We start from the raw sequence: 71,631 nt of genomic DNA, 5'->3' as shown, positions 1-71,631 counted from the left end.
CTCCCAGTAGCTGCTGTGTTTTGGATTCAGTATGAGAATAATTTTGATAATACACTGACGGTTTTAGTTGCTGCTAAGAAATCAAAGAACTTTTTTCAGTTTCCCATGTTTGACTAATCAGCAGGTGTATAAGAGCTGGGAGCTAACCCAAGCAGGCAGCTAACCCAAGCTGACCAATGGAAATATTCCATACCATAGATGTCATGCTCAGTATATAAATGGAGGTTGCCTGGGAGGCAGGAATTCCCTTCTTTTCTGTGAGTTTGATCCTTTTCCATGAGTTCAAACTTTTTCCGTGACTTCGGTGAGTTACAGAATCACAGAACGGTAGGGGTTGGAAGGGACCTCTGGGGATCATCTAGTCCAACCCCCCTGCCAAAGCAGGGTCACCTACAGCAGGCTGCACAGGACCACATCCAGGTGGGTCTTGAATATCTCTAGAGAAGGAGACTCCACAACCTCCCTGGGCAACCTGTTCCAGGGCTCCGTCACCCTCAGAGGGAAGAAGTTCTTCCTCATGTTCAGACAGAACTGCCTATGCTTCAGTTAGTGCCCATTGCCCCTTGTCCTGTCACTGGGCACTACTGAAAAGAGTCTGGCCCCATCCTCCTGACATCCACCCTTCAGATATTTATAGGCATTTATAAGGTCCCCTCAGCCTTCTCTTCTTCAGGCTGAACAAGCCCAGCTCCCTCAGCCTTTCCTCGTAGGAGAGATGCTCCAGTCCCCTCATCATCCTCATAGCCCTCCGCTAGACTCTCTCCAGTAGCTCCTCATCTTTCTTGAACTGGGCAGCCCAGAACTGGACACAGTACTCCAGATGAGGCCTCACTAGGGCAGAGTAGAGGGGGGAGGAGAACCTCCCTCGACCTGCTGGCCACACTCCTTTTGATGCATCCCAGGATCCCATTGGCCTTCTTGGCAGCAAGGGCACACTGCTGGCTAATGGTTAGCCTGTCATCCACCAGGACTCCCAGGTCCCTCTCTGCAGAGCTGCTTTCCAGCAGGTCAGCCTGTTTCCCCAGTTCAGGAAATCCATGGGTTCTGCCACCGATGTTTGGGGACTGGCTGTGCAATCAGTTGTCGGGTGGTGAGAAAAAAATTGCTTTGTGTATTGCTTGTTTTGCATTTTTCATTGTTATTATTATTATTTCCTTTGCTGTCTTATTAAACTGTCTTTAGCTGAACCCATAAGTTTTACCTTTTTTTCCATTCTCCTCCCCATCCTACTGGGGTGGAAGGGGAGGGGTGAGTGAGCGGCTGTCTGGTGCTTAGTTGCCAGCTGCCCGGTTAAACTACAACACATCTATTATCTCTCTCTGTGTAAAACAACTTTTGAATAGTCATTCATAAGTTAATTTAGATGTCATTAGTTCTTTAATTTTACAGTCTACACTACCGAAGTATGTTTACCATTATGATGGGCAAGGCAAAATGATGCTCAGACATCATAAAAGGATATAATTGCATATGAACAGTAAAGAAAATAAAAAGCAGCATGTCACTGTCTTGGAAATGATATAAATTGTTGGTATCCTTGAACTCATATGTTTTTTCTTTATTAGAATAGTAGCCTAGTACATTACTGTGCATATATGAGCAGTGAAACTCTTTGCAGCCTTTTAGGGGAATTACAAATATAGTTTTAAACAGAGATGAGTAAACTCAGCAAATTTAATTTGTGTGGACAACAAACAGCTGCTGCAAACAGCTTTCTGCCTGCTCGTTTTCCACTTGCCATTTTAATTTCAAATGCTGCATGTCAGCTGCTTTCTAGATCAGTAGCAGGTGCCTCTACAAAATAGATGGACAGAGCACCTAAGTAATTGCATACTCGGTGGCACTGCAAAATAACAAGACTAAACAAAGGTCCCTGAATGTGATAATTTCAAATTTTCTCTGAGTCATTTTGTTCAACAACAGGAAGTTGTATTTATAAAAATGGGGAGGTTGCTTTATTATTACAGAGCACATTTTACCAACCCATTACATTACTGATTTTGACAATTAAAATAGGAAATGAATGAAAAATTCAACTTCCAATTTAATAGTGTGCATATTCCTTCCCAAAATCTAAATGTCCACATTTGATAACTTCATTGTAAAAAAAGAGAAAAGGAATAAGACGACCCTAAAATATAGCTCAGTAAACCTCTTACATTACTGAAGTGAAACAAGAAAATGCTACCAACTATCTATTTGAACAAAACTCACACCAAACCCCCGAAGTAATCTTTAAGTACTTTTACATCTTAAAATCCAGTTGCAGTCTTGACCCTAAAGCTACCTGACTGCACCTTTGCCCTGTGACTCACTGTCTAAAACATCCAAGGGATGAAGTTCCATTAGATGAAGGTTTAGTTTTTATTTTTATTAGGATGCTCAGTGCACTCTAACTTAATTCAACTTGCATGCAGGTTCTCCTGCTATTTATTTAAGGAGCTCTCTTTATATTATTAAATAAACAATGGCAAAGTTAATTAATGGATTTAAAAAGATTATAGCCACTTTTATTCAGATATTTGGAAATCTTCTAACCATAAAGTCAAGCATAGTTAATGGGGTTAAAACCAAGATAAATTTATCCCTCAGGTCAGATGATTACTTAGGGTGCCACCATCCATTTTAGAAGCATGAGTGGAAAGTCTCCTTTTTATGCAGGTCTCATCATTTCCTAGATAGAACAGCAGTGAGATAAATCACCACATCCATGACGTGCCTTAACTTTAGTCAGATTTTTACCTCCAGTAAGGGCTACCATATTTCCAAAAGCATCAAAGAAGAAAAGGCTAGTTAGTACCCAGCAGCACTGCATTGTCTGTATAAGAAATATTCCGTGTGAAGTCCCCACAATTAATCTAGAACAGTGCCTGGCTGGAGCATGCTCTTCAGTAATCCCACTCTCACCTTGCATTTCAGAAATCCCAACTACCAAATACACCCTAATTCAGCATCCTCTAATAACTTACACTCCAAGATCCCCTCTCCCCCTTCAAATCCTCAAGTCTCAAAGCCTATAATTTCTCCAAAGCCCATCCTTCAGATCTGGAGCTTCTCTAGCTCAACAACCAACTCGGAACCCTCAACCTTTCCCATACTAGCCTCCATATTTCCTGAAACATGACTCTCCCTTACCTGCAGTGCCTCAGTCCAACCCAAAAATCCTCCAGTCTTTCTCAAGCAGAACCATCCACTCCTTCCATCAATAACTTCAGACTACCCAAATCCTCAGCTACCTACCCTATCCTCAATTTCAAACTTTCCTTCCTATCCTAGTTATCAACACATCTACTGCACTACAGACACAATTTAGAGCTCTGTATTTGCAGTTCATCAATTCTTCTTCTAGGTGTGATATTTACCAGAAAGTGCTTCTCGTGGTTTAACCCTGGTAAGCAGCTAAGCACCACACAGCCACTCACTCACTCCCTGTCATAGTCCATTTGGATCTCTCAAATTTACAGGACAATGTACTCTGTAAATTATACTTTATTTTATGAGCTCATTAGGAAAGAAAACAAACAAACAAGGACTCAATCACCTTTGATGTGATGAATTCACTAATTTATTACCTAAGTCATGAGGTTTCTCACTTGCAAGTTCTCTAATTCATACCTCACAACTTATAATTCATGCACACATGAGCAAAATATTTACCTAGCTAGCAGTGAGAGTGCTCATCCTTCCTCTTTAGTCATGTTGCAAGCATCCCCTGTATTACACCAGGAAGCACAAAAGCCTCAGCAGTCCAGCTGCTGTTGGATCCACTTCAAAATCTTTTTGGGTAAGTTGATGTATTTATACCTTCCAGCTTAGAACTTTGGTCTATACCATTTCCACGACTTAGTGTATTCTGAAGAAACTGCCAAACAATCAATGAGCAAGGATGATGGCTGCAGGAGACAGCAATATGCAGGTGATAATGGCTGCATAATGGCCCTTGAGCTCTTTCTGGCAACCTGTCCTGCCTACTTGGTGCTCTTGATTTGACCTAATGGCACTGCTCCCAGCATACATCAGGCCTTAGCATGAGCTATGTTAGCCAAAAATCTGAGCAGGAGTTGAGTGAACAGTCACACTCCCCTCCAGCGGGATGGGGGAGAGAATCAGAAGAGTACAAGTGAGAAAACTCGTGGGTTGAGATAAAGGCAGTTTAATAGGCAAAGCAAAAGTTGCACACACAAAGCAAAATAAGGAATTCATTCACTACCTCCCATTGGCAGGGAGATGTTTAGCCATCTCTAGGAAAGCAGGGCTGCATCAAACATAACGGTTACTTGGGAAGACAAATGCCATCACTCTGAACATCCCCCCCTTCTTCTTCCACCAGCTTTTATTGCTGAGCATGATGTCATAATTCATTCACTACCTCCCATTGGCAGGGAGATGTTTAGCCATCTCTAGGAAAGCAGGGCTGCATCAAACATAACGGTTACTTGGGAAGACAAATGCCATCACTCTGAACATCCCCCCCTTCTTCTTCCACCAGCTTTTATTGCTGAGCATGATGTCATATAGTATCCCTTTGGTCAGTTGGGGTCAGCTGTCCCAGCTATGTCCCCTCCCAACTTCTTGTGCACTCACAGCCTACTTGCTGGTGGGGCAGTGTGAAAAGCAGATAAGGCCTTGATGCTGTGTAAGCACTACTCACCAATAACAAAAAACATCCCTGTTTTATCATCAGCACTGTTTTCATCACAAATCCAAAACATAGCCTCATTCTAGCTACTGTTAGGGTTAGGTTAGCTAAATTTAACTCTATCCATCCCAGACAAAACCAGTACAGTGCTCAAACAAGATCTGGAAGACCAGAGAGGGAAAGTTTCTGGGAGAAAATGGACACCCCCTGTCTAGCACTTATTCAGAGGTTATCTTGGATTTCTGTTATCCTGAAGGATATAAACACTCTTGTGTTGTTTCCTGGCTCCTTCCCATATCCTAACATTTTGAGTCACACTGAGTTCTCAGTTATTCTAGAATACATGACAAATTTGCAGTTCATGAGCATGACAGATGAGATTACACTGTCTCCAGAGCACTACCTACTAAATTGCTGTATCTACTAAAGTACTGTACTATGCTTTCATGTCTTTTTCTTTCTTGATGACTCCCTACCTGTCTAGTTACCACCTGCAGTGGGTGGACTTCGGTCGGCAGCTAAGCACCCAATCAGTCACTTGCTCACTCGCCCTCAGTGGGATGGGTAAGAGAATTGAAAGAGTAAAAGTAAGAAAAAAATCTTGTGGATGGAGATAAAGACATTTTAATAAGTGAAAAAAAAAAAGAAAAATAAACAAGTGGTACAAAAGCAATAACTCCCCACCAGCAGACCAATGCCCAGCCAGTCTCCAAGCAACAGCTACCTTGGAAAAACTCCCCCAACTCCCAGTTTTATTGTTGAGCACATCATCATATAGTATGGAATACCCCTTTGGTCAATTTGGGTCAGCAGTCCCAACTGTCTGTTCCCAAACTCTTGCCCACCATAGCCTACTCGCTGGCAGGAGGGAGCAGCATGAGGAACAGAGAAGACCTTGACGCTGTGTAACCACTGCTCAACAATAGCTAAAACATTGGCGTGTTATCAGCACTGGTTTGGTCACAAATCTAAAACTTGCTCTCTCCTCTCTTCCTGAGGAGGGAAAGTGGAGAGGGAGGTGCTGATGTCTTCTCCCTGGTGTCCTGGGTTTGGCCAGGACAGGGTTAATTTTCACCAGAATCCAGGAAGGGGCACAGTCGGTCGGGCTGACCCCACCTGGCCAAACAGAGCAGGGTATTCCATAACATGTGCCATCATGCTGGGTTCCGGTGGGGGGGAGCTGGGCAGGGGAACTCACTCGCGGCTCGGGAGGGCTCAGCGGTGGTGCGGTCCGGGAGAGCGGCTCTGTGAGTCGTGCGGTTTGTGTTGTGGTTTCTCCTTATCTGTATCGTTGTTGTTACTGTTCCCTTTGCTGTTCTGCTAAACTGCCCTTATCCCGACCCACCACTTTTCTGCCTGTTTCTTTCCATTCACCTCCGCATGCCGGCGGGGGGAGGGGCGGCCGCGTGGCGCTTTTGTTGCCGGCTGCAGCCAAACCAGAACATTAAATTTGGTGCCCAAGTGTGGGGCGGGGATAACGGCAGGGCTGAGCAGCAGGTGTTAAAACAGTTTTCTTAGATTTTGTTAAATTTTGTTATACGCATTTTCTGTGTTAGTTAAATAGTCGCCGGTAAAAAAAAAAAATGTTTCTGTCTCTGATCAGATGGCTGTGGTTTTTGAATCCGTACTTGCAGTATGTATTCACTGCTGTGCTGTTCATTACCTCGGGGAAAAGGATCAGGATTATGATCTTGCTGTACTGTATGATATCGACTTATGATATGATAACATCACTGTGCATGAAATGAGGCTTGTGTTTGCATGCGGCACTGCAGTCATTTCCATACCTTGGATCCTATGTCTTAGAATTAGTTAATAATCAAACCCAATCTGTGGGGAAAACTGAAGGGGATACCTTCCCCCACTCTTTCGCCCCCCCTCCCTCCTTCAGGCTGGTCCTAACGGCTTTTGAGAATTTCGAGTACCCGTGGGACGTTCAGGCCAGCACGTTCCTATTGTTCTGCCTCCTGAATGGGTTTCAGGTTTTGTTTAGGGTTAAACAAGTCGTTAAGAACATCATGCAGAGACCTGCCCCGGGGCTGGATAGCTGTGAGTGGCTAGGTGTGTGGGACAGCATGGGCAGGTGTCTAGGGCAGTGGGCACCCCTGGTGTTTTTTAAACTCACCCCTGAACAAGTGCAGAATCCGGACAAACTAGTAAAATATCTGCAAAAAGTGTGCTGCCACCCTGGGAACTCCAGAGAGACACAAATCACCACAATGTGCTGGGGTCTGGCCCATGCCTACCGAGCTTCCCTGTTCAACACTGTTCAGTGCCCTAAAGGGGAAGGAGGGGGAAGCGAAGTGGCAGGCACTGCGACTGGCGCTGCCCCCCCAGCCGGCCCTGCAGCTGCTGCAGCAGACACAGCCCCCCCGACCGGCACCACCGCTGCCACAGCCGCAGGGGTGGCCCCGGTTTCCCCGGTGGGCACAGCAACTGCTCCAGCCCCAGTTCCAGCAGCAGGCATCACAGCTGAGCCCAATGACCAACCTGTGCCGGTAACAGTCACCCCTGTAAAACTAAAGAAAGACGCAAAGAGAGCAGATCGCTCCAGGAGGGATGACAATGAGCCAGGGTCATCGTGGGAGATAGAGACAGAGATCATCACCCGGTCCCTGTCCCTGAGCGAGCTGCGAGACATGCGGAAAGATTTCAGCCGCCACCCAGGCGAACACATTGTCACCTGGCTGCTGTGGTGCTGGGATAACGGGGCCAGCAGCTTGGAATTAGAGGGCAATGAAGCCAAGCAGCTGGGATCTCTGGCCAGGGAAGGGGGCATTGACAAGGCCATTGGGAAAAAGGAACAAGTCCTCAGCCTCTGGAGGAGACTTCTCTCAGGCGTGAGGGAGAAGTATCCCTTCAGTGAGGATTTTGTATGCTATCCTGGCAAGTGGACCAATATGGAAAGGGGTATTCAGTACTTGAGGGAATTAGCTGTGCGGGAGCTCGTTTACTATGAACCACACGATGAGCAGGTACCCACAGACCCAGATGAAGTCCAGTGCACACAATCCATGTGGAGGAAGTTTGTGCGGAGCGCACCATCCTCATATGCCAACTCACTGGCAGTTGTAAACTGGAAAGGTGAGGAGGCACCAACAGTGGATGAGGTGGCTGTCCGACTCCGGCAATATGAGGAAACTCTCTTCTTCCCTTGTCTCAGCTGTGGAGAAACTGGCCTGGGAGGTCCAGCAAATCAAAGAGAATACGTCCTACTCCCCACCTGTATGGGCCCGCATCTCAGCTATTAGGGGCAAGCGTTCCTCTGCTCAGGAGAGAGAATACAGAGGCTACACACCCCGGGGCACCCTGTGGTTTTACCTGCGTGACCACGGAGAGGACATGAGGAAGTGGGATGGAAAACCCACCTCAACCCTAGAGGCACGAGTGCGTGAGTTGCAAGGTAAAACAATCACAAAAGGGGATTCTGTTAGGAAAAATGCCGCTCCAGTTTCCAGCAGCCAGCTCTCCAGGCCAGGTAGGCAGTTTGATCTTGATTCCGATCCTCTGGAAGGGACCTCCAAGTCATTCTTACAGCAGGTGAGCAGCAAATTCTCTGACCAGGATTAGAGGGGCCCTGCCTCCAGCCAGGTGGAGGAAAGGGACAACCGTGTTTATTGGCCGGTGTGGATTCGGTGGCCTGGCACGTCATATCCACAAGAGTATAAAGCTCTAGTGGACACTGGTGCACAGTGTACTTTAATGCCATCAGATTTCAAAGGGTCAGAGTCCATTTGCATTTGGGGAGTGACGGGGGGTCCCAAGAGCTGACTGTGTTGGAGGCTGAAGTGAGCCTCACTGGGCAGGAGTGGCAGAAGCACCCCATTGTAATTGGCCCCGAGGCTCCGTGCATCCTTGGTATAGACTATCTTAGGAGAGAGTATTTCAAGGACCCAAAAGGGTATCGGTGGGCTTTTGGCATAGCTGCTTTGGAGACGGAAGAAATTAAACAGCTGTCCATTTTGCCTGGTCTCTCGGAGGATCCTTCCATTGTGGGGTTGCTGAGGGTTGAAGAACAACAGGTGCCAATCGCGACCACAACGGTGCACCGGCAACAATATCGTACCAACCGAGACTCCCTTCTCCCCATTCATCAGCTGATCCGCCAGCTGGAGAGTGAAGGAGTGATCAGCAAAACTCACTCACCCTTTAATAGTCCCATATGGCCAGGGAGAAAATCTAGTGGAGAGTGGAGACTGACAGTAGACTACCGTGGCCTGAATGAAGTCACACCACCGCTGAGTGCTGCCGTGCCAGACATGCTAGAACTTCAATATCAGCTGGAGTCAAAGGCAGCCAAGTGGTATGCTACAATTGACATCGCTAATGCATTCTTCTCCATCCCTTTGGCAGCAGAGTGCAGGCCACAGTTTGCTTTCACCTGGAGGGGCATCCAGTACACCTGGAATCGACTGCCCCAGGGGTGGAAACACAGTCCCACCATTTGCCATGGACTAATCCAGACTGCACTAGAAAAGGGTGAAGCTCCAGAACATCTGCAGTACATCGATGACATCATTGTATGGGGTGACACCGCGGAGGAAGTTTTTGAGAAAGGGGAGAAAGTAGTTCAGATCCTTCTGAAAGCAGGTTTCGCCATTAAGCGAAGTCAAGGGACCTGTGCAAGAGATCCAGGTTTTGGGAATAAAATGGCAGGATGGGTGCCGTCAAATCCCAATGGATGTCATCAACAAAATAGCAGCTATGTCCCCACCAACCAGCAAAAAGGAAGCACAGGCCTTCCTGGGTGTTGTAGGTTTTTGGAGGATGCACATCCCAAATTACAGCCAGATTATAAATCCTCTGTACCACGTGACCCAGAAGAAGAATGACTTTGAACGGGGCCCTGAGCAACGACAGGCATTTGAACAAATTAAACAGGAGATAGTTCATGCTGTAGCCCTTGGGCCAGTCTGGTCAGGGCAAGATGTTAAAAACGTGCTCTACACCGCAGCCGGGGAGAATGGCCCAACCTGGAGTCTCTGGCAGAAAGCACCAGGGGAGACTTGGGGCTGACCCCTGGGGTTTTGGAGCCGGGGATACAAAGGATCCGAGGCCCGCTATACTCCCACTGAAAAAGAGATTCTGGCAGCATATGAAGGCGTTCGAGCTGCTTCAGAAGTGGTCGCCACTGAAGCACAGCTCCTCCTAGCACCACGATTGCCGGTCCTGGGCTGGATGTTCAAAGAGAGGGTCCCCTCTACGCATCATGCCACCGATGCTACGTGGAGTAAGTGGGTCGCGCTGATCACCCAGCGCGCCTGAATGGGAAACCCCAGTCGCCCAGGAATTCTGGAGGTAATCATGGACTGGCCAGAAGGCAAAGATTTTGGAGCATCGCCAGAGGAGGAGGTGACATGTGCTGAAGAGGCCCCACTGTATAATAAGCTGCCAGAAGATAAGAAACAGTATGCCCTGTTCACGGATGGGTCCTGTCGCATTGTGGAGAAGCAGCAGAGGTGCCCACTGCCCTAGGCATTTGCCCATGCTATCCCACACACCCAGCCACTCACAGCTATCCAGCCCCGGGGCAGGTCTCTGCATAATATTGTTAACTACTTGTTTAACCCTAAACAAGACCTGAAACCCATTCAGGAGGCAGAACAATAGGAGAGTGCCCACCTGAGCATCCCACGGGTACTCGAAATTCTCAAAAGCCAAGCCCTTAGGACCAGCCTGAAGGAGAGAGGAGGGGTGAAAGAATGGGGGAATGTATCCCCTTCAGTTTTCCCCACAGGCTGGGTTCGATTATTAACAAATTCTAAGAGATAGGGTCCGAGGTATGGAGAAGACCGCAGTGCCGCATGCAAATACAAGCCTAACTTCATGCACAGTGATTTTATCATGTCATAAGTCGACATCGTACAATAGAGCAAAATCATCATCCTGGTCCTTTTCCCAGTGATGATGAACAGCACCACAGGGAACACATACAGCAGGTACGGGTTTACATACCACAGCCATTTGATCAAAGTCAGAAACATTTTTTACCGGCGACTATTTAACTAGCAAAATAAATGCGTATAACAAAATCTAAGAAAATTGTTTTAACACACGCTGCCCAGCCCTGCCGTTATCCCCGCCCCACACTTGGGCACCAAATTTAATGTTATAGTTTGGCTGCGGCCAGCAACAAAAGTGCCACATGGCCGCCCCTCCCCCCGCTGGGGCGTGGAGGAGAATGGAAAGAAACAGGTAGAAACTGGTGGGTTGGGATAAGGGCAGTTTAACAGAACAGCAAACAAAGGGAACAGTAACAACAACGATACCAATAAGGAGAATACACAACACAGACAGCAGAACGCATAGAGCAACTCTCACCTCCCGCCGCCGCCGCACGTTCCCGAGCCGCGACTGACTTCCCGCTGCCCAGCTCCCCCCAGCCAGAATCCAGCATGATGGCACATGGTACGGAATACCCTGCTCTGTTTGGCCAGGTTGGGTCAGCCCGCCCGGCTGTGTCCCTTCCTGGATCCTGGTGAAAATTAACCCTGTCCTGGCCAAACCCAGGACAATCCCCTATTTAGTTGGCTATTTTTATATCCTTTCTGCATTTAAGGTGGTGTTTGAGTGACTGTAGTCATACATACCTTTTATCATGATTGGTGTAAAATTCTCTCGCTTCATGTTTAAAGGTATAGTTTTCAAAAAATCGAGGGCGCAGACTCAAATAGGGGTGGTCGCACCTCGGGGGTGGGTAGCCTTTGGGATGGAGGTGTGTTTTGGTATTAAAATGATATTAAAACGAGCAAAGTTTACGAAAGGATAGCACTTTGGCAAGGTTTCAAAAACCTGTTGGCTCAGGGGGCCAGATGAGCTGCTTATCAGTTCTAGAGGACCATTTCTTCCTGCTTTATCATCACGTAGTGTGGCCACGGAATCTCCACTCCGCTACATCCTCTACAGTATGTTGCAGGGAGTTGCTGTGTTAGTGGATTCCTTGCATGCCTGCTGCAGCTGTGTCCCATCCTCAGAGCTCCTTTTGATTTTATGCTTTTCCTCAATGGATGAACAACACTATGTTTTTCATATAAACTTTAATTTTCAGATGTAAAACCTTAATTTTACTAATAATTCCACACCTTCCCCTTGCACAACCTTAAGGCAGGGCTGTCGCTCAGCCTGCGACAGCGCACAATACTGCTCACATTCCTGGATACTGTGCTGCCTGTTGAGCTCCTCTTGTAACATAGCTACTTGTTTAAAGAGTTCTTCAAGCTGGGCACACTTGCAGCCACAACATCCACCACTGCCTTCAGGTGCCAGGGGAGCTTCCAGGTGCTAGAGGTCCATGCAGCCTAAGGTCTGGCCAGCTCTATCAGTCCTTGGGAGCTCTGTTTGGGTGGAGATATCAGCATAGTTAGGCTGTAGTGTTTCTGTTTAGGTTGCAGCCTCAGCCTTACGGTTGCAGCAGGTAGGCACCATTTTCTTTCAGCAGGTCACAGTATCCTTATATTTACCAGAAAAAAAAATTACCCACTTATAAAATGGTCATTTTTTTGAAAGAGGTTGTCCTTCTAATTCTAGTTTCCTGGAAATCTCAAGCTTCTGGGTAGGCTTTCACAGCTGCAAGCTAGCTAGGGTTGTAACCAAGGTGATGGAATCGGTTGACCATAAACATGAACAATGCTGCTATGTTCCTGGTACAGCCCTACCCACCTGGACATTAGGTCTAGGAATGGAGGGTCTATACTCTAGGTAACCATTAACGCTAACCATAGTGGGTAATTGTGTTTTTGTCAAGAGAAATGATGGAGTGTGGTTCTGTGAAACGGACTGAAGAAACTGACCAGGTTTGCCAAGATTGCGAGTCGAGCAGGTAAAAGGTAATTCCGGCAGGGGGAGATCGCGACCACTGACTCACTGGCCCCCTACTCAAGTAATACCACCTACTCAAAAAGAAACAATGGAAGAGGGTAACTGAGTCTGCGTAACAATCTACGTAAGAAGCGAGAAAAGTTTACACCAACCGCCAAAGAGAATAATATGGAATATCCATGAATAAAATAAATATGTATATTTTTGATCTATATAAACTGTATGAAAAAGGTATGAGGTATGCACATTCAGTGGAATTATCCCCCGTGCATCCAGCGCTGCAATAAAGAATGCCTGCCTTTTAACACTACATCGGTGTTACGAGGTTTTATTCCCGGATTTTCGGTGACAGGGTGACCATTGGGCTAGCAACCTAAGCCTGCTGGTGAGCAGAGCAGGCAGCAACCTGACAGCTGGCAGAGTGCGCTGCCCTTCCACGCAAACTGCCAACGCCGCTCCCAAATGAAGCCACACCCTGTTCATAGTGCTCCTGGTCGATGGTGCTCCCTAAGGACTGGTTATATGCAGCTTCCCGTGGTTTGAACTGGCTGCCCACCTCTCACCTGCCCCTCTTGCGAGAACTGTTGCCTGCTGGCCTGTCCCTCCACATACACAACCCAAGGGTGTTGAGGGCACAGAAACCCCCTCAGACACCCTCGGGGACCTTGTAAGCTTCGCACTTCTCTCAGCACATGGCAAAAACTGCTGCTGCCGGTGCTGCTGCTGCTAACGTTGGCTTCCCATTGTTTGAACTGGCCACAGCTTGTATGGGCTGTATTTCAGATTTACGATGAAAACAGTGTTGATAACATGCCAATGTTTTAGCTACTGCTTAACAGTGCTTTCACAGCATCAAGGCCTTTTCTTCTTCTCTGTGATGGTGTGCTCCCCTGCCCCTTCTCCCCTGCCTAAGCAATAAACACCAGTGGGGGTTATGATGGCTGCATCCAGCTTAGACTGGACTTTGGGAGACAGATGGCATCCATCCATCCACCTCGTGGAGAGGAGCCTTCCTAGGTCCTCAAGCAGCTGGGCACAGCAGCTCTGCACCCATGGTGAAGAAAGGCCAGTGGCCAGGCAGAACAGATAGTTCCCACACCAGGGGCATGAGCACAGACAGGGCTCCTGGCAGGTGCAGCTTGCTGTACTGGTTTTGTCTGGGATAGAGTTAATTTTCTTCATAGTAGCTTGTATGGAGCTATGATTTGGGTTTGTGATGAAAATAGTATAGATGATAACAGGGATGTTTTCATTATTGCTGAGCAGTGCTTACACAGAGTCAAGGCCTTTTCTGCTTCTCACACTGCCCTGCCAGTGAGTATGCTGGGGATGCCCAAGAAGTTAGGAGGGGACAGAGCCAGGACAGCTAATATTCCATACCACATGACACACTTTTCCTCTGCTCCAGCATAGGTCCTCTTGAAGGAAGGGGTTAAAAGGAATGTTGGTGGATCATCTAGCGCTATCAGTTTAGCTCTTTGACATGCACAGCGGGGGGGCTGGGCTGATTGGTGCTTAATGTTTTGCTAACTAATTGTGTAGTCTGATGGGGGCTAGGAGGCGCCTTAAAGAACCGGTTAAGACCGACCCCATAGTTTGGATGGAAGCCAGGAAACAACTGAGTCTGTGCAAGAACAAAAGCTTACCAGCGGTGACGAAGAGGAGTCACCTATCTTCATCCCCACGACCACCACAAGGAGGCACTGCGCAAGCGCAGTCGGGAGGAGTCTATGGAAATGACCCCTTGGAACTAATTTTAATACGAAGTGGGGATAGGTTATGCATATGTATAGACATATTGGGAAATCTAATGCATATGTAATACTTGATTGTATAAGTTGAAGAGACAAGCTGCTGCTCGGCGCGCACAACTTTGGTGGGGCTACCCCCCGTGCCGCCTGGCGCCGAATAAACATACCTACTGTACAGTCTGACGGATTGGGGAGTCTGTTTTCCGCACGTCACTCTCCACAAGCTGTAGTCCTTCAGAGGCAACCTGCTCCAGTATATGTTCTCTACTAGCTGTAATTCCTTCAAGAAATATCCAGCTACTCCAGGAGGGAATTCCCCACAGGCTGCAGTATGAACAGCTGCTTTGATGTAAACTCTTCTATATAACCAGCTCCACTTCAAGTCTATTCTAACTGCCCTACCTCCCCCTTGGCTGCCAGAAGAAGAGCCCAAAGCTACCTACCCATTGGCTAGAGCCAGTGTCTGTATTAAACCCTCCGCGCACACCGATTTGCTGCCTCCTGGCTGCCCCCGCCTATCCCCGCTCAGGCGGAGCTTCAGTGGCCAGAGCTGAGCTGTGGACTGTGTTCTTATTGGCGTGCTGCAGCCGATTACTAGTTCCTGCAAGTCTCTTCCTCTGTTCTTTTAGCTGCTGAGGCAGTTATGTGATGAGATGCATTCTTCTGGTGAGGCTAAAGTAGTTCTCCTTGGGCCTTGTTTTTTCTTCTAAAGAGTGCGGCTGGGGAACTGCAGGTGTTGGTTGGGGTCTTGCTATTACTCGGTACAACCTATTCCTTTGTCAGTCTGGTGTTCAAGCGGCGGCTGTAGGGGAAAGCGCGGGGCCGTGCGCGCGCTGCCTGCTGCTCAGCGAGGAAAACGGAGGCGGCCGCGCGCCATCAAACGAGCGTCAGGGGTAGGTACGGGTTCTTCTACCGCTCTTGTGATGTGCGCGCGCCGGTGAATCCCGCTTTCTTCCCCCCCGCCCCCCGCTGAAGGTGGTTGCTCAGAGCGAGGCTCTTTCAGTGGGGCCTTAGCATGGTGGAGATTGTGGGAGCGGCGACGCCGCCGGTTGCGGTTCGTGGATCCGCTTTCAAGTAGCAGAGGCGAGTTAGCTTCTTGACAGCTCTGACCATTTATTTCTTTCCTCACCTTTTTACCTGCTTCCTCCCCCCACCTTCTCCATCACAGGGCAGGTGAGGGGAGATACCCACCCCCGATAACTGTTGAGCAGGTCTGGGAGGAAAGGCTGGGGTTGACGCTGAGCCTCGGTGAGAGAGGCGGCGGTTCAGCTTTCTGACCCTGGAGCGTGCGGGCAGGGTAGGTGGGTTGCGGTAATCTCCGCCCATGTCCTGGCTGCGGACCCTTGGCGGCTTGTGCCCTGTGCAGGGAGCAGCTCGCCACTTCTCGCGCCGCGGAAAGGGATGAGGGGCGCTCTGCGCCCAGGGATTCGGAATGTCGTCCGCCGAGGTGCTTTAGAGGGCCTGGAATGCTGTGTGCAGTCTGTCCTGGGGCTTCCGTTTCCGTGGTCTAGCTGTGAACGTCTTTGTTTAGGAAACTGGCATGCTGAATTAAATGCTTGTTAAATTCTGTCTTTTGCCAGATTTTAAATAGTGGTTCTGCGTGAGTGTCGTTGACTTCCATAAGGTCCTTATTAAATACAGACACTTGAAGAGCTCCTTTCAGTTCGTCTAGCCTGACTTAATTTGTTCAGTTCTGGCTATTGATGGTGGGAGTAATGTGTGCCTTAAAATTGCATTAGAATGCATGGTTTAAAAGTATTTGGCCAAAAGGTGACTGTAGAAGCATAACTGCAGAAGCTAAAAAAGAACTGCTTGAACATAGACTAGTTTTAAAAGCATAGCTTTTCATTATTGATACACTGACTGGTGCAGTGAAGCACCAGGCTGATGCCCGTGAAATACAATACGGGGCTTAAGTGTCTGTCAGTGTGCAGATTGTTTTAGCAGGGCAGTTTTGTAGTGCAGCATTTCTCCTGGAACATACAAAACATTATGTAATCTAACAGAATCACAGAATGGTAGGGGTTGGAAGGGACCTCTGTGGGTCATCTAGTCCAACCCCCCTGCCACACTTGTCTATCTGGGATTTTATGAGGGTTTTTCTTTGGTTTTGGGGAGTGAGTTTGTAGGGGTAGGTTTTGGGGGGTTTTCGTGGTGGTGGTGTTGGTTTTTTTTGTTAGAAGGAATGGCTAGTTTTTTTGCAATCTGTTTTCCCCTTCCACTTTGAAGTGTGCCGTTAGATCTGTTTTGAAATATACAAAGTAACTAGCAAAAGAGTTGGTGGTAGGATTAAGAATGTTTCTGTATTACCATAAAACCAAGTTAGGTTTTCCAATATTAGAATTTGTGAGACTAGTAAAACTATGTATATTTTATACATAGTTTATGTTTTTATAGTTTTTATATATAGTTTTTCTTTTAAAAATCTGATAATTCCGAAATGAAATTTTAGTCACCCCAGGCTACTTGGGCTTTGTGGGTTGTTGTGCTTATTGTGACTCTGACCTGTCAAGTATGTCACTTCACAGTATTTCTGGATATTTTTTTGTTATTAAATAACTTCATCTATTTTTCTTTTCCAGATCTGCTGTGTGTTCTTTTAAAATTTTTAGTTGAATCCTTTTATATAATATTTGATTGGACACTTTTAATTTTTGTTTGGTCTTCATATTTTATTCTTTAACTGTTAAACTAGTTGGAAAATGTTCATACCTTTCTGTTCCATGATTATATAATGCAGATGTTGAAATGAGTACTAGTGTTTCAGTAGTGAACTCAAGCCTTCATTGAACTGTGCTCAATGAAAGGGTGAGGGGAAACTGTTAGTTTCTTACTTCAGCAGTATATAATGAAAAATGATTATTAGGAAAAAACCTCAAAATCTGAATATCTTGCTTGTTGCACAGTTAAAACAATGCCAAAGATTTACAAATTGGCAGCTGTATTTACAAGTTTAACTTTTGTTCTAGGTAAGTGTTTGCAAGGGTTAGGCTTTTGAGGCTAAGCTACTAATATGGTGTGAAGTACTTTGTGACATAAATAATGGGAGCCATTCTTGTTATGGCTTGCAGAGGAAAGAGGACAGGAATGACTTCTTATATGAAAGAACTACATTTGTGTTATAGGAATACCAAGATGAATATTTGAGGTGTTTCTGATTAGACAGATTCCCCCCCCCTTCTGTCAGCTTTAATGAAAAGATTAATTGCTAAAGAGTGGGCTAAACTACTGCCTGTAGACACTCTTAATTTTGTCATTCTGTGTGTTACTTTTTTATTCATATGAGAGTTAGATATAAGTTTGCTAAAGGGATTGCTTTCCTTTTAAAAGCTTATCCTGCTGTACTGGTTTTGGCTGGAATAGAGTCAAATTTCTTCACAGTAGCTAGTATGGGGCTATGTTTTGGATTTGTGATGAAAACAATGTTGATAACACAGGGATATGTCAGTTATTGCTGAGCAGTGCTTGCACAGTGTTAAGGCCTTTTCTGCTCCTCACACTGCCCTGCCAGCGAGTAGACTGGGGGTGCCCAAGAAGTTGGGAGGGGACACAGCTGGGACAGCTGACCCCAACTGACCAAAGGGACATTCCATACCATATGATGTCATGCTCAGCAATAAGTGCTACAGGGAGGAAGGGGGGGATGTTCAGAGTTATGGTATTTGTCTTCCTGAGTAACTGTTGTGTGATGGAGCCCTGCTTTCCTGGAGATGGCTGCCTGCTGATGGGAAGCAGTGAATGGATTCCTTATTTTGCTTTGCTTATGCACACAGCTTTTGCTTTCCCTATTAATCTCGCTTTATCTCAACCCACGAGTTTTCACACTTTTACCCTTCTGCTTCTCTCCCCCATCCCACGGTAAGGGGAAATGAGTGAGTGGCTGTGTGGGGCTTAGCTGCCAGCTGGGGTTAAACCACAACATTCACAAAGGCTGGGTAATGCCACTTGGGTCTCTTGTTTCTTCGCCTGTTTTGCTACAATAAGTTTTTATGCTTTTAAGTTTCTTCAACAGAACTTTATTTATTTTTATATATCTATATGTAAAGCATATGCATGCAAAGTTTTGTATCAGTTTTACAGGTTATATATGTTTCTTAGTATACTTTTTCTCTTTTTGTTGTTAGTAACTTTACCAGCTTCCAGAACTGTATTTGCAGAACAGAATTGGCTGCTTAATTAGTACTGAATTAACAAACAGAAGTAGTGAAATAAATATGTTCCTGGGATGTGTTGATCTCTCTATCTGAAGATGTTACTGTAATGAGGGCAGAGATTTGCATTGTAAATGCTGAAAAGGTTTTAGATGATAATGGGAGTCTTTCTCTGACATAAGTTTAGAATAGATGAGTTAAAACTATTCATCTGTACCTGTGGAACTGTCTCTTTGAGGTAATTTGTGGTGGGTGTTCTTTTCTTCCCAGTTTTAGTAAGAGTTCAGGTAAAGCATTCATCAAGCCTGTTTGTTATTAGAGTGTTGTTTTTTTTTAACACAAGTTCATTTATTCATGTTCCATAAACTATATTTTAGACTTAATGAAATTATTGGTCTTTTTAAGACTGATCTCAAAATGAGAATTTTTGAACTGCTTTTGCCAAGGCTGGGCAATGCTAAATGAAGGTGTACTTGTTACTGTGGCTTTTCTCTGATATCATAATTACTCTGTACACCCTGGGGACTCTCATATCCTAGTTTCATTCCGTATCTGGAAGTTAACAACCCATTCACGTGAATACAAACCAGTTCCAGTATAATGAAAACATTGTTTGCATTTACATGAAGGTATCCTTCTGAGGGAGTTCAGTAGGTGTTTTGTCAGATGTGTTCAGTTAGTGATGCTAGGGATCTACTGTTTGTTTTCTTGCTTTAGGACAATCAAGTAGATATGAAATATTTGCTTTAAAGACATGATCTGTTTCTAGCTGTGATTTAGATGGAGAATGCTTCTGGGATTAGAATCTTTAGATTCAGTAGAGTTTTTGTTGGGTTAAATGGATGTTGCGTTACAGTCTAGTATAGGAGAAAAATAATACTTTTGCTATATTCATCAGCATAGGAAGTTATTTGCCATATGTGGCAAAACCCCATTGTTAGCACATTCAAGCTGTCTTGGGCCACCGTACCCACCACAGCTGATTTTAGTTAGTAGCTAGTGTTGCTCAAAATGTTTACTGTGGTACTACCCTGTATGCATATTCCATAGGCCAAATTCCAGTCTTCTGAAACTACTATGACAAATATTTAATATTTCTTTCTGTGAAATCGTATTTTCAGGGTTGTTGATAGTTACAGTGAAAGCTGTTTTTATTTGCTTCTCAATCCACTTGTCAAAGAGCTACAGAGTTTTAGTTACTGTTCTGTTGTTGGTATGGAAGGCAGCCTGCTGTTCCTGGGCATAACAGGCTATTTGTACCTGTTATGGGTTTGCGTGGCGAGGTTTTGGTAGCGGGGGGGCTATAGGGGTGGCTTCTGTGAGAAGATGCGAGAGCTTCCCCCATGTCTCATAAAGCCAGTGCCAGCCGGCTCTAAGACAGACCCGCCGCTGGCCAAGGCCAAGCCAATCATCAACAGTGGTAGCACCTCTGTGATAACATATTTAAGAAGGGGAAGAAAAAAAAAAAACACTGAGGAGATGGCAGTTGAGAGAGAGGAGTGAGATGATGTGAGAGAAACAACTCTGCAGACACCAAGGTCAGTGAAGAAGGAGGGGGGAGGAGGTGCTCCAGATGCTGGAGCAGAGACTCTTCCCTTGCAGCTTGTGACGAAGACCATGGTGAGGCAGGTTGTCCCCCTGCAGCCCATGGAGGTCCACGGTGGAGCAGATAACCACCTGTAACCTGTGGAAGGGTCCCCATGCCGGAGCAGGTGGAGGCCTGAAGGAAGCTGTGATCCCGTGGGGAGCCCCGCGCTGGAGCAGGCTTCTGCCAGGACCTGTGGACCCATGGATAGAGGAGCCCACACCAGAGCAGCTTTGCTGGCAGGCCCATGCTGGAGCAACCTGGAGCAACCTGTTCCTGAAGGACTGCACCCCGTGGGAAGGACCCACGCTGGGGCCGTTAGTGAAGAGCTGCAGCCTGTGGGAAGGACTCGTGTTGGAGAAGTTTGTGGATGACTGTCTCCCGTGAGAGGGACCTTCATGCTGGAACAGGGGAAGAGTGTGAGGAGTCTTCCCCTGAGGGACAAGGAGTGGCAGAGACAGTGTATGATGAACTGACTGTAACTCCCATTCCCCATCCCCCTGCATCGCTGGGGGGGGGGAGGAGGAGGAGGAGGTGTTGATGGTAGTGGTAGTAGAGAAACAGGAGTGAAGTTGAGCCCGGGTAGAAGGGAGGGGTGGGGGGAAGGTGTTTTAAGATCTGGATTTATTTCTCACTCTCCTACTCTGATTTGATTGGTGATGAATTAAACTCCCTTTTCTCCCCATATTCAGTCTGTTTTGTCTGTGACAGTAATTGGTGAGTGATCTCTCCCTGTCCTTGTCTCGACCCATGAGCCTGTCATCATATTTCCTCTCCCCTGTCCAGTTGAGGAGGGGGAGTGATAGAGTGGTTTTGGTGGGCACCTGGCATTTATCCAGGCCAAACCAAAACAGTACCTCTCTTTTTGAGGTGTAGCTTTTCTTGTGCATGAGACAGTCTAAGCCTTTTGCAAATCCCTGGTCCTCTTCAATAGACCTCTTCCACTGCAAATTAAGGTCAAGTTTTATTACAGATAATCTCACCTGACAGCGAAAAGATGAGCCATTACAAACTTGAGTGACTACTTGCGTGGAGGCTGTTGTTTCTTTAACTAGCAGAAATATAGTCATTTTTATTCAGGATCTGTTAATCAAGAGATAATTTACTCTTTTTATGGAGGTGACTAGTACTCTTCTTCTGCCACCTCCTCTAAATTGGTAGTGTTGGCTACCCATATCTAAGAATCTGTGGCTTCCCTCTGTTTTAAAGAAAGCTAGAGACCTTGGATGAAAGCACTTAGCTGTAGCAGTCTCAGCAAAAATATTCTGTGAACTACGAAGAGCAGTAGTATTCTAAAAATCCTTATGTTTATCAGGCTGTCTTGTATTGCTTGTGTTTGCTGCTCTACAAGTATACTTTATTAATGTGATGTTTTATGCAGTATATGTCCATATCCTACCATAGGAAATAGACTACTCATACATCCAAAATAAGGTTACCTGCTCTGTGATCTGTATTCGACAGTTCCTGCAGTGGTGTCCAATGGAGCTTTTTAAAAAAAAAAAATGCATGCAGGCATGAAAATTATGCTTCTATACGAGTCAGAGGATTGACTTTGAGATCAGTTTTCAATATTGTCAAGTGTTATATTGTATTTGGCTTATGTGGCAAAGTTTTGATAGTGGGGTGGCTGCAGGGGTGGCCTCCCTCAGAAGAGGTAAGGAGCTGTCCCCAAGTTGGACAGAGCCAGTTCCAGACAGCTCCAAAATGATGTGCTGCTGGCCAAAGCTGATCAGTGAAGCGGGTGGTGCCTATGTGATAATATATTTAAGAAAGGGTAAAAAACCACTGTGCAGCAGTTGAGGGGGTGGGAATGTGAGAAAAACAATCCTACAGATACTAAGATCAGTGAAGGGGGGGGGAGGTGCTCCAGGTTAACCCACCACATATAGTTAGAAGATTTTTGTTGTTGTTGGATTACATGGGTATTTCTAAAACAGCATGGGACTACAGACATCAGAAGTTAGCTTGTTTAGTTCCTGACTGCAAACTTGAATCTAGTTGAAGGTGGTGCATGAAACTACAAGAGTGTTTCTATTTCCATGACCTGGTAAGAACTTGGAGACCTGTGGATAGAGTTAGGATGGAAACACTGTTTAAGTTGATACACCTTAGTATCATGAAAGTAGTATAAATGCTTATTTTGGCTGCACTGGTATGGCCAGCATGGTTCTTGGCGGATTTCATCACCCCTGCTCTCTGAGGAGAGAAAAAAAAAATATTGTTGACAAAGGATATCCCCCTGTACCCACCCCTGTTATAAATTAAGAGGACAAAGTACCTGTTTGTCAAGGCAGCTGTATCTTTGTGTAGCTTGCTTCAGGTGTATGTGGTAATTGTTTTGGGTTCCCCCCCCACACACACTGTATTAACCAATAGTTTGAATAGGTAGTGTGGCTTTTATTGTTTTGCAGAATAACTGTGTTGGAGCATTTGGGTTTGGGATGTTTTTGTTAAAGCATAGTATAAAAATAATCTTATTGAAATGGGCAATATTGACATAATCCCAATTTCTATTTGCAAGACAGGAAACCTTGGTTAATTTCAGGAGGGCTTGAAAACATTGGTGTCATCCAGTGTGGGAAGAGTTTATGTCTGGATTTCAGTGAGCCAAAAGTCTATAGTGCTCTGTAGGCCAGTAAAGCATCTCATTTTGTTTCTTAAGTCTTGGCCTTCATGCACCTTTCTTACTGATGATAGTTCTTGCAGGGGCCCATAACTTAGACTTGCTATACTTCCTCTATAGTTGTGAAACATTGTAGTGATTTTTTTTTTTTTTCTGCAGAGCTCTTCATTGCCTTATTGCCCTGCAAATGCTGTAACATATTCTAATTGTTCTTTGACATGTATATTTGTCAAGGAGGTGAACACTTCTGTTATTGCCTTAAGGGGAGGGACTTTATTTCCTCAAAAGAAACTCCAAAACTCATGCTTGTTATTGTTCTGGGTAAAAAATTTTTGTTTGTTTTTTTTTTTAGTTTTAACATAAGGCAGGACTGTAGTTATCACTTTTTTTATAGCACGCTAATTTTAAAGTAGTTAATATCGAATAAAACTATTATATAGAAACTTGCTTATCTATTCAAATATGTTTTGTTAAATGTTTCCATGGAAACTGCTTATTTACTGGAGAGATGAAGTTTGTATTTTTCAATATGGGATTGTAACTGGAAACTGATACCATTCTCTTTTCTTATTTCAGACTAGAAGATGAATAATCTTTCCTTTAGTGAACTGTGTTGCCTGTTCTGTTGTCCACCATGCCCAGGGAAAATTGCTTCCAAACTGGCATTCTTACCTCCTGATCCTACGTACACACTGATTTGCGATGAGAGTGGTAGTTGCTGGACTCTGCATCTCTCAGAGCGAGCAGAATGGCAGTATTCTTCTAGAGAAAAAGATGCCATTGAGTGTTTCATGACTAGAACGAGTAAAGGTAACAGGATTGCCTGTATGTTTGTGCGTTGCTCACTTAATGCCAAGTATACTTTGCTCTTCTCACATGGAAATGCTGTTGACCTAGGTCAGATGAGCAGCTTTTATATAGGACTGGGTTCACGGATTAATTGCAACATATTCTCATATGATTATTCTGGATATGGTGCAAGTTCTGGGAAGCCAACAGAGAAGAATCTGTACGCTGACATTGATGCTGCTTGGGTGGCTCTTAGAACAAGGTAAGACATCTGTGGCCATTCTTATTTTTGTGGTGGGTTGACCCTGGCCAGCAACTAAGCACCCACCAGTATGAGTTGCTTGCTCGTCTGTTGTGTCCTCGTCCCCTCCCCCGCCAGCAGGAGAGGGGAGAGAATTGGAAGAGCAAAAGTGAAGAAAAACTCAAGGGTCAAGATAAAAGTTTAATAAGTGAAGGGAGGGGTGGACACGTGATGCAAAGGCAATCACTACCTCCCACAGGCAGACTGATTGATGCCCAGCCAGTCTCCAAGCAACAGCTACCTTGGAAAGACTAACCTCCAGTTTTATTGCCGAGTGTGATGTCATATGTCATGGACTATCCTTTTGGCCAATTTGGGTCAGATGTCCTGGTTTTGTCCCCTCTCAACCTCTTTCTCACCTCCCAATCTATTCACTGGGGTTTGTGGCAGCAGCAGAGTGAGAAACTGAGAAGGCCTTGACATAGCTGAAGAGTGCTCGTGCAATGCCTAAAATATTGGTGTGTTATCAGCACTGTTTTAGTCCCAAGTCTAAAACACAGCACCATATAAGCTGCTATGAAGAAAGTTAACTCTCTCAGCCAGACCCAGTACAATTTTCCAGCATGCTTTCCAAGTGGTTGTACTTAATCTGCACTGGCAATTTAAATAGAAATACTGTATTTCAGGATTAGATTAATGGATTCATACCAAAGATGGTGTTTTATACTGAAGGCATTGTCAATATTTAGCAGAATTATTATATAGTGCTGATATACTAGAGAAATTGAAATATACACTAATAAATTTCATTCCATTTCAGTCATACTTGAATGATTAGGAGATAATCGTTACTTATCACCATTTAGGACCTCCTCAGTTGGAAATATCAGAAGATAAGAAAAACCTATAATAATTGATTGCCCAGTAACTGAGCCACTGGTTTGACATGGGTGAGAGAAAAATGCAAATCGGTTCTTCAGATGCATCTATTGCCTACTACTTGTAGGGAGGGATAGTAGAAAGGGGACCCTGGCAAGACTGCCAAAATTTTGTTGTAGTGTTCTGGTCGCCTTCTGTCCTCATTTCAGGATTCAGACTTGCAGCTACAGCCTCTGGTTTTAGAGAGATTAAATGGTAAGTTAAAAGGCCATAGAGGCATTCTCCAATAAATGTAAGAAGCCCAAGTGCCGAATAAATACTGCACTGAACACCCTCTTCTTAAATTTGAGAGCATTTTTTTTCCACCATGGCTTATTCCATTTAAAAACAAAACTCTTTTTGTTCTACAAATGACAAAACTATGAAAAGATTATTTTTGAAAATACTATGTGACCATAAGAATAGATGTTCAAAATGACCATCATAGTGCATATTTAGCAAAAGAAAAGCTGTGAAAAACTGAATTTTAATATTGTACAGCCTATGGTTGGATCATCACAGCTTGAGTATGCTGTTTAATAATATATTGTCAGGGATGTGACTTAATGTAGGGGCATGTGTAGAGATTGTGCAAATCTTGGGGCCTGGTTGTCACAGTAAATTTTGATCTTGTTCTGTGTAATTTTAACTATTTCTCTGTTACTTTGGCGGGGATTATCCCTCTTCTCAGTTTTAAGCACACACATTTTTCTTGAATTTTTATTACATTGTGACAAGGGCTTGATGCTTCCTTTTTAAAGAAGCATATATTTCAATCGTGTATTAAACCTCATACAACCAGAGGGGGCAGGTATTCAACCTCAGACGATATTCTAAATTACTCTTTCTGTGTAGTTAGGCTAGTTTTGGCATTTCTCTTGATTATAGTGGAAAGTTGGGATCACAGAATGGTAGGGGTTGGAAGGGACCTCTGTGGGTCATCTAGTCCAACGCCCCTGCCGAAGCAGGGTTACCTACAGCAGGCTGTAGAGGACCTTGTCCAGGCGGGTCTTGAATATCTCCAGAGAAGGAGACTCCACAACCTCCCTGGGCAGCCTGTTCCAGTGCTCCGTCACCCTCAGAGGGAAGAAGTTCTTCCTCATGTTCAGACGGAACTTCCTCTGCTTCATTTTGTGCCCATTGCCCCTTGTCCTGTCGCTGGGCACTACTGAAAAGAGCTTGGCCCCATCCTCCTGACACCCACCCTTCAGATATTTGTAAGTATATATTAGGTCCCCTGTCAGCCTTCTCTTCTTCAGGCTGAACAAGCCCAGCTCCCTCAGCCTCCCCTCCTAGGAGAGATGTTCCAGTCCCCTCACCATCCTTGTAGCCCTCTGCTGGACTCTCTCCAGTAGCTCCTCATCTTTCTTGAACTGGGCAGCCCAGAACTGGACACAGTACTCCAGATGAGGCCTCACCAGGGCAGTGTAGAGGGGAAGGAGAACCTCCCTCGACCTGCTGGCCACACTCCTCCTAATGCACCCCAGGATGCCATTGGCCTTCTTGGCAGCCAGGGCACACTGCTGGCTCATGGTTAACCTGTCGTCCACCAGGACTCCCAGGTCCCTCTCCACAGAGCTGCTCTCCAGCAGGTCCACCCCAAGCCTGTACTGATGCAAAGTATAAATAGGATAAGGGATATAACTAGATATCTCTTCTGTAAACAAAGAGCTACAACACGTGCATTGGTGACTGTGGTCTGTAGTTGACAGGTTATCTGCAAGATAGCTACTTGATGAAAGACCCAGTAACTTTGGCTGCAAACAATGTTATGTTTTTGGCCAATGTGGAAACCAATCAGTTGTTTAATACATATCAGCAAAACAGAAGCAAAGCAGATGATGAAGCTTAATTGTTTGTTTACATCAGTTTACAGGCTCTGTTATATGAACTAATTGGTAATTATCATATCCCCCCTGAACAATGTCTGATTGAAAACATTCAAGTTGTAATAACATTTCCTTTAATTCTCCCCTCTGTATTTCAACAGCCCATGGTATCAACTTCCCCAATCAAATAAGATTATCAATCTGAATAATATCCTATCTGAATATGCCCTTTTCTGAAGAGCCTTTAGGGGGGATGGACTCTAATATGTGCTCTGTACATTTGCTTTTCCCTTTCCAGTTCAGGAATGATTTAACCTCGGGCACATCTATTGCCTGCATTTGGTTTTGTATCAAAAGCTTCTTTAGAAATATATAATAGGGTGTATAAAGCTTGGATTTTTCTGCCTAATGTGTGGATTTTGCAAATGCAAACTTAAGCTTTTTCATTAATTAAATAGTGGCTGGTGCTACTAGTTTACTCTATGCTACTTTCAGCAACTTTCCAACTGGTAGACCTGGTCTTGTCTTTGTATTTGAATATTGAATGGAGACGGGACAAATCTAGCACATGACTTTGGGTATACTGGCTCCTGTATTTTCATTATCAGTCTATGGCATTGTCTTCAGCCCTGGAAACAGTGCTCAGCTGTGTTTAAATACTTGATTAATATGTGGACTAAAATACAGCCTTTGAGTATTTGCTGCAATATTGGTTCTCTTTTCTAGCATAGCCTGATTTGTCAGTATTACAATGATTACGTAATCAAAATTTGTGTTGTCAGTGTTCTGCAAAAACAAATCTGTGGATTGTTTGCTGGATGGACATAAATATAGCTGTAACTCCTTTGAAATTCATGTTAATGGGATGAGAGAAGGGATCTTAGGTTTTCAAACCATGTCTCCCAGGTTATGTGATGGGATAAAGAAAGGAACAGAGAAATTATTACTGTGGGAGGTTGATCACAGCCATCCACAACTCTCTGCGTTTCCTGTTGTGAAAAATGGGATCCTAGGACCCAGCATTAAAAGGTGTTTCTGGGGCAATTGAAATAGTCATGTGGATTTCACTTATAGTCAGCACAGCTGCTTGTGGTGGAGATGTGTTACTGTTCTATGTGGTATTTTGGAAGGACAATCCTGATGGCCTTTTATAAATTGGCACAACTTTACAGTGGGGACTGGAGATCTGAGATGAAATAGTCTGTGCACTAATATTCAGGGGGATGGTGAGGTTAGTACAACACTGCTTTCTTAAAAGTGACTATAGTAAGAGTATGTGAATATTGTCATTCACATAGATGTATATAGAAAGCTAATTTGGTGGCTAAATACTTCCTGTATTATACGTGTAGAGGTAAAACATTAATATCTTGTCTTTTCACAACCTGGAGTGCAAAGGGCACATGAGTATAGATACACACACACACACACCCCCCCATGCAATTTTTTCAAGTTAATTGCAGCCCTTGTGCTGGGGGCTGCTTCAATTTGTAAGGCAGCAGATCAGAAAAGGAAAAAAGCAGTTGCAGCTTCTGAGTTATTCCCATTTTTCACCTGCTTTTCATATTTTAATAGGAAGCAGTACTTAGCTTTGTGGATGCTGACTCTGGAAGATGACAAGATAATTCGTTGTCATCATGTTTGGGAAAGGTGCACAGTGTTCCCATATTCATGGGCATGGGACTATATAAAAGCTGCAAGTGAGGACACTCTTTTTGACTGTCATGGCTACAAAATGTTGAAATGCCAGTAGTCATTCTGGAATATACCCATCTTCTGCTGCACTAGTCTGTGAAGGCCTTCGACATCCTAGCAAGGAAGATGATGTTTAATCAGCTCCAGGCAAATGTAGGGTGAGGGGTGCTCAAACAGATACCTGAAACTTGCTAGAGTTGCCCTATGACCTAGATCTAACTTTAGGAAGCCAAACAACCTTGTCACTGTTGCTTACTGTAGACCCTGCCTGGATCCTTGGCCCTCTTACCTGCTTCATAGGTCTCCTATTTGCCAGATAGTCCAGCTTGATGCTTGCTAGCCAACAGATACGTGCATTCATGCACTTGTCTGACGAGCACTCCACACTTGCAAATCCCCTTGAATACCAGCATGGACCCTCTGCCTGTCTGATATCCCTACCTGGACCTGGGGCTTACTACTTGTGGGCTAGTCCAGCTTGAAATTTTTAGTGAATTGCACATGAGCACCAGGTTGAGGAAAGATGCAATCACTTCCCCCACTGCCCCCCAACAGCTGGTGCCCAGGTACATGGACTTGCGACCCAAAGCTCTGCTATAGTTGCTGATGCACTTGTTACAGCCAGACACGTATTTGGCAGTTTTCATGTCAGTGACGGCAACAACATATATCCAATCAGTAGGGAGAGGAAAAGAAGATAACTGCTGCTAAGATAAGTGTTTAGAAAAATATAGCACAGGTCTCTTCTTACAGAGAGAGGGAGAGGCAAAAATATAAAGGAAATTATAATGGGTTTCTGCTAGAGCATGTAGTGAAGACTGTCATAAAGGTAAAAAAAAAATAAATTATTTTTGTTTGCTTTCCTTTCCTTCCCCTACCAGACAGTGAAAAGATCAGGCAGGAACATTCAGGGTTGCCTCCATTATAAGAAACCATCTATATCAATGTATGTAAGAGTGTGGCCAGCAGGTCGAGGGAGGTTCTCCTTCCCCCCCTACTCTGCCCTAGTGAGGCCCCATCTGGAGTACTGTGTCCAGTTCTGGGCTGCCCAGTTCAAGAAAGATGAGGAGCTACTGGAGAGAGTCCAGCAGAGGGCTATGAGGATGATGAGGGAACCGGAGCATCTCTCCTACAAGGAAAGGCTGAGGGAGCTGGGCTTGTTCAGCCTGAAGAAGAGAAGGCTGAGAGGGGACCTTATAAATGCCTATAAATATCTGAAGGGTGGGTGTCTGGAGGATGGGGCCAGACTCTTTTCAGTGGTGCCCAGCAACAGGACAAGGGGCAACGGGCACAAATTGAAGCATAGGAAGTTCCGTCTGAACATGAGGAAGAACTTCACTCTGAGGGTGACGGAGCCCTGGAATAGGTTGCCCAGGGAGGTTGTGGATTCTCCTTCTCTGGAGATATTCAAGACCCACCTGGACAAGGTCTTGTGCAGCCTGCTGTAGGTGACCCTGCTTTGGCAGGGGGGTTGGACTAGATGATCCCCAGAGGTCCCTTCCAACCCCTACCATTCTGTGGTTCTGTGTTATAGGCTCATAGAAGAGGATACTAGCTTTATCAGTGGCACTGTGTTAGTCTGGGTGCTGATATAGGGAGTAGTCTGATGGTGCAGTTAAAATGGTATAGTGGCTTGCTACTTCCTTCACCCTACCAGTGGCATGTCCTTTCTTGTCTGATTCTGAAGATTGCCAGGACAAAGGAACAGAAAACTAGCTGCTACCCTACTTCCCAAAGACATTAGTTCACTTTACTAAGGTAGTTGGCCAGCCCCAGTGGTGAATAGGTGGTGGAAGATGCAAATAGGAAAGTGGTTTTGTTCTCCTTCACAATGTGTTTGCTTAACAGGAACATTAACTTGCATCTTTAGTGTGCTGATAGGTCAGACGTTTGAGCTCTCAGATAATCTATGTAGATGCTAGCAAACTTGTGTCAATAGAGGTACATTTAGTTCTGCATAAATAATGTTCTTAAAGTTCAACATGTTTTTTATGAAGGTAGTCCTTAGGTGCATAAACATAAAGAATGAATTAGGTATTGAAAGGAATTGAAATTTCAGTTGATGTGAGAAAGAAAGTGTTGTGGGTGTCCTTTAAACTGCAGAAAATATCTGCCTAAATTTTATGCCAGGTTCAGCCCAGAGTAATTTGTCCCTGGCATTGTTTTCTCTGAGAATATACATCTGTGCAGAACTACTTGCACATTTTTTTTGTAAGGTTTGCTCAGGTGACCACAGCTTTAAAAACAAACAAAAAAACCCAACAAAACACCCCCAAAAAAAGTCTGTCTATCCTGGCACAAGTTACCAAGCATTACTTGAGTGGATAGTAGTGTTTGCATTTGCATTGTTATGATCAACATAATGAGTTTTCAAAGATATCAACAGGTTTTGCAGCTTTTGAGCTCTTGTCATCTGAACTTCAACTTAGAGTATAGCTCCTTAACTGTCACTTTTTCTTCAGGATGTCTGTAGTTCTAAGGCTCTGTTTAAGTGACCAATACTGATGTCACTTATATTCTCTTGTGTGGTGGGTTGACCTTGGCTGGCTCTCCCTTTTTTCCCAGGCTCAATTTCACTCCCAAGACTTCTAACTCCTCCCTCCAGGTGGTGCAGGGGGATGGGGGAATGGGGGTTGTGGTCAGTTTGTAATGCTTCATATCTACTGCCCTTCCTCCTCATGCTCTTCCTTCCCCTGCTCCAGCCTGGGGTCCTTCCGTGGGAGACAGTCCTTCAAGAACCGCTCCAGCATGGGCCCTTTCTACAGGGTGAAGTCCTTCAGGAATGGACTCTTCAAGTGTGGGTACCCCATGGGGCCACAGCTCTGCCAGTAAACCTGCTCCTGTGTGGGCTCGTCTCTCCATGGGGTCATAGGTCCTGTCAGGAGCCTGCTCCAGCATGGGGTCTCCACAGGCTGCAACTTCCTTCAGGGCACATCCACCTGCTCTCGCATGGGGTCCTCCACGGGCTGCAGGGTGGATATCTGCTGCAGCCTGGTCTTCTCCATGGGCTGCAAGGGAAGACTCTCTGCTCTGGTGCCTGGAGCACCTCCTCCCCCTCTTTCTTCACTGACCTTGGTGCCTGCAGAGTTGTTGCTCTTGCATATTCTCACTCTTTTCTCCCAGCTGCTGTTGCACAGTGTTTTTTACACTTTCTTAAATGTGTTATCACAGAAGCACTACACTGCCTCAATGATGTACATTAATCATGCAGTCTTCACAACCTTCACTTACATCATCCAAATAATTCCCCACACTAAAATCAAAATAACATCATCACAACACTGATAAAGGTGGACTATTCACATGCACTCCACCCCTTGTCCATTCACTACAATTATTCTGCTCTCTAGCAATGTTCAGCCCATGTTTTTCCTGTTGCCTCTCCCAATTACTGTTCTTATATGAAATGCCTTATGTTGGGTGCCAGACAGGACTGGCTTCTGGGTGCACACCAAGCTGTGCTCTCACTCCCCCTCCTCAGCAGGACAGAGGAGAAAATAAGATGAAAAACTTGTGGGGTGAGATAAAGGCAATTTGATGAAGAAAAGCAAAAGCTGCACAAGGAAGCAAAGGAAAACAAAAAGATTTATTCTCTACTTCCCATCAGCAGGTGATGTGCAGCCACTACCTGGAAAGCAGGGCCTCAGTAGATGTATTGGTTGCTTTGGAAAATAAACACCCCCTTCTTTTAGATTTATTGCTGAATATGATGTCATATCGTACAGAATACTTCTTTGGTCACTTTGGGACTGTCTCGCCTCCTAACCTCTTGCCTGCCCCTAGCCTACTGGCCTTTGGGGTGGGGGGGGGTTGAAGCGACAGCCTTGATGCTATGTTGAGCTGTACTGGGTTTGTGTGGCAAAGTTTTGGTAGCAGGGGGGCTACAGGGGCGGCTTCTGTGAGAAGCTGCTAGAAGCTTCCCCTATGTCTGACAGACAATGTCAGCCGGCTCCAAGATGGACATGCCGCCTGCCAAGGCGGAGCCAATCAGCAGTGGTGGTAGTGCCTCTGTAATAACATATTTAAGAAGGGGAAAAAACCTGCTGCGCAAAAGCAGCCAGAAGAGAGAGGAGTGAGAATATGCGAGAGAAACAACCCTGCAGACACCAAGGTCAGTGAAGAAGGAGGGGGAGGAGGTGCTCCAGGTGCCGGAGCAGATTCCCCTTCAGCCTGTGGTGTGAAGACCATGGTGAGGCAGGCTGTCCCCCTGCAGCCCATGGAGGCCCCCACACCGGAGCAAGTGGATGCCTGAAGGAAGCTGTGACCCCGTGGAAGTCTGCCCTGGAGCAGGCTCCTGGCAGGACCTGTGGACCCGTGGAGAGAGGAGCCCATGCTGGAGCAGGTTTGCTGGCAGGACTTGTGACTCCGTGGGGGACCTATGCTGAAGCATTCTATTCCTGAAGGACTGTACCCTGCAGAAAATACCCATGCTGGGGCAGTTTGTGAAGAACTGCAGCCTGTGGGAAGGACTCGTGTTGGAGAAGTTTGTGGAGAATTGTCTTCCGTGGGTGGCACCCCATGCTGGAGCAGGGGAAGAGTGTGAGGAGGAAGGAGTGGTAGAAACAATGTGTGATGAACTGACTGCAACCCCCATTCCCTGTCCCCCTGTGCAGCTCGGGGGGAGGAGGTAGAAAAATTGGGAGTGAAGTTGAGCCTGGGAAGAAGGGAGGGGTTGGGGGCAAGGTGTTTTAAGATTTGGTTTTATTTCTTGTTATCCTACTCTAATTTGACTGGTAATAAATCAATGTTCCCCCAGTTAAGTCTGTTCTGCCTGTGATGGTAATTGGTGAATGATCTCTCCCTGTCCTTATGTCGACCCATGAGCCTTTCATTGTATTTTTCTTCCCCTGTCCAGCTGAGGAGGGGGAGTGATAGAGTGTCTTTGGTGGGCATCTGGCCTCCAGCCAGGGTCAACCCACCACCATGATCACTGATCAGCAATAGCCGAATCATTGGTATGTTCTTGACACCTTTCTAGCTACAAATACAAAGCACAGGCCTATGAGGGCTGCTATGGGGAAAGTTAATTCTGTCCCAGCCAGACCCAATATGTTTTCATTTGATGCTTCTTAATTCTTTGCCAGCAATGTAGCTGACCTAGGAAGAAGGGCTTTAAACTGGGAACTGTGGGGGAGTCAGAGTTACCAGCAGTCCTGCATTGGAGTGATGGATAGGACTGACAAGTAAAGAGCTGGGGTTGATGTGAATGAAAGGGAGTACGTAATCAACAAAACAGGGCTTAAGTGGGATCACCTACAGTATTTGCATGTAAGCAAGGAAGTGCCTACACAGCACCATTATAGGGAACACCTACCCTGGAAAATCAACATATGTGGTGCCTCTCTGAATGCCAATATGCTAATGCATGCAGTATGGGGAATAAACGCGAGGAATTAGAGCTCTGTGTGCAGTTGCCAAGACTACAATCTTGCTGAGATCATGAAGACGTGGCAGGATGGGTCACAGGGCTAGAGTGCTGCAATGGAAGGATACAGGCTCTTTAGGAAATACGGGCTGGGAGGATAAGGAGGTGGAGTTGCCCTTTATGTAAGAGAACAGCTGGAAGGCATGGAGCTCTGCCTAGGGATGGATGATGAGCAACGTCAGGGCTTATGGGTAAGGAATAAAGAGCGGACCCATATGGGTGACATTGTAGTGGGTGTCAGCTATAGGCTGTCTGATCAGGAAGAACAAGTGGATCCATCCTACAGATAGCTAGGAGCAGCCTCAACTTCACAGGCCCAGGTCCTCGCAGGGATCTTCAACCACCTTGATATCTGCTGGAGGGACAACATAGAAGGACATAAGCAATCCAGGAGGTTCCTGGAGTTCATGAATGACAAATTCCTGACCCAAATGATAGAGGAGTGTCGTGGATTAACCCTGGTATCCAGTGAAGCACCACAGAACTGCTTGCTCATTCCCCCATAAGCGTGGACTTATCCACGTACCACAGCCCCTAGGGGTATACCATGCTCCAGCATGGACTTATTCGTGGGCCACAGTCTCTTCAGGGGTATATCTGCTGCGGCATAGATTTATGAATGGCCACAGATGTTTTGAGGTGTACCTGCAAACGCATGGACTTATCCAGAGATCATGGCCCCTTTGACTTGAGTTCATACTGGAGTTCCAGCCTGTCCGGTACAGCAGCACAGAAACAGCAGCGATGCCCTGGCCATCTGCCAGCCCAGATGCATCACTATTGCTATTATCAAAAATGTTTCCAGGCACAGCAGTCAGGTGATAAGCAGTACAGCAAACATCAGCCATAGTACAGCAGTACAGCAGCAAGAAGCAGCTACTAACAAGCACTAGACTCTAATAAACAGTAAGGTGAGGAAGCCCCATGACAAGTACAAGAACCTGGAAATTAATACCTAAACAGCTATAACAGCTATAAATTCAGTGTAGCAGACTCCAATAAAATCTGTTGTTATCTTAAACCCTTTGAGACCTGTGCTGGGCATGAATATGACAGTTGTGGTTTAACCCTGGTAGGCAGCTAAGCACCACACAGCTGCTCACTCACTTCCCCCACAGTGGGATGGGGGAGAGAATCAGAATAGGAAAAGTGCAAAGTCGTGGGTCGAGATAAAGACAGTCTAATAAGGAAAACAAAAGCTGTGTGCATAAGCAAAGTAAAATGAGGAATTTGTTCACTACTTCCCATCGGCAGGCAGGTGTTCAGCCATCTCCAGGAAAGTAGGGTCTCATCACATGTAACAGTTATTTGGGAAGACAAACGCCATAACTCTGTAAGTCCCGCCTTCCTCCTTCTTTCCCCTGGCATTTATTGCTGAGCATGACATCATATGGTATGGAATATCCCTTTGGTCAGTTGGGGTCAGCTGTTCCAGCTGTGTCCCCTCCCAACTTCTTGGGCACTCCCAGCCTACTTGCTGGTGAGGCAGTCTGAGAAGCAGACAAGGCCTTAATACTTCGTAAGCACTGCTCAGCAGTAACTAAAACATCCGTGTGTTATCAACGATGTTTTGATCGCAAATCCAAAACATAGCCCCATACTAGCTACTATGAAGACATTTACCTCTATCCCAACCAAAACCAGTACAAAGAGCCAACAAGAAGAGGTGCATTGCTGGACCTCATACTCATAAAGAAGGAGGGGTTCATTGAAGATGGGAAGGTCGAAGGCAGCCTTGGCTGCAGTGACCATGAGGTAGTGGAGTTCAGGATTCGGAGGGGAGGGAGCAGACAAAAAGCAAACTCACAACACTAGGCTTCAGGAGAGCAGACTTTGGCCTCTGCAGGGATCTGCTTGGTAGAGTCCCATGGAATAAAGCCCTGGAGGGAAGAGGAATCCAAGAAATATTCAAGGATCACCACCTCCAAGCTCAAGAGCTGTCCATCCCAATGAGCAGAAAGTCAAGCAAAAATGCCAGGAATCATAGAATGGCTTGGGTTGGAAGGGACCTTTAAAGATCATCTAGTTCCAACCCCCTCTGCCATGGGCAGGGGCACCTTCCACTAGACCAGGTTGCTCAGAGCTCCATCCAACCTGGCCTTGAACACTTCCAGGGAGGGGGCATCCACAACTTCTCTGGGCAACCTGTTCCAGTGCCTCACCACACTCATAGGAAAGAATTTCTTCCTTATATCTCATCTAAATCTGCCCTCTTTCAGTTTAAAGCCATTACCCCTTGTCCTATCCCTGCATGCCCTTGTAAAAAGTCCCTCTCCAGCTTTCAGGTAGGCCCCTTCAGGTACTGGAAGGCTGCTATAAGGTCTCTCCTGCAGCCTTCTCTTCTCCAGGCTGAACAGCCCCAACTATCTCAGCCTTTCCTCACAGCAGAGTTGCTCCTGCCCTGTGATCATTTTTGTGGCCTCCTCTAGACCCGCTCCAACAGGTCCTCCAACATATCTGTCCTGTGCTGAGGGCTCCAGAGCAGAATGCAGAACACCAAGTGGGGTCTCGCCAGAGCAGAGGGGCAGAATCACCTCCCTCGACCTGCTGGCCATGCTTCTCTTGATGCAGCCCAGGATATGGTTGGCCTTCTGGGCTGTTAGCGCACATTGCCAGGTCATGTTGAGCTTTTTCTCAACCAACACCCCCAAGTCCTTCTCAGGGCTGCTCTCAATCCATTCTCTGCCTGGCCTGTATTTGTGCTTGGGATTGTCCTGACCCAGATGCAGGACCTTGCACATCACAGAATCACAGAATGGTAGGGGCTGGAAGGGACCTCTGTGGGTCATCTAGTCCAACCCCCCTGCCAAAGCAGGGTTACCTAGAGCAGTTTGCACAGGACCTTGTCCAGGTGGGTCTTGAATATCTCCAGAGAAGGAGAATCCACAACCTCTCTGGGCAGCCTGTCCCAGTGCTCCGTCACCCTCAGAGGGAAGAAGTTCTTCCTCATGTTCAGACGGAACTTCCTATGCTTCATTTTGTGCCCATTGCCCCTTGTCCGGTCGCTGGGCACTACTGAAAAGAGTCTGGCCCCATCCTTCTGACACCCACCCTTCAGATATTGATAAGCATTTATTAGGTCCCCTGTCAGCCTTCTCTTCTTCACGCTGAACAAGCCCAGCTCCCTCAGCCTTTCCTCATAGGAGAGATGCTCCAGTCCCCTCATCATCCTTGTAGCCCTCTGCTGGACTCTCTCCAGTAGCTCCTCATCTTTCTTGAACTGGGCAGCCCAGAACTGGACACAGTACTCCAGATGAGGCCTCACCAGGGCAGTGTAGAGGGGGGAAGGAGAACCTCCCTCGACCTGCTGGCCACACTCCTCCTAATGCACCCCAGGATGCCATTTGCCTTCTTGGCAGCCAGGGCACACTGCTGGCTCATGGTTAACCTGTCGTCCACCAGGACACCCAGGTCCCTCTCCGCAGAGCTGCTCTCCAGCAGGTCCACCCCAAGCCTGTACTGTTGCATGGGGTTGTTCCTCCCCAGGTGCAGGACCCTGCACTTGCCTTTGTTGAACCTCATCAGGTTCCTCTCTGCCCAACTTTCCAGCCTATCCAGGTCACGCTGAATGGCAGCACAGCCTTCCAGTGTGTCTACCACACCTCCCAGTTTGGTGTCGTCAGCAAACTTGCTGAGGGTACATTCTAACTCTTCATCCAGGTCGTTGATGAAGAAGTTAAACAAGACTGGGCCCAGTACTGACCCCTGAGGGATACCACTAGTTACAGGCCTCCAACTAGACTCAGCACCGCTGACAACAACCCTCTGAGTTGGAGGTGAGGATGACCGGCCTGTAGTTCCCTGGGTCCTCCTTCTTGCCCTTTTTTAAGATTGGAGTGACATTTGCTTTTCTCCAGTCCTCGGGCACCTCTCCTGTCCTCCAGGACCTTTCAAAGATGATGGAGAGTGGCTCAGCAATGACATCTGCCAGCTCCCTCAGCACTCGTGGGTGCATTCCATTGGGGCCCATGGATTTGTGGACGTCCAGATCGCTTAAGTGTTCCCTCACGCAGTCCTCCTCGACCAAGGGAAGGTCATCCTCTCTGCAGGCTTCCTCTCTCTCCTCCAGGGCCTGGGGTTCCTGAGGGCCAGCCGTGGCACAGAAGACTGAAGCAAAGGCATTCAGTAACTCTGCCTTCTCTGCATCCTCCGTCACCAGGACACCCACCTCATTCAGCAGCGGCCCCACATTATCCCTAGCCTCTCATTTGCTGCTGATGTAGTTGAAGAAGCCCTTCTTGTTGTCCTTGACATCCCTTGCCAGATTCAATTCCAGGTGAGCCTTGGCCTTCCTCATTGCATCCCTGCATGCTTTGACCACATTCCTGTACTCCTCCCAAGTGGCCTGCCCCTCTTTCCACATTCCATGGACCTTTCTCTTCCACCTGAGCTCCACTAAAAGCTCCTTGCTCATCCATGCGCGTCTCCTCCCTCCTTTGCTCGATTTCTTTCTCAGGGGGATGCATTGCTCCTGAGCATGGAGGAAGTAATGTTTAAACAGCGACCAGCACTCTTGGACCCCCCTGCCTTCGAGAGCCCTGGCCCACGGGATTCCTCCCAGTATGTCATTGAAGAGGCCAAAGTTAGCTCTCCTGAAGTCCAAGGTTTTGATCCTGCTTATCGCCCTGCTTCCTCCACACAGGATCCTGAACTCCACCATTTCGTGGTCTCTGCAGCTGAGGCTGCCCCCAACTTTCACATCCTCAACCATTCCCTCTTTGTTTGTCAGTACAAGGTCCAGCAGAGCGCCTTTCCTTGTTGCTTCCTCCACCACTTGCATCAGAAAGTTATCATTGATGCTCTGCAGGAACCTCCTGGATTGCATGTGCCTGGCTGTGTGGTCTTCCCAGCTGATGTCAGGGTGGTTGAAGTCCCCCACGAGAACCAGGGCCTGTGACTGTGAGGCTGCTTGCAGCTGCCTGTAGAAGACCTCATCAATTTCCTCCTCCTGGTCAGGCGGCCTGTATTACACACCCACAATAACATCACCCATATGAACCTGTCCCTTAATTCTTACTCATAAGCTCTCCACTCATTCTACATCCACCCCCAGGCAGAGCTCAATGTATTTCAGTTGCTCCCTCACATATAGAGCAACTCCACCACCTCACCTTTTTGGCCTTTCCTAAAGAGTGTATAGCCATCCATGACAGCGTTCCAGTCATGGGAGCTGTCTCACCATGTCTCTGTAATTGCAATGAGATCGTGGTCCTGCAACCGCACACAGATCTCTAATTCTTCCTGCTTATTCCCCGTGCTGTGTGCATTGGTGTACACACATTTCAGGGAGGAACTCGAGCATGCTGGTTTCCCTGGAGGGGTGCAAGAGAATCTGCCATGTCCATACCCACCCTTAAGGTCATTGGACTTCTGCTTCTGAGCTTGGGATGCAGATGAGGAACCTTTGTCACTGCTCTGACTGGCCACACTTAATCTCCAGCCAGATGGGATGGATTGAGTATTGTGACTTTGTCCCTCACCCCGCTCCCAAGTCCTTCAGTTTAAAGCCTTTCACAGCAGGTTGGCTACCCTGTTGCCAAAGATCCTCTTACCTCTTCTAGATAGGTGGGTCCTATCCCTCTCTAACAGGTTACAATCATTGAAGAAAGTCCCATATTCATAAAAACCAAAATCCTCACGGCGGCACCAGTCACGAATCATAGAATCATAAGTTGGAAAAGACCTCTAAGATCATCAAGTCCGACCATCCACCCAACACCACCATGCCTACTAAACCGTATCCTGAAGAGACACATATACATGTTTTTTAAAAATCTCCAGGGATGGGGACTCCACCACCTCCCTGGGCAGCCTGGTCCAATGCCTGACCACTCTTTCAGTAAAGAAATTTTTCCTAATATCCAATCTAAACCTCCCCTGATGCAGCTAAGGGCCATTGCCTCTCGTCCTGTCGCTAGTTACCTGGGAGAAGAGACCAACACCTGCCTCACTGCAACCTCCTTTCAGGTAGTTGTAGAGAGCAATAAGGTCCCCCCTCCGCCTCCTCTTCTCCAGATTAAACAGCCCCAGTTCCCTGAGCCACTCCTCGTAAGACTTGTTCTCTAGACCCCTCACCACCCTCGTTGCCCTTCTTTGAACATGCTCCAGCCCCTCAATGTCCTTCTTGTAGTGAGTGGCCCAAAACCCAACACAGTACTCCAGGTGCGGCCTCACCAGTGCCAAGTACAGGGGCACGATCACCACCCTACTCCTGCTGGCCACACTATTCCTGACACAAGCCAGGATGCCATTGGCCTCCTTGGCCACCTGGGCACACTGCTGGCTCATGTTCAGCCGGCTGTCGACCAACACCCCAAGGTCCTTTTCCGCCGGGCAGCTTTCCAGCCACTCTTCCCCAAGCCTGTAGCATTGCATGGGGTTGTTGTGACCCAAGTGCAGGACCCGGCACTTGGCCTTATTGAACCTCATACAGCTGACCTCAGCCCATCGATCCAGTCTGTCCAGATCCCTCTGCAGAGCCTTCCTACCCTCAAGCGGATCAACACTCCCGCCCAGCTTGATGTCATCTGCAAACTTACTGAGGGAGCACTTCATCCCCTCATCCAGATCATTGATAAAGATGTTAAAGAAGACTGACCCCAATACTGAGCCCTGGGGAACACCACTTGTGACTGTCTGTCAGCTGGATTTAACTCCATTCACCACAGCTCTCTGCACTTGGCCATTCAGCCAATTCTTTATCCAGTGAAGAGTACACCCATCCAAACCATGGGCAGCCAGTTTCTCCAGGAGGATGCTGTGGGGAACAGTGTCAAAGGCCTTACTAAAGTCCAGGTAGACAACATCCACAGCCTTTCCCTCATCCACTACGCAGGTCACCTGGTCACAGAAGGAGATCAGGTTGGTCAAGCAGGACCTGCCTTTCATGAACCCATGCCGGCTGGGCCTGATCCCCTGGCTGTCCTTCACTTGCCCGGTGAACGCACTCAGGATGAACTGCTCCATAATCTTCCCCGGCACCGAGGTGAGGCTGACAGGCCTGTAGTTCCCTGGATCCTCCTTCCGGCCCTTCTTGTAGATGGATGTTACGTTGGCGATCCTCCAGTCATCTGGGACCTCCCCTGTTAGGCAGGACTGCTGATAGACGATGGAGAGTGGCTTGGCCAGCCAGCTCCCTCAGCACCCTTGGGTGGATCCCATCTGGCCCCATAGACTTGTGAGTGTCCAGGTGGCCTAGCAGGTCGTTAACTGCTTCCTCCTGGATTATGGGAGGTTTGTTCTGCTCTCTGTCCCTGTCTTCCAGCACTGGGGGCTGACTACCCTGGGAATAACCGGTCTGACTATTAAAGACTGAGGCAAAGAAGGCATTAAGTACCTCAGCCTTTTCCTCATCCTTGTTGGCAATATTCCCCCCCTGCATCCAATAAGGGATGGAGACTCTCCTTGGCCCTCTTTTTATATTTGATGTATTTGTAAAAACATTTTTTGTTGTCCTTTACAACAGTGGGCAGCCTGAGTTCTAGCTGGGCTTTTGCCTTTCTAATTTCCTCTCTGCATGACCTTACGAGACCCCTGTACTCCTCTTGAGTCGCCTGCCCTTTCTTCCGTAAGTGGTAGACCCTCCTTTTTTTCCTGAGTCCCAGCAAGAACTCCCTGTTCAGCCAGGCCAGTCGTCTTCCCCACCAGTTCGTCTTATGGCACATGGGGACAGCCTGCTCCTCTTCATCCTGGTTGGGTGGTCTATAACAGACCCCCAGCAGGATGTCTCCCTCGTTGGCTTTCCCCCTCATCTTTACCCATAAGCATTCAACCTTGTCATCACAATCATCGAGCCCTATACAATCAAAGCAGTCCCTAATATACTGTGCCACCCCACCGCCTCTCTTTTTTTGCCTGTCCCTTCTAAAGAGTTTATAGCCATCCATCGCAGCACTCCAGTCATGAGAGTCGTCTCACCATGTTTCTGTGATGGCGACCAAGTCATAGCTGTCCTGCTGCACAATGGCTTCCAGCTTCTCCTGTTTATTGCCTGTGCTGCTTGCATTGGTGTAGATGCACTTGAGCTGGGCTGTTGATCTCACCCCTGACGCTGGCATGCCATGCCTGGGCTCATCCCTAGTGAGCTGGGTGATGTCCCCTTCCCCCTTCAAACCTGGTTTAAAGCCCTCTTAATGAGCCCTGCCAGCTCATGGGCAAGAATCCTTTTTCCCCTTTGAGACAGCCGGACTCCATGTGTTGCCAGCAGGCCCAGTGCCATGTAAACCTCCCCATGATCAAAGAAACCAAAATTCCACCGATGGCACCAGTCTCTGAGCCACCTGTTAACCAGGTGAGTTTTCCTGTCCCTTTCACAGTGTTCTTCCTTGCCACTGATGGGTTTGAGGAAAACACCACCTGCGCCCCTGATCCTTCAACCAATGGCCCCAGTGCCCTGAAGTCCCTTTTGATGGCCTTGGGACTTCTCTCTGTGACCTCATCACTGCCAAGCTGCATTACCAATAGTGGGTAATAATCAGAGGGCCGCACCAGACCAGGGAGCTTCCTAGCAACATCTCTTCTTAGTTCTGTCAACATTCCGACTTGCAGTGTCATTTCTGCCTATGTGAAAGAGTAACAGTAGATAGTAGTCTGTGCTCTTCAGAAGTTGTGGCACCCTCTCGGCCACTTGGCCTTGTTGAACTTCACGATGTTCTCACGGGCCCATCTCTCAAGCCTGTCAAGGTCCCTCTGGATGGCATCCCATCCCTCAGGCATGTCAATGGCACCACACAGCTTGGTGTCTGCGGCAAATTGCTGAGGGTGCACTCAAACCCACTGTCCATGTTGCCGACAAAGATGGTAAATATTGCTGGTCCCAATACTGACCCCTGAGGAACACCACTCGTCACTGGTGTCCACTTGGACATCGAGCCATTGACTGCAACTATTTCAGTGTGACCATCCAGCCAATTCCTTTTCCACCGAGTGGTTCATCCATCAAATCCATGTCTCTCGAATTTAGAGACAAGGATGTCATGTGGGACAGTATCAAATGCTTTGCTCAAGTCCAGGTAGATGACAGCAGTTGCTCTTCCCTTACCCACTAATACTGTAACCCCATTGTAGAAGGCCACCAAATTTGTCAGGCAAGATTTGCCCTTAGTGAAGCCATGTTGGTTGCCACCAATCACCTCCTTATTTTCCATGTGCCTTAGCATAGTTTCCAGGAGGATCTGCTCCATGACCTTGCCACGCACAGAGGTGAGACTGACTGGCCTGTAGTTCCCCGGGTCTTCCTTTTTACCCTTTTTAAGAATAGGTGTAGTGTTTCCCCTTTTCCAGTCAGTAGGAGCTTCACCGGACTGCCGTGACTTCTCAAATATGATGGATAGTGGCCAGTTCCCTCAGGATCTGCAGATGCATCTCATCAGGTCCCACGGACTTGTGCACCTTCAGGTTCCTAGACTTCCTCTTATCACCGACATACCTATAGAAGCTTTTCTTGTTGCCCTTGACATCCCTGGCCAGATTTAATTCTATCAGGGCTTTATCTTTCCGAACCTGGTCCCTGGCTGCTCAGACAATTTCTCTGTATTCCTCTCAGGCTACCTGTCCTTGCTTCCACCCTCTGTAGGCTTCCTTTTTGTGCTTGAGTTTGTCCAGGACCTCCTTGTTCATCCCTACAAGCCTCCTGGTGTTTCTGCCTGACTTCCTGTCTTGTCCTGCCAACAGATATCAGGGTGGTTGAAGTCCCCCATGAGGATCAGGGCTTGTGAAAGTGAGGCTGCTCCTATCTGTCTATAGAGGGCCTCATCCACTCGGTATTCCTGGTTGGGTGGCCTGTAGCAGACCTCCACTGTAATGCCACCAGTCCCTGCCCTGCCTTTAATCCTGACCCATGAGCTCTTAGTTGGCTCCTCATCTATTCCCAGGTGGAGCTCCATGGAGTCCAGCTGGTCATTGACATAGAGGGCAAGGCCTGCATGGATGAGCAAGTTGCTCCTGGGAAAACTCAAACACAAAAAGGAAACATACAAAGGGTGGAAGAAGGGACAGGTAACCTGGGAGGAATACAGAGACACTGCCGAGACTGCAGAGAAGTAGTTAGGAAAGCCAAAGCCCACATGGAGTTGAATCTGAGAAGGTATGTCAAAGGCAACAAGAAGGACTTCTATAAGTACATTGGTGTCAAAAGGAAGACTAGGGAACATGCGGGCCTGCTGCTGAATGAGGCAGGAGACTTGGTTACGCAGAACATGGAAAAGACTGAGGTACCGAATGCCTTCTTTGCTTCAGTCTTTACAAGTAAGAGTGGCCTTCAGGAATCCCAGGCCCCAGAGACCAGTGGGAAAGATTGGAACAAGGAAGCTGTACCCTTGGTGGAAGAGTACCCAATTAGGGAATACTGATAGAGGGGATTGTAAGAAATGTGAAACTATAACAAAAGCCTTAATATTTTCTAGTTTTTAGTAGTCTTTAGTACTGTAACTTGTATTTCTGCATGCATAGTGATCTAACAATATAACTGTTACACTAATCCCTGTTTTCTCATTAAGGAATGTAGTGGAAGGACATGGGCACAAGCTATCACTTAGTCGTTAGACAAAATAATTAAGTGAAACAAAAGTGGTCTTGGTTCTCAGCAAATAATTGGGATAATTGTGGGATAAAAGAGACTCCTAAATAACTCTACTCCAGACAGCTCGGCCTTGGGAGGGCAAATGCGCTAAGCTACAGAGATAAGGAGGCACCAAGAGAGCAACAAGACCAGAGCAAAACAACCTGAAGGACATGATATACGTGATGCTAGAACTGAGTTTGCGCAGAAACAAATGTCAATCAGTGAACAGCGTGATGAAGAGGATGGGCCTTCATCTTGGGACCCCCGAAGACCACCCAAAGATACTAACAGACATGCGTGAAAGATATTTACATATGCTAATTAGTTCCTAGAAAGATAATGAATAATTACCTGTGTGATTGTATTTAACCTGAAGCAACAGGGTGTTTGGTGTGCACGTTTGGAGGAGAAATCACCCGTGTGCCCGGCACCGCAATAAAGAATACCTGCTTAACAGTATACATTGTACTGTTAGGTTTTTCTTACCGGATCTTCGAATCAATACTTAAGCAAATTGTACATATATAAGTGCATGAGCCCTGATGCTATGCACGCATGAGTGATTAGGGAGCAGGCAGATGTCATTGCAAGGCCACTCAATAAACTTTGAACGATCATGGCAATTGGGAGAGGTGCCTGAGGATTGGGGAAAAGGAAATGCCACCTCCATCTTCAAGAAGGGCAAGAAGGAGGACCCAGGGAACTACAGGGCAGTCAGCCTCACCTTGATCCCTGGGAACGTGATGGAGCAGCTAATCCTGGAAACCATTTCCAGGCACATGGAAGACAAGGAAGTCATCAGGAGCAGTCAGCATGGATTCACCAAGGGGAAGTCATGCTTGACCAACTTGATAACCTTGAGGAGTCCTCCTTCTGAGGAGGAAGGAGCAGCAGAGACAACATGTGACGAACTGACCACAACCCACATTCCCCATCCCCCTGTGTCGCTCAAAGGGGAGGAGGTAGAGAATTCAGGAGTGAAGTTAAGCCCGGGAAGAAGGGAGGGGTGGGGGGAAGGTGTTTTAAGATTTGGTTTTATTTTTCATTATCCCGCTCTGATTTGTTTGGTAATAAATTAAACTAATTTCCCCAAGTTGAATCTGTTTTGCCTATGACAGTAATTGCTGAGTGATCTCTCCCTGTTCTTGTCTCAACCCATGAGCCTTTCATCATATTTTTTCCTCCCCTGTCCAGTTGAGGAGGGGGGGGTGATAGAGCGGCTTTTGTGGGCATCTGCCATCCAGCCAGGCTAAACCACGACACTACCTCAGTTAATTACAGAAAAAGTGCTAGTGGTTTCATCTAAATATGAGGGGCTTTGACTTTAATTTTCTAGGGCTTACTGGGCTGTCTTAATTGTGGGTTAGGTTAGATATTCCTCATCCTGCCTATGTGTCAAAGCAACTGTGATAAAAAAGAAGCATCACAGCTATTACACAGAATCCATAATATTCTGGCTACTGTCTGTACAGGGATAATTTAGGTCCCCACAAATTGCTGAGCAGGGTTACCTGCTTTTAGCTTTTACCAAATATCAGAATAATAAAGCTGACCACATTTTTGCATTTTTGACTACTTTCCACTTGATAACCATAAGAGATAGTAAGGCGCTAATCAGTTTTCTGTTGCAGGTCTGCTAATGTTATCAGTAAAGGTATACAACTAGTATAGAAGTTGTAACTGCATTCACAAATTCATATTTTAAAAAATAACCCTGTATTTCAGTATCATTCAGGGCATAAGGCAAAAAAAGTACTGCAAACACAAAGTAAATAATTTTCCTTTTATTTTAAGTCAGAAATGTTGTAAAACATATTTGCTTGTTCTACCAACTCCTGTTTCACAGAAAATTTTTATCTACAGAGGGGCTTTTTTGTCTAGTTGTGTAGAAACTGATCTGTTTCATTTTAAATGACATTTTGGTAACGTTTTTAATTTTCTAGGTACGGAATCCGCCCTGAAAATGTTATTATATATGGCCAAAGTATAGGAACAGTACCATCTGTGGATCTTGCTGCTAGGTATGAAAGTGCTGCTGTAATTCTTCATTCTCCACTGACCTCAGGAATGCGAGTAGCTTTTCCCGATACAAAGAAGACCTACTGCTTTGATGCATTCCCAAAGTGAGTGTTGGGATTTTTTGTGCACGCATTTTTTTCTGTTACAGAAGTTGTAGAATAGGGAAACAAGTAATATGGCAAATACTCTGAATTTTATTTAGATGGTTTAAAAACAATAATTGGAGAATAATCAGAGTGAATGAAAAAAGTGAGAAATGTTTGAGGGAGTTTACAAAACTTTGTATATTTTAGGTTTTTCATATCATGAATCATTTCAGTGGGCATCTGTGTAAAAGTGATTAGTTTTCCTATAAATAGCCCCTAAATACTGACAAGTAGTTCTCTTGCAGTGAATTGTTACTCTGTGTTACTATAAATAGTCTTTTGCATGTATTTATATAAGTAGCAAAGACTGGAAAAAATAAATAGACCTTAACTGAAGTTAATAGAGTCCTGCCATGTATTTCAGAACTATGCCATTAGTTGGCCATTGCAAACTGGTACACTTTGCTAGAAGAATTGCTTGCGTTTTAAATATCTGTCTTTAAGGAGATTCCCATAGAGGATCAAAAGTTAAGAGCCAAAATTCTTCCAGTTCTGACAGGCTCTTTTTCTATTGAGGAAGCAGTATTTTTATCAGTCCAATGACTTTGATTTTTAAAGTGAACATGGTAATTAACAGCATTTTAAGATTGATTGCTCTGTTACGCAATCCTAGTAATTTCCACTAGTGTTTTTCCTTTCTGTGTAGTTTTGCATATGCTACTCTAATGGCTTCCAGGGTGTTGATAATATCTAAATTTCTAATGATTTAAACAATTTTAAAATTTAATTACATATTGTACTTTTAATTACACATTGTACTTTTAACCATTACAAAAAATTAAATTAAGACTCTCTGGTCCTTCAAGAAGGTTTAATAAAGCTGACTGTGTTCATGGATATAATATTTTTCTTACAGCATTGACAAAATCTCTAAAATAACATCTCCTGTGTTAATCATCCATGGGACTGAAGATGAAGTAATTGACTTTTCACATGGCCTAGCATTATTTGAGCGTTGCCAGAGACCTGTAGAACCACTATGGGTAGAAGGAGCGGGCCATAATGATGTGGAACTCTATGGACAGTACCTTGAAAGACTAAAACAGTTTGTGTCAAAGGAACTGGTGAACTTGTAATTTTCTTTGTGTATCTACATTTCATTTCACTGCAGAATTGTACACTTTGATAAATACATAACACAAAATCTGCAGGTTGTGTTTTGAAATAATGTTGATTGCCTTCATTAAATGTACAGGTAGTTATCTGTCAACATAATTAATGAAGGTTTTAATGGCAGTATTATAAACTGGAATGACATGATCATGCAGTAAAGCTTGGCAGTTCATATTACTTTGAGGTTTTTTTTCTTTTTAGATGTACAAAAAAAATCACAAGGAATACTCTATGAAATACTAATTACATAAAATGAAATGCTGTAAAAGTGTTGCTGAATGCTTTAGCATATCAAAAACAAATTTATAAATATTTTTTAAATATCTCAAAATGTACTGTGACTTACTCTGTTGCACAGGTGTAAAGTAAAAAACAGACTTTTAAACAGTTGACCTGTAAAAATGCAATAGCCATTACATTTGAGCAAATACTCGTGTATATATAATGAAAATAGACAGTCACTGGAAATTACCTATGCCCTGTTATAGAGGGAGGGGCTCAAAATAGATTTCTTTTTCCATATTTTTCATGTCTTTTGTGCTTAGTTTTGCTTTAGTTGTTTGGGGTTTTGGTTGGGTTTTTTTAACCTGAAAGATAAGGGTCAAATTTACCAAATCATCTTCTCAGTGATCCTGGTCTTGCCAAAATAATGTCACAAGTTGTCATTTGTATAACATAAATACCATTTACATGATTTCTACTAAGGCCACTAAGTACTTCTTTGAAATCAGTAAGTCTTTCAGAACTTACATAAACTTAGTGGGCAACATAGTTTTAAGCATTGTAGAGATGCAGTATTTCAACAGAAAGAACCTAGAAGTTTATCCAACTTAGCAATAAATAATTTGCAAGTTTGCAGATGTGTGTTCAGGCTTACTTTTGGCTGTTTAGTGTAAGAGCTTGTTTTTTGAATATTGCATGGAAATTTCACCAGTCACTCCAGGACAGTGCGGGGACAGGACAAGAAGATAATGCAGACATTTTTCTGTTAACTCATAGTAAAATAAACTTTGTGAGATGCTTTCCCCTTGAATGCATTTTGCTTGAATAAAACTAAGAAAGATAAATTTAATTATAAGTAGCCTAATTTGTAAACAAAGTAATATTCCAACAGTGCTGCCTTATGCAGCTTAATTGTTCTGTTTATTTTTGTGATTGTTTGAGAGTATTGTATAATTAAATGCATTATCAAGTATTGTGAAGACTTTGGTTCAGATCTGTTGATTAACAGTAAACAGTATTTCTTTCTGAAAAGAAATAGCAACTGTTAATTGTAAGCCAAAATAATAAGCAACTCCTCACTTACTCTAAGAAATCAAAGAGCTAATGCAGTAACGAACTGTTATTAGTTATTGGCAGATTTCTATATTGGCATCTATTGCTCTGATTACCCTCCTATCCCCATGTCAATTTGTACTTCTTTCTTCAGTCAGCTGTTCAATATACAGGTTTTCTGTTGCAGAGTTGCATTATAAACATTCTTCTGTAATGAATTCAAGTTTATCCTTCATTGAAATCATTAGTGACTTCTTGTCTTGTGCTTCCTGGTTTGTTATTTGAATATAAAGGAATTTAAGGTTGTTCTCAAACAACTGGCTTTTTTGTTTGCTTTTTTGATCAAGTACAGATCAATGTGTTCTGAACTTCAGACTAGTACTGAGGCACAATAATATTAGACTCATAATTTTATCTTAATCCAAGATTTTGCAAGTGGAAACACACTTCAATGGATATGTAACTCAACTTTATTACATCATACTTTATATACAATTTTATTTTGGTTCCTTACTACCTTGCAGCCACTCTGATTTATATGGAAATCCTGAACCTTTTCAATTAATTAGATCTGTTTCCAGAACCCTCTTCAGAAATTCACAAATAAAGAGTGTGGAACTGCGATGAAAAGTGATATAGAACAGCTGGTAGCATTGCAAATTGCAGGCAAATGATCAAGTGTCATTACTAGAACTATCTGATTTCTGAATCATATGCTGGGGAATGCTATGGCACCCTGTAATTAAAATGACAAAAAAAGGTGTCATAGCCATTTTGCTACTCTTGTTTCTGTGTTTTGTTGAGGCAAAACAAAAAAAAGCCTAATAGTGTTTTGCCTTCAGTAGATGCAGCTGTGCTGGATTACACTGGTAAGTAAAGATTCTGTTTTCTTATGGGACAGCTTATGAATGGTTAATTATTACCAGTTTGTTCTGATTCGTATTCTACATCTAGATTTTTTTAGATAACTTGTTTACTGAAGGAATTTAAATAGCTTTTATGCATAGCCTTGTATTTTGTATCAAATTATGGCAACAAATCTTTTACTGACATAAAGCAACTCTGAGCTATTTCAACTAGAAGGAAAACATTTCACATGGTGGTTGATTTGTCATTAAACTGTCATTGGTGAAATTGACAATGGGCTGTTGTTTCATGTTATAAATACAATTGTCTCATGACAAATAAGAGTTGATTCAGCATTCATTAATAAGACAATGTCTGATTTCAGAGAAAAGAGCATTTTGTGAACCATGTACACTTATTCCTTTTTTCTTTAATAGTCAAATATTTTACACTAAACTGTCTTTTCTGGCAAATCAGCTTTAAAAACAACTTAATTTGAGGTGACTTTCTAAAGGTGTGGTCTTTTGGGTCATATTTTGGTCCTGTGCTGTCTCATACTCCCAGCTACAGATTTAAAAGCAAACAAACAAAAAAGTCACAGCAATCATCTCCCTTCTGTTTACTGTCTGCCTGCAGTGGCCAAGTGATCTAGTGCATGGTCAATTAGCTACTGTTACTGACTGATTTCAAACCTGCTTTCATTTTCCATTTTTTTTAGTGAAAAGATGCATGCCTTTAACTGTGAGCTTTTTTAGTTAAATGCCATTGTGCAGTATTTGCAGAGCATTTGTATTGATCAGCCAAAAATACAGAAATGAGGAAAAAATTGTTTGAGAAGCAGAGGAGGAAGAGGCATCCTGAATAAGTAACGTATGGAAATCCTTCTTTAAATGGTTGGCAGTAGGAATATTTGTGCACCATCATTGTACAGCAGCTCAAAAGTGGAAGAGAATGTTGAATTACAAAAATTATTGCTATTTAGTGCTCCTTACTATGGATGCTTCATCTTTCAGCAACAAAAAGACAACAGAAATACTACTATAGAAAAAGCCCACATCTGGCTATCTTAATCCTGAGACCATCAGTGCTTGATGTGCTATTGCTGGGACTAACTCTAATACCAAAATTTGTACCACAGACAGTGTCATCAGAGCTCACATTGGTATGTTACTACAAAAGGAAGATTGAAAAGCTAAATGGAGCATAGGCATGCTATTCTAAAAAGAGAAATGCTTGAAAGATATCCTAAACCTTGTCAAAGATGGGAATGTTGCACTTATGACTACTATTATGTAGCATGTGACAGGCTGCTTCTCTTTCACTTAAATAGTGCAGATAACAAAGTTTGACTCTTTTTATTCTTGAAAAGTTAACATGAAAATTGATTATAAGTAGCCCTAGATTGAAATTTCATCATGAAATAGCTTTAGAACTCTTGACAGATTGTATTGGGTGTACATGGCAAGGTTTTGGTAGCAGGAAGGGCTCACTGATGTAATGCAGGTGTCGTGTTAATTTGGCAGAAAATAAACCCCCTTGCTTTCTAACGCTTTTCACCGAACTGAGAGGCTAGGTGCGGCTAGGTTTAAATTCTGAGTGATGTCCAATTTGCCACTACCAGTCCAGTCGCGTTTAATACGTATATTAAACTACCACGATTCTGGATACACTAATAGCAGCCTGCACCTTCAGTCCAGTCGTGCTCATGAACTAGCACGGCCGCATTTGGTCACGTTCAGTGAGAAACTGTGACAACTGGCTACTTAAACAGTGCAGTTTTATTTGTGCAACAGGTATATAGGTTTTTTGAATTGCCGGTGATAGTGACTGTCTGCAAGAAAGCACGTGCAAATATAAAACGCGTGAAAAGGTTATAAATAATACAGCCTGGCTATAAACATTAGGGAGTAACTATTCCCGAGAAAAGCGCTTAGTTTAAGTCTCACCCAAGGCGTCCCAAGGAGGGAAGAAGCAAGGCTCAGCCCGTTGGCCAATCCCGGCTGTCGGAGGCAGTCTGAGGTGGAGTTTCCCTTGACTTGCTCACGGTGTTATCTTCTTTTCCTCCGAAGATCTTCTTCTCTGAAAATCTACGGTGTTATCTTCTTCTCCGAAAATCCCCCATTTCCCTGGCTATTTTTATATCCTTTCTATCTTTAAGGTGGAGTTTGAGTGACTGTAGTCATACATACCTTTTATCATGATTGGTGTAAAATTCTCTCGCTTCACGTTTAAAGGTATAGTTTACGAAAAATCGAGAGTGCAGACTCGAAGAGGGGTGGTCGCACCTCGGAGGCGGGTAGCCTTCGGGATGGAGGTGTGTTTTGGTATTAAAATGATATTAAAACGAGCAAAGTTCACGAGAGGATAGCACTTTGGCAAGGTTTCGAAAACCTGTTGGCTCAGGGGGCCAGATGAGCTGCTTATCAGTTCTAGAGAACCATTTCTTCCCGCTTTATCATCACGGAGCAGGGCCACGGAGTCTCCACTCCGTTCCATCCTCTATGGTACATTGCAGGGAGTTGCTGTGTTAGTGGATTCCTGGCATGCCTGCTGCAGCTGTGTCCCATCCTCAGAGCTCCTTTTGATTTCATGCTTTTACTCAATGGGTGAACACTGCTACGTTTTTCATATAAACTTTAATTTTCAGATGTAAAACCTTAATTTTACTAATAATTCCACATATTCCACCCCGTGACTAAAGTCACTCAAACTTCACTAGATTTGGGATTAATCTGGAATGTCACATGTGTTCCTATGGTAAGGGTTGTCAAGTACAAACGAATTTTGGGGAGCTAGCAAGCGAGTTCACTTTTTCATCATAAGCCAAATTTTAACATACAAAGCAAGTGTTAAAACAAAGCACAATGTGATGAGTATTAATAAAACAACAATGGGATGCAACATCTTGTTAAAGAGTCCTGTAGCTGTTGGCAACCATCCAAAAAGAGTGTCCCACCATTTGTGTCCTCCGTCCTTTTTGATTCTCTCCAGTACTTGATGTATCTCTTCCACATCATAATGGACAGTAATTAGAGTCTTTTGTCCATTTTCTTGGGCCTTCTTTAACAGTCGTTTCAAGTCATCATGTTGTAGCAGCTTTTTCACCAATGTGATGTTCATTCCAATGGGGACAGGTAGTAAATTGTGAATCACTGTATAGTTGGTCTGTAACAGTTGGTGAGACGTAACAGGAGTCGAATAACTGAAATCGCATCCAACAATGTTAGTGAAATTACAAACACAAAATTTCAAATGATTATCAATATCTGTGACCATGTTATCTATAAATATAAAATTACAAGGAGATCTCATGCAAACACATCCTTTCCCAATATATGCAAGCACAGTGTTGGGGGCCTCATTGGGATGTATCTCAAAATGACAAATGTTTTGTTCAGTGTCGAGACAAATGTCTTGCGCTTTAAGGGTATTACTCTCACAAATAAAGCCTTGTTGTTCTCGTGTGATACATGCATCGACGTCAACAGTTTGCCATTTGTCACCATCTTTTTTGGCCCACACTCTATGCTCAATAGGATAGAGTACTGTTCCATTGTGATTTAATCCTAATGCAATGATTGGGTATATGGTATATACCGAGGCATTTTGTATCGTTAAGACAAAAGCAGTGGCCTTACTCTCAATGGGGTCATAGGTGAAATTAACTAGGTACCACCAGGATTGAAATTTTTTCTCAAAGTCAATTGCATTATCCCATATCACCTTCCCTTATAATTGCAGCAGTCATCGATTGCATCCAAAGCTGGGCTTGGATACAGCTGAGCGCTAAAGAAATATTGCTTTGGGCTGCACCAAGTGCATTTGCAATCAGCTGATGGTCCTTTTCACTTGTTTCTTCCCACTGAGGTAATATATTAGGAAAAAGTCATTGGTGATTTCCCAGAGTTAAAAAGGGAAGACCGTAGGGGGTGTTCTAACCTATTTAAGTCACCAGTAGTTGTGACTAGTTTGTTAGCAAGTACTTCAGCATCTATACTGTTTAAGACTTTTAAGTTTGTTCCTAAGATACCAGTTACACCTCTCTTCAATCGTTGTGAGGAGGTAAGGGTTCGTTCACGTAACCACGCATACCATCCCGCATAGGATGTACCTAGGAAAGGTGAGCAAATAGGTTTGATGGCAGAGACATTAATCTGCATTGATAGTTCCACTCACTAGAGAGAGTAGGTCGGGTTAAACAATATTTGTTGTTGACCGGTATTTTTGATAACGTAAGGACCAATGTTAAAAATGTAAGGATTTAGACCTGTGAGTGTTGGAATGGATTCATTCTCAAAATTTTGTTGGGGTGACATTGTGATTGGTACAGGCATAGCCGTAGTTGAAGTCTTTTCCTGTGATATGTCTAACCCAAATTTAAATGATAGTGCTTTGTTTCCTCTGTCAGTGCTTCCTAAACAGACAACAGATACTGACTGAATTATAGTAAAATTGAACCAACAAACATCAGATGCACAATGCTTCCTATCTATTGTGGGTTCTGGTTTTGGTTCAGGAAATTTCCTGATAGTAACTTAGGTCGAAGGAGGGAAATCTTTTCTACTACTAGCATTAAAGGTTCGACAACCTATGTGGATTGTTTTCCCTTTATCGACCTTCCATCTATGCATCGAATGCTTCCATTCTGATTCATGTATTTGCAATTCCCTGTTGTCATATATGATGACAGTTGCTAAACTCATTCATTCTAAGTAGAAATAGTATTACAGCTAGAATGAGGGACAAAATTCCTTGGATGCACTCGAGGTTAGCGTAAGCCAATGAGTCCATCCACGTGCAGTTCATACAGGATTCCTCGACCAATATGATCCATAACAGTCTACTTTATTAGCAGAGAATCTAGATTATATAGACAGCAATCGGTACAGCACTCGGTTATGATTGGTCACTATTCCTAGAGCATCTATTAATAGAACACCTGTTTATCCACAGCCGGCCTCTCGATGGCCTTGAGGCCTGTGCTGCTACAGACTGATCAAGTCCATATTCAGAGTGTCTGGGTTGCTCACAATATGTCCCTGTTCTTCCAGGAATCCCACAGGCGCTCTCATTGATGCCATTGCAAAAGTAAGTGCAGATGGGGGAAGAAGTAAACTACCCTGGGTTAACTTGACAGTGAGATAAAATGTGCTTGGGACTCTACATACTCGGATGATGGAAGGAAACTATCCTGGGTTACCATAAAAAAGTCTTCTCATGCCCTACACCCTCTGTTCATTTGCACTAGTTTCATTTTACTTCAGTAATATTTTATTTTAAAAAGCCAGAAATTGTCAGCATCTTTTGTCTTTTTTCTCACATTTTTTCTATTCTGTCATAATCTTTCTATATGTATTGGATATATGTGGCAAAGTTTTGGTAGCAGGGGGCTGCAGGGGTGGCCTCTGTGAGAAGAGACCAGGGGTTGCCCTGTGCCAGACACAGCCGGTTCCAGCCAGCTCCAAAACAGACCCATTGCAGGCCAGACCTGAGCCAGTCAGTGAAGTTGGTGGTGCCTCTGTAAAGCATATTTAAGAAAGGGTAAAAACGCCACACATAGAGGAGGAGAGAAAAAAAAGTGAGAAACAGCAGTGCAAACACCAAAGTCAGAGGAGGAGGTGCTCCAGGTGCCAGAGCAGATATTCCCCTAAAGCCTATGGAAGAGAAAGCACCAGAACAGGTATTCACTCAACAGCCCATGGAGGAACCCACACAGGAGGAGTTGGATATTTCCTGAAGGAATAACAGCCCATGAAGAACCCACACTGGAGCAGGTTTTCCTGAAGGGCTGCAGCCTGTGGAGAGGGCCCACACGAGCAGGGGAAGAATGTGAGGCAGAAGGAGCAGCAGAAAAACTGTTATGCATTGACCACAACAACCCCCATTCCCCATCACCTCTGTGCCACTAAGAGGGTTGGGTGGGTAGAGGAGTCAGGAGTGACAGAGTGAATTTGAGCCTGGGAAATGGGGGGGAAGAAGTGTTGTTTAATTTCTCTCTGTTTCTCGCTACCCAAATCTATTTTAACTGGCAGGAAATTAATCTTCCCCAAGTCAAGTCTGTTTTACCCATGACAGTAACTGGTAATCAATCTCCTTGTCTTGATCACAACACATGAGATTTCTCATTTATTTTCTCCCCTCTGTCCAGTTGAGGAGAGGGACTGAGTGAGCAGCTGGGTGGATGTGCAGCTGCTAGCCAAGGTTAACCCATCAAACAGATACAGAACTTCTTAACCAATGTGCGTTGAGTGAATATTAATTGTAAAATAACCATAGAAAGAAACCGTGATGCTGTGAAAAGCCGGAACTGAAGACTCAATAATAGTAGGAAGACTATTAAGCAGGTATTCTTATCAGGCTATTAAGTAGGTATTCTTTGTTACGGTGCCGGGCACACAAGGGATCGCTCCTCCAAACGTATGCGCGAAGAGACACAGTCACTAGGTATTTAAGCTATATTAAAACACATATTCTGCACGTTTCCAAGAAAAGCATATCATAGTAAAGGGATGGAGTTTTGAGCAACAGAGAAGAGCCAGGGGCTGCTGATGTGTTAGGAACCAACAGGGGAACACCTGAGAAATGCCGCAAAGGAACTGGGGCGCGATCCTCCAAAAAGGTGATGCGGTCGACAGCCCAACTGAAGCGTCTCAACGCCAACGCGCGCAGCACGGGTAACAAAACATGGCTGAGTGAGGACCTTCTGGTCGAGCTGAAGTGCGAGAAGGAAACGCGTAGGCAGTGGAAGCGGGGACAGGCAGCCTGGGAAGAATGTAGGGATGCTACCCAGGTGCGTGGGGATGGGATCAGGAAAGCTAAGGCACAGCCGGAGCTGAATTTGGTAAGGGGTGTGAAGAATCATAGGAAAGGCTTCTACTGGGGCATTGGTCAGAAAAGGAAGACCTTCTGTGGGTGTTTTGTAGTCCATTACTGTCTAGCTTGACAAAAATTGCACGGCTCTTCCTCTCCCCCATCCCCCTACCCTCTAGTGTGCATAATCGGTCTCTGTAGCTTTGTTTGGAAAATGTCGGTTGCAGGCAGACAGATGGTAGTTTAAAGCGCAGTGGCTGAGTTGCTAGGAATTGGCTAACTGGTTTCTCTGGGTGGTTCTCTGCTCTCCTTCCTTCCCTTCCTGCCCTCTCCCCTCTTTGTGTGTGGCTTTTTATTTTATTTGTTTACGGTTTTGTACTTCCTTTCTCCAGCTTCTTGGGCATTTAATGCCCACTGGGAAGAAGCGTGCTGCTCACCTGGGCCTGACCGATGGATTCCGGATGGTTGTGGATGAAGGGCCCGAGGGTGGGCAGCCTGTCTGTCGCGTACATCTACGTATTCTGGGTGGCCGTCAGTTGGGCTGGCCGCCTGGCTAAGATTTTTGCACCGCAAGAGTTGCCCCACGTGTACAAATCGCCACTGAATGGATTTCGTCTGTTGCCCGTCAATCTAGCTACTGTCGATGTCTCATTTTTTGTGACGTGTGTCTGTGGAAGGTAACGGCTTTTGAGCAGCAGTTGCACAATAAAGATTTAGCATGGGGATATCATCTCTGTCTTGAGCGTCTTACTGAGGGAAATAGTTCTGCAAGTTAAAATGGTGTCTCCCCGGAGCGTAAGTGGTTTTGGGTGGTTTTGGCACAGTGCAGTGTGTTGGAGAAGCATCCAACTCCTGTTGGAGCACTTTATCCCTTTTCTGGTGAGGAGGGATATGGTAGGGGAAAACACTCGGTCTGAATGGCAGCTGTGGGGCTTCCATAGCACAGTGGAATCTCTCTTTTGTCGGTTTGGGTCAGCTGTCCCGGCTGTGTCCCCTCCCAACCTCTTGCCCACCCCCAGCTTTCTGGAGTTTGGGGGTGGTTGGAGAGAGAGCCTCCATGCTGTGGGAGCACTGCTCAGCAGTTAGTCAAAACATTGGTGTGTTACCAACACCCTTCTAGCTACAACTGCAAAGCACAGCACTGTGAGGGCTGCTATGGGGAAAGTCGCCTCCATCCCAGCCAGGGCCAAACCAAAACTACATCGCGGGGAGACGGCAAACTTCATCTTTCTTTAATGGCTTTTAAAAAAGGGAGATGGGCACGGGAAAGCAGGGCGATCCTTCGTTGCCCTTGAAACACCGTGTTACTGAGGCACCAGAGATGCCCACTGGAAGGCGTCTTCATCTCTTCTGTATCCCCAAGCAATGGGGTGAAGTTTGGTGATGCGGGCGCGTAAGTAACGCGAGGCCTTCACCTTTATTTAATCTTCCCGGGGAGAAGTTCTGGCTGTGTAAACTCCCTAAGGTATCCCGAAGGTGTTCCCGCTTCTGGGGGCGGGGGAATTCTGAAGCAGCTAGGCATGGCTCATACATTCAGAGAGACCGGGTGATTGCCGTAGGTTTAGGAGGTCTCTGGCGCCTGGTGGAATCTATGTCTCGCCTCGCTGGCAATGTTGCCGATACTTTGTTCCAAACCAGAGAGAGCAAAGGGTTATTAAACGGTGATCCGCTGAAGAATCGTAGCATCCTAGAGCAGCCCAGGTGGGCAGGGACCTCGAAAGATCGTCTGGCCCAGCCTTTTGTGGCAAAGGGAGCCTAGATGAGATTATCTAGCACCCTGTCCAATCGCATCTTGAAAACCTTCAGCGTTGAGACAAAATGTCTGTCTTGTATCGAGATGAAACCTCTCTCCTGGTGCAACTTGTACCCGTTGCCCCTTGTCTTCTCCATGTGGCTCCTCGCGAAGAGAGCACCTCCGGCCTCTTTGTAGCCACCCTTTAAGTACTGGTACTGGCATGCTGTGACGAGGTCCCCCCTGAGCCTTCTCTTCTCCAAGGGAGAAAAGACCCAACTCCTTCAGCCTTTCCTCACAGGGCGGGTTCTCCAGCCCTTTGATCGTCTTTGTGGCCCTCCTCGGGACCCTCTCCAGTCTGTCTGTGTCTTTTTTCGGTTTGTTGTTTTTCTGGGTTTTTTTTGAATTGTGGGGACCAGAACTGGACACAGCGCTGCAGGTGCAGCCTGCAGGGGTGACCTCTGTGAGAAGAGGCCAGGGTCTGCCCTGGGCTGGACACAGCTGGTTCCAGCCAGCTAGGCACCGGACTCGCCGCAGGCCAAAGCTGAGCAACTCGGCGAAGCTGGTGGTGCCCCTGTGAAAACATCCGCTTAAAGTTAGTATGGGATACAAAGATGATCGCGTAAGCTTACTTGTACGTATCTTAAATGTTAGATGCATGCAAAAAAAGGTCACTTACCAACCCATCGATGCCTGGTGTCAGGTAAGGGATCTCTCGGCCTCGAGGGGTAACCTTTGGGGGGCGTCCCTACTCAAGGGGAGATTGCCGCCGCGCAGCCAGCTGCTGTGGAGGGAGAGCTCGACGGACCCTGATGGCCGCACATATTTCTAGCGTAAAGTGGTTGAGTCGTAGTCAGATTTTCTGCCGTGTTCACGCAGTTTTGGCCGCTTATCAGCCCAGTCTCCAGCCAAACCGGTTTGTTGGGTTTGGTGCTGGGTTCTCACTGATAGCCTCACACAACAGGACTAACTTCGGTTAACAGAACCTCCTGGGAACTTTAAATCCCTGAAGTCATTTCTCAAAATTTGAGGAAAGATTGTAGGTGAGCTAGTGAACCCTTGTGGCTATCGGGTCCATGTCAGTTGTTTCCCTTGCCAGGTAAAGGCAAAGATATTAATTGACTCTCTTCAGCAACAGGAATACTAAAAAATGCTCCAGTTGAATCTAAAACAGTATAATATTGAGCGCATGTGGGAAACCATATAATTTGAGACAGAACAGCACTGTCTCATGACCTTGAAAGATCAGCGCGTCCTGCGCCTCCCTTCTCTGTTCTCAGGAGATAAGCTGTTTTCACACATCCAGCTGCAAAAGATCCTGGAAAACAGCAACTGTGAACTGGCATTCGCAAAGCCATGAATCCAAAGCTGATTGGCTCTAGTAACTATTGTATTAGTATATAAGGTATTCACTTGAACAATAAAATGATTCTGATCGAGCACAAGATTGGGGTCCGTGAAGTCATTCACCACAGATGGCGCCCGAACGTGGGTTTTCGAACACGAAGATATTTAGACATAAAGATATTTGGATATAAAGATATTTGGACATGAAAATATTCAGACTTGGAGATCATTACCGGTGGTGAACCGCAGCTGGGACCAAGAGGAGAGACATATGCACGCGTGCGCACACACAAGGGGAGACATCACCCTTCGCTGGAACGATTGAGGTGAGCCGCTGCGGATTTATAAGATGGGACAGTCAGCTACAAAGGAGCAAAAGCTCCCATCAAGAGATTTTACAGAGAATTTTGAGAGAACAAGGATTTGTGGTATCAGTTACAAAGTTGGTTAAATTGTTAGTTTGGATAAGAGACTATTGCTCGTGGTACCCTTCCTCAGGTTCATATGATAGCTCGTTGTGGGCAAAGGTGGGGGAGGAATTGCAGACAAAAAAGGACTTGCAGCTTGAAGTCCCCGATGAAATCATTATTACTTGGAAAACAGTGTATACAGCTTTAAATGCTCTAAAACCCGCAGAAACTATCTTACAAGCGTCGGCCGCCCCTCCTTCATTCTGGCAAAAGCAGGAACAGACTGATCTGCAGTCTTCTGAAATATTTAGTCCTACGTACGATGAAACCCCTAACTCAACACAGGGCATGCGGGAGGTAGATCTGCCAGAATCTGATGACCCTTTTGATCCCGGAGAAATAGACACCGAGGACGGACCTGATTTATACCCGCCGCTAACTCCGGTGAAGGTTACGGCAACCCCCGCCCCCACAGCAGATGAAATTTTACAGGCACAATGACAAAAATCAATATCACGTAGGTCACTTGTCAAACCCCCCCTTTTGCTCCTAAAACGCTCCCTTTGGCTCCTACACAGCCTCAATACTTAGAATGGTTCTATCATCTGCACAATATACCATCTGGGCATCAGAATATAAGGAACTTGTAATTGTGCAAGTTATGGAGAATATTTCTGCTGGATTAAGTACTGGAGAAAACGAGTTGCTGGGTCAAGATAATTACGCCACGGGGGGAGTGCAAGCGGTGCTACCAAGAGCAGTATTTGTGCAAGCCGCGGATTTAACTCTCAAGGCCTTGCTAAAGGTGCCAGATCTTGGCCGGCAAGAAGCGTCTTTCGTATCAATTCGACAGGGATCTCAGGAACCCTATGTTCAGTTTTTAGATGGGTTACGAACTGCTATTATGAAACAAATTGAACAAGAGGAAGCCGCTGAGATCTTGCTATTTCAGCTTGCAACCACAAAAGTACAACAGGGCCTCTCTACGACAGTCCGCGTACCCGACCTGAGATCAAAGCAGGGTGAGTTCCAGCCTAAAGCCGCGCAGTCCCTCCAACGCAGCACCAGCAGCCACCACACCAGACGGGTCAGCAAACCTTACACCTGGTGGGGCACACGGCCCCCTGCGCGCCGCCCCTTCCCGCCGAGCCGGCGGGCTCCCCTCGCTCGGCAACCAGTGGCGCGGCCCGGCCCAGCCCCCCCCTTCCCTGCCCCTAGCGCATCTGCCCGGCCCAGCCTGACCCAGAAACGGCGCGGCAAGAACCGTTTTGCTTATGCTCAAGCCCTTGGTTGGAAAAAGTGTGTACAATTCAATTACTGCAGCAGAATTCCTTGTGGACAAACAGCTGGCATTAGGTCACCTGGTACCATCTACTAGTCCATGGAACACCCCTATATTTGTCATTCCCAAAAAGTCTGGTAAATGGAGATTATTACAAGATCTGCAGGCTATAAATGCAGTGATGAGCCCAATGCAGCCACTACAGCCTGATGTCCCTAACCCAGCTATGATTCCAAAAGATTGGCCTCTTTTTGTTATTGATTTAAAGGACTGGTTTTTTATAATTTTTTTACACCCTGATGATTGTGCTCATTTTGCATTTTCTGTGCCTTCAATTAACAACAGCAAACCTATGCAGCGATACCATTGGGTCGTTCTGCCACAGGGCATGACGAATAGCCCCACGATTTGCCAGATAGTCGTGGATGCAGCATTAAAAGAAGTACGGCAATCCTTCAATCAGATCTACTTATATCACTATATGGATGACATCCTCCTTGCTGCTGAAACACAAAATGTACTGCTCACTGCTTTTGCTAAATCAGAATCATCATTAAAGATCTATGGGTTACAGATAGCCCCGGAAAAGGTGCAGACAGAGCAACCCTGGAAGTATCTAGGATGGAAACGTTTTACTTCACGAGTGTTTCCACAACCATTGCATATTATTGATCAGGTCACCACTCTTCATGATTTACAAAAATTATTAGGAACAATTAATTGGGTACGACCCCTTTTAGGCATCACAACTGAAGAATTGTCCCTTTATTTACCTTGTTGAAAGGGGACTCAGATTTGTTATCTTCCAGGAGATTGACACCAGAAGCAAAAACTGTCTTGCAGAAAGTTTTGGATAAAATCGCAACTTCCTTTGCCTCCAGAATCAATCTTAAGTTACCAACAGATTTGTATATAATTTATGCTTTTTTCCAGCGTTATGCTCTTTTAGGTCAGTGGTGTGTTAACATGCAGGAGTTGAAGACTCTGGAATGGATCTTTTTGTCTCATACGCCCATGAAAACATTAACCACAAAGGTAGATAAATCCCTGAAGTCATTTCTCAAAATTTGAGGAAAGATTGTAGGTGAGCTAGTGAACCCTTGTGGCAATCGGGTCCATGTCAGTTGTTTCCCTTGCCAGGTAAAGGCAAAGATATTAATTGACTCTCTTCAGCAACAGGAATACTAAAAAATGCTCCAGTTAAATCTAAAACAGTATAATATTGAGCGCACGCAGGTATCCGAGTAAGAATTAAACTGGGGTCAGGGACTACAGGATGTGGGGAAATAACATGTTCATTTACAGCACAGAGATCTCGAACAAATCTATACTCTGGGTCCCCGTCTTTATCTAATAATCGATGTTTGCTTACGGGTAGAATAGGAGTATTATAAGGACTTTGACATTCTCTAAGTGTGCCCTTTCTCAAGAAAGACTCGGTTTGTTTATGTATACTCGGTATAGCTTCATCAACAATGGGGTACTGTGGTATCGAAGGGGGCGAGCCTCCTTTTGTTTTAATAATTACCAGTTCTGCAGATAAGAGCAATCCTGCGTCTTCACAGAATCACAGAATGGTAGGGGTTGGAAGGGACCTCTGTGGGTCATCTAGTCCAACCCCCCTGCCGAAGCAGGGTCACCTAGAGCAGGCTGCATAGGACCTTGTCCAGGCGGGTCTTGAATATCTCCAGAGGAGGAGATTCCACAACCTCCCTGGGCAGCCTGTTCCACTGCTCCGTCACCCTCAGAGGGAAGAAGTTCTTCCTCATGTTCAGACGGAACTTCCTATGCTTCAGTTTGTGCCCATTGCCCCTTGTCCTGTCGCTGGGCACCACTGAAAAGAGTCTTCGCTAGAGTTACTCCATAGTTCCCGGGGAACCGCTTCGAGTCCTTCACGAATTCTAGAAGATAAAACTTCGTCCTTGGGGATGTGTATAATTTCAGATCCCGTTATTACCAATTGGATTCCGCTAGGAGCAAGAAGTATCTGAGTGCCAAATTCCTGCAAAAGGTCACATCCCAGCAACGATACGGGTGAATTTGGGGAGATCACAAACCTTCCCCCCACGCCAATTTTCCGGCCAAAATAATAGGAAGGGGTGTAGAGAGGTATTTTACTTCTTCTCCTACAACTCCCCGTAGAATTACCTTTTCTTCTGAAACTTGTGGAATGGCATAGCTTAATAGAGACAACGTTGCTCCCGTATCTACTAAAAACTGAACAGAAATCCCATTTACCTTTGCAGGAACTCGTCCGTACTCATTTACCTCTACTCCTTCGAGGGACATTTTCGCGTTTCTCCGGCAAGTGTGGAGTCTCTAATATTTCACTGCGAATGAGGACGCGGTGGATATGCAGGGGTGGCTCCTCGTCCAGGACTTCTTGGGCGAAGCGGACATTCCCGTTGAAGATGTCCTAAATTTCCACAATAAAAACATTCTAGAGTATTAGAAGTTGACTGGTTTTGAAATGGGGGAAATGGGGCTCTTCCCCCACGTCCTCTACCCCTCGGGTTTCCTCTTGAGAGACCCCTACCTCTTCCCCTGGGGTTGTAAGTTTGTGTTATAGCAGCTGCCAATAGACTGATTTCCCTCTCCTTTCCCTGTCGTTCTCGCTTTCTTTCCTGTTTCTGTTTCTCACTCTCTCTCTCTCTTCTGTTTTTCTTCGTCTCTTCCGTCACAAACAAAGGTAGCAATACTAAGTATTTCAGTTAAGGTTTCCCCTTGCCATCCTGGCATGTGCTTTTTAAAATATTTATTAATGTCTGGGGATGATTGTTCCACAAAAACACTAATGGCTAGTGGTTCCTGAAAATTTTCCCTTGTCATCCCCCCATACTTTAATAAAGTTGCTTTTAGCTGTGTCCAGTAATCGCTTGGATGTTCATCAGGTTTTTGTCTGCACTCTAAAACTTTTGTCCAATTTGCAGTCTTTTCACCACACTGCCGCACGGCATCTAATAATTGCCGGACAGCAACCTGGTAGGCTTGCATGCCATCTGGAGTAGTTAGGTCGCAAAGAGGATTTTCAGTGGGCCAGGGGTTTACCCCTTGCCCCCTTTGAGCAATTTCTCTGTCCTTTTGGAAAATCTTTTCTCTTTCATCCATCTGGAATAATTCTCTCAACAGAGTTTTCACATCATTCCGATTAGGAGTATAGTCAGTAACTATTCCAGACGACATTTGTGCACGTTTTTCGGCATCATCTCTCAGTCTTGGCATTTTACTTTGCCACATAATTAAATCTCTCATAATTAACCTCCTCGGCCTCTGGGGCGGAGGGAGGAGAGCTCACTTTTGTCTTAGGTGGTTTACGCCTTCGATAAGCCCAATTATACCATATATGCCAATAATCAATATCCTGGCTGCCAGAATCTTCCAATATTATCCTTAAAAATTTTAATTTATGGAGTTTAAAGGTTGTTCCTGTAGGAGGCCAAATATCCATAGGTCGTCCTCCTCCTCTAGTCCGAGTCAGGAACGGCCATTCCTCCTGGCACAGCAAAATTAACCTTCGCTCCTGTAAAGTTTGTGCCAAAGTTATTTGCTTCCAATTCTCTAAGACCTCAGCAAGGGGCGTCCCCCTTCCAACGCTGGGTACAGTTCCCATTTTCACAAAAATTCTAATGGACTTAGCTAAGCTCTTAGCAAGTTTAAACACAAGAGTACTCCCAGTTTTGTCTGGAATCACCCGTGCCCAAGTCTCGTAGGTGAACTCACCTATTGTTGCCGGCAAGTGAGCGTTGGTAAGGGGCTTGTCCAGAGGATTTCCTGGCTCTCCTTCCTCTTGTGTCCTAGAGTCCCATCTGGGGTGCCATCTCTACAAGGGAAAAACCAGACGTGAGTACCTCTAGGTTTGCTTTATTGACAACTCGGAGTTGGGCCATCACCTGAGTGAGTGGCAAAGCTCAACTCGCTTAGACCAGTTTATATACATTTCTTAAACCGATTGCATCAAGTCTAGAATCTTCATAAGTTTCTAAGCAACCGTCCAGTTCCTTAAATACATCATTTATTCAATTCTCTCTGTTCTTCTCTCTTAGCAGAATTCCCCCTCGCTGGTTGCAGGTCCCGTTTGGTTTCAGGGTCGGCTCGGGGTCGTCGCCTGTCCTTTATCTTCTTCTGTGAATTCTGTTTGGTACAATTCTGAGAAAGACTTCGAGAGGCTTCAAGATGTTCTATTAAAAGTTTAGTTAAAGCGAGCAATTTTCTCATACAAAAAGTTTCCTTCTATACTGCGATACACCTGTTTCAGATAATTAATCATCTTTTGTTAATATTGTCTTTGTGTGATTAGCTTGACTGGGTTTTAAGCCAGTCTCGGGTGGGTCTGTACAAGGGACAAGGCTGAGAACAACATCTCAGGCCTTTCGAGTGGCATTCTGGTTGCATTTAGCCTTATACTATAGTTAACTTATTCTAACCTAAATTCTTAACTTTTTCGAGTAAATACAACATTTTCTACAGCCTCACACAACAGGACTAACTTGGGTTAGGCCTGCTTGTTGAGCATCTGCCTGGACCAAAGTTCAGTTAGTTTGGACAGGAGGAGCGCATCCGTCACAGCAGGCTTCCCCTAGCAATGACCCCAGAGCTCTGAGGGCGGTAGTCAAGGGCATGGGGGCCCAGGTGGTGTTCTCCTCAGTCCTGCCAGTGAGGGGAAAGGGTGGGAGGAGGAGGAGGAGGAGGAGGAGGAGGGCACTGATAATGCGGGTCAATAATTGGCTGCGGAGCCGGTGCTGGCGACAGGGGTTTGGGTTCTTATGACCGTGGGACCCTGTCTGCGGATCAGCGTCTGCTTGGGGGAGAGGGGATCCACCTCACTAAGCGGGGCAAAGGTATTTTTGCCAGTAGGCTAGCTGACCTCATTAGGAGGGCTTTAAACTAAGAACGAGGGGGAGGGAGAGAGTAACCAGCAGCCCTGCGAGGGAGTGAGGGACAGGGTCAATGAGCAAAGGGCAGGGGGTGATGTGACGGGAAGGGATCACAAAATCAACAAAAGGGGGCTTAAGCGGGGTCACCTCCAGCACTTGCATGTAAGCAAGGAAGTGCCTACAAGGCACCATCATGGTGATACCTGTAAATGTAAAATTTCCACTTACCAGAGTGATTGTAATGAAACTGAAGTAGATCCTTGCTGATTTGAGAAGACAGGAAAGCGCTAAGATAAAGAGGCTCCTAAACGACGCTACTTGGACAAACTTGACTTGCTGTTTTGGGGAGGGATAGGAAAGCTCTAAGATAGAGAGACTCCTAAATAATGTTATTTGGACAGCTCAGCCTTGGGAGGGCAGATGCACCAAGCTACAGAGGTAAAGAGGCACCAAGAGGGCGACAAGACCGGAGCAAAACAACCTGGAAGGACACGGTATACGTAATCTTAGACCTGAGTTTGCGCAGAAACAAAGGTCGACCAGCAGACACTGTGATGAGGAGTATAAGCCTTCATCTTGAGACCCTCAAAGACCACCCGAGGACGCTAACAGACATGCGTTAAAGACATTAACATATGCTAATTGTGGGGGGATGGCAAGGCTCGACCGAATTGCTTGTTGTAGAAAATCCATTTTAAGCTTAGCATGTCCTTGACAGAACAAGGAATTTAACAAATCAACTTTGCGGTTAGCAAGAATGTGAAAAACAGAATGCAGCTGGAGAAGAATGAGGGAGTATGGGCGGAGTTGACATTTTAGCTAGCTAGCCAATAATGAGCTCTAACTTTGCAATATGTAGTAGCTAATTAATCACTCTATAAATTGTGTAACCAAACTGTAATAAACGAAGCTTGCTTATCACTCACATTGAGTCGGCTGCATTCTTCCGCCGCTTCTCCAGGTTCGCGACCCTCGGGGCAGGACTTAGCCGTTCGCCCCGACATTTGGCGCCCGAACAGGGACCTGGAGCAGCGGCAAGGAGCGGGGCACTGGGAGCAGCGACCAGGGGGCAGAAGCGACCGAACACTGCGCTGTGGTGTGTCGACTTAGGAGCCTGACTACGCGATCTTGCGTACGCTCGCCACCGCAAGGGCTACAGGTTAAGGGCTGCAAGGATATCGCTTCGGCAGGTATATGTTTTTAATTGTTGTTAAAGGATAAAGGCTTATTGTTAAAGGTATGGATAAGGAAGTAGCCCTAGAGTTATTACAGCGCTTTTTAGAAAAGCGGGGAGTAGAGCTTGGTTGTATTAAACAGCTAGCGGGACTAGTGGCAACCGGTAAGCTCAAGGGGTTTTTTAAGACTCCAGATTCGTTATTTGAGGAGAAGGAGTGGAGAGATTTTGGAGACGTGTTATGGGATATGGTGATTGATGATGACAAGATAGGTAAAAAGTTAATGAAGCCGTGGCGGGAGGTTATCAATTGCATTAAGAGGTATAAAGTTGAGAAAAACCTTGCGGCCGTTGTTACTCAGAAGTTGGAAAAGGCAGAGCCGTCAGCCCCCCCGCCGGAGGCGGGATGTTCCTTGTTTTCTAGTGGAACCACGGCACCCCCTGGAGACAATGCCTGGTTATTTAGCACGAGTAAGGTCCCGGAGCCTCCGTGCTGGGAAAAAGTGAAGGTGACGGTGGAGGGGTCTAGTAACAATCAAGAGGCTGAGGAAGAAAAGGAGTTAGGGATAGGGCGGAAGGTGGAGCAGCAAGGGATGGAGCAAGGAAAGGGGGAGCAAGGGAATAAAGAAACGGGAAAGGATAGTGGGACCTGTAGGAGACCGATGGGTATTAATTGGAGGAAGGTGGCAGACGAAGCGTCTGAGGCAGGGGAATTTCTCCCCTTGGCCTTTCCGGTAGCGTTTGAAGAAGATGCGCATGGGGATTATCATGGTAATCATATTCCGTTGGGCTGGAAATTGTTGTCACAGTTACGGAACACGGTGAATGAATCAGGTTTGCACGGCGAGCCATCTAAGCAGATGTTGAATTATATATGGGGGGGTGCTGTGCTTTGTCCTGAGGATATTAAGGTTATTATGCGAATGATTATGACTCAGTCGCAGTTATTGTTGTGGCAGGCCCATTGGCAGCGATATTGTGAAGCGTCCGCTCAAACGCCGCGGGAGCAGGGCGATCCGCTGCGAGGCGTAACAGTAGAACAACTGATGGGGGCAGGTCCTTTTGTCACAATCAGGGCACAACTGCAGATGGGGCCGCAGCGATGCTTGGAGGCTATGCGTACGGCTAGAGCTGCTCTTGAACACGTTAAAACCGCACAGCCCTCGCCGTCCTATATGGGCATTAAGCAAGGAAGGGAGGAAACTTTTGCTCGCTTTATTGATCGCCTCACTAGTGCCATAGAACAGTCAGATGTACCGGAGTGGATGAGGGCAGCTTTGCTGAGGCAGTGTGTTATTCAGAATTCGAATACTCAAACTAGAAACATCATAAGTTCTTTACCCGCTGATGCCACAGTAGAGCTAATGTTGGATAGAATGAGTAGGGTACCGGTAGGACCACAAGCTATGTTGGTCGAGGCTATGAAACAGTTAGGAAGCGATATCCTTCAAGCCCAACAACAGGCCTTCACAGCCCAACAGCAAATCCAACAGCAAGTGTTCGCCACTCTGCAACCCCTTCGAGTTAATGCTGCGGAGGCACGACCGAAGCTGCCACGAAACTTTAAGTGTTACCGATGTGGGCGAGAAGGACATATGAGACGTAATTGTCAAGCCACCAGGGTGTGGTGTGAGAACTGCCGTACGAACAATCACAATACTGAGATATGTCTCAAGTCGGGAAACGGACGAATGAGCGCGTCGAGCCGTCGCGCCCCGACACAAGTAGCAGCTCCAGCAGTGCAGCAAGTGACTGCCAACTTACAAACGCCCACAGCGACATCAGCAGCCAGTTGCACCCAGCAACAGCCGGCAGCCTCGGAATGGATGTGGCAACGGCAGTAACTGTCACCCTATTGGATCAAAAACCCCAAAGAGTACCAAGCAACGTGAGAGGACCACTGATCATCAATAAGCAAGCATGTGGAGCATTAATAATCGGCCGTTCGTCGACAAGCCTAAAAGGTTTGACGGTCATCCCAAGACTCATTGACGCCGATTTTACCGGGACTATTAGCATCATTGTCCAGACATCGTTTCCGCCAATACATATTCCAACAGGCAGCAAAATTGCCCAATTGATACCGCTGCCGCACCTGACTGCGGGTATTTCCCCGAGAATCACCACCCCCCGGGAGGACCGAGGATTTGGCTCAACGGGAGCAGGAGTATTTCTGACCATGTCTATGAACCGTCGACCGACTACGATGGCTACGCTAGAGGCCCGGGGTCAACAGATCCACCTCTCGCTGCTGTTGGATACAGGTGCTGACTTAACTATTGTAGAAGAAGGGGTCTGGCCTAAAACATGGCCTACGAAACCAATGGAGCGAGGAGTTGAAGGAGTGGGAGGATACACTCCGGTACAACGGAGCGTGGACCGTATTTTGATAATCATAGACAACAGACATGCGACCGTGCCAGTCACTGTCATGCCCCTCCCGACTGGAGTGAATGGTCTAATTGGAAGAGATGTTCTTGACCAATTGGGGGTGGTGCTAACCACCGAGAAGGTTTTTCAGTAACGGTCACTGCAACCTGGGCTTTCCCGATCCCATTGCAGTGGATAACGAACGAACCAGTGTGGGTCGAGCAGTGGCCGTTAAAGCAGGAAAGCCTCGCCGCCGCTCATCAAATAGTGCAAGAACAACTAGACCAAAAACATCTGCGTTTATCGACAAGCCCTTGGAATACCCCAATTTTTGTGATCAAGAAAAAATCTGGGAAATTTAGGCTAGTACATGACTTAAGGGCAGTTAACCCTCAAATGCAATCGATGGGAGCGCTGCAGCCAGGACTACCTAACCCTGCTATGTTACCAGAGCATTGGAGACTGTTGATAGTGGACTTAAAAGATTGCTTTTTTACTATTGCATTACACGAGCAAGATATGCAACGCTTCGCGTTTACTTTGCCCTCTGTTAACAAAGAGGCGCCAGCACAGCGTTTTGAATGGACAGTATTACCACAAGGAATGAAAAATAGTCCCACGCTGTGCCAGTTGTATGTGGACAATGCACTACAACCCTTAAGGAAATTATGGCCACACACGTTAGTTTACCATTATATGGATGACATCCTACTTGCGCAAGAATCGGAGTTCAGTCCAGAACAAGTTCAGATATTACATACAAAGCTGAGAGAGAATGGTTTAGTAATAGCCGTGGAAAAAATTCAAACGAAAGCGCCATGGCTATACCTAGGCTGGAAGATTTCTGACTCTCAGATCCACCCACAAAAACTGCAACTCAACACGTCAATCAAGACACTGCATGACGCCCAAAGGCTGATGGGAGACATCCAATGGATCCGTCCCGTCGTCGGAATATCCAACGCACAGCTGGACAGCCTTCGACCGTTACTACGTGGGACAGACCCAACCACACCGGTGCAACTTACGTCGGAACAGCAGCGTATCCTCTCTCAAATTGCTGACCAGATTGCCTCACGTTTCGTTCACCGTCGTGACCCCGACCTCCCTATTGACCTTTGTGTATTTTTAACAAATTCTCATCTATTAGGAGCCCTATCGCAATTTAAAAAGAAAAAGGGGAAAGTGTGGGGGGATGGCAAGGCTCGACCGAATTGCTTGTTGTAGAAAATCCATTTTAAGCTTAGCATGTCCTTGACAGAACAAGGAATTTAACAAATCAACTTTGCGGTTAGCAAGAATGTGAAAAACAGAATGCAGCTGGAGAAGAATGAGGGAGTATGGGCGGAGTTGACATTTTAGCTAGCTAGCCAATAATGAGCTCTAACTTTGCAATATGTAGTAGCTAATTAATCACTCTATAAATTGTGTAACCAAACTGTAATAAACGAAGCTTGCTTATCACTCACATTGAGTCGGCTGCATTCTTCCGCCGCTTCTCCAGGTTCGCGACCCTCGGGGCAGGACTTAGCCGTTCGCCCCGACACTAATTAGTTTTTGGAAAAGTCATGAATATGCTAAGCATTTCTCGGAAATATAATGAATCTGTATATTGTGATTGTATCTAACCTGAAATGACAGGGTGTTTGGCGCGCACGTTTGGAGGAGAGATCCCCCGTGTGCCCAGCGCTGCAATAAAGAATACCTGCTTAACAGTCTGCCAACTATTGAGTCTTCAATTCCGGCTTTTCACGGCATCAATGGAGAAATCCCCAGAGCCCCTTCTAGGGAGTCAACGTGCTGGGGTGCCTCTCTGAAGTGCCTGCACGCTAACGCGCGCAGTATGGGGAAAAAGCACGAGGAGAGGTGCTCTGCTGGACCTCCTGCTGAACAACAAGGAGGGGCTCGTTGGGGATGCGAAGGCCAAAGGCAGCCTTGGCTGCAGCGGCCGTGAGATGGCGGAGTTCAGGATCCCGAGAGGAGGGTAAAAAGCAAGCTCGCAACCCTGGACTTGAGGAGAGCCGACTCTGGCCTCTTCAGGGATCTGCTTGGAGGCGTCCTGTGGGATAGGGCCCTGGAGGGAAGAGGGGCCCAAGGAAGCTGGTTAATATTAGAGGGTCACTTCCTCCGAGCTCAAGAGCGGTCCGTCGCAACGAGCCTTAAGGCTGCGCAAGAGGAAGGTGAGCCTGAATCCAACCTCGAGCT

General features: G+C 45.7%; 1 protein-coding gene across 7 annotated transcripts; it reads left to right on the top strand.

Annotated features, from left to right (window-relative positions):
* The first annotated feature begins 14,761 nt into the window (after nt 1-14,761).
* Nucleotides 14,762-56,913, top strand: LOC104333379 (abhydrolase domain containing 17B, depalmitoylase). Of its 7 annotated transcripts, none has more exons than XM_075446370.1 (5): nt 14,762-14,874; nt 14,992-15,101; nt 23,147-23,621; nt 45,972-46,151; nt 47,050-48,503. In XM_075446370.1, exons 3-5 carry the CDS (start codon nt 23,155-23,157, stop codon nt 47,267-47,269), a joined length of 867 nt encoding a protein of 288 aa, XP_075302485.1. In that variant the 5' UTR covers nt 14,762-14,874; nt 14,992-15,101; nt 23,147-23,154; the 3' UTR covers nt 47,270-48,503. The 7 variants fall into 7 exon arrangements, with proteins under 7 accessions (XP_075302485.1, XP_075302489.1, XP_075302486.1 ...); XM_075446374.1 differs by having other exon boundaries at nt 14,762-15,101; nt 23,147-23,380; nt 23,468-23,621; XM_075446373.1 differs by lacking the exon at nt 47,050-48,503 and adding exons at nt 54,479-54,515; nt 56,630-56,913 and having other exon boundaries at nt 14,780-15,101.
* The last annotated feature ends 14,718 nt before the right edge of the window (nt 56,914-71,631 follow it).

This window comes from Opisthocomus hoazin, chromosome W (genome assembly GCF_030867145.1).
Source record: "Opisthocomus hoazin isolate bOpiHoa1 chromosome W, bOpiHoa1.hap1, whole genome shotgun sequence".
NCBI lineage: Eukaryota > Metazoa > Chordata > Aves > Opisthocomiformes > Opisthocomidae > Opisthocomus > Opisthocomus hoazin.
Note: the sequence above shows the minus strand (reverse complement) of the source record. Positions and strands in the feature narration are given on the sequence as shown.

What these genes read in the sequence shown, in the direction of transcription:
- LOC104333379 (XM_075446371.1), top strand. Translation starts at nt 23,155, where the DNA reads ATGAATAATCTTTCCTTTAGTGAACTGTGTTGCCTGTTCTGTTGTCCA. An exon ending in TGGGTGGCTCTTAGAACAAG is followed by an intron (nt 23,622 to 45,971) that starts GTAAGACATCTG and finishes TTAATTTTCTAG; the next exon opens with GTACGGAATCCGCCCTGAAA. An exon ending in TGCTTTGATGCATTCCCAAA is followed by an intron (nt 46,152 to 47,049) that starts GTGAGTGTTGGG and finishes TTTTTCTTACAG; the next exon opens with CATTGACAAAATCTCTAAAA.